This window comes from Salmo salar, chromosome ssa13 (assembly GCF_905237065.1).
Source record: "Salmo salar chromosome ssa13, Ssal_v3.1, whole genome shotgun sequence".
In the NCBI taxonomy this organism is placed as follows: domain Eukaryota; kingdom Metazoa; phylum Chordata; class Actinopteri; order Salmoniformes; family Salmonidae; genus Salmo; species Salmo salar.
In genome coordinates, this window is record NC_059454.1 from 18827745 (window position 1) to 18899833 (window position 72089).

At 43.9% G+C, this 72089-nt stretch overlaps 2 protein-coding genes across 2 annotated transcripts in view; one reads left to right on the forward strand and one right to left on the reverse strand.

Annotated features, from left to right (window-relative positions):
* Nucleotides 1-3000: 3000 nt before the first annotated feature.
* On the forward strand, nucleotides 3001-56137 carry b4galt5 (UDP-Gal:betaGlcNAc beta 1,4- galactosyltransferase, polypeptide 5). The gene is made up of 9 exons (XM_014134699.2): nucleotides 3001-3526; nucleotides 45214-45333; nucleotides 50971-51084; nucleotides 51758-51885; nucleotides 52934-53050; nucleotides 53392-53579; nucleotides 53795-53917; nucleotides 54467-54568; nucleotides 55025-56137. Exons 1-9 carry the CDS (start codon nucleotides 3421-3423, stop codon nucleotides 55173-55175), a joined length of 1149 nt encoding a protein of 382 aa, XP_013990174.1. The 5' UTR covers nucleotides 3001-3420; the 3' UTR covers nucleotides 55176-56137.
* A 12367-nt stretch (nucleotides 56138-68504) lies between these two features.
* Nucleotides 68505-72089, reverse strand: part of LOC106566570 (EMILIN-3) — a 17828-nt gene continuing 14243 nt past the window's right edge. Inside the window, exons 5-6 of the mRNA XM_014134698.2 lie at nucleotides 72057-72089; nucleotides 68505-71830 (exon numbers count right to left, since the gene is read on the reverse strand). The exon at nucleotides 72057-72089 is cut by the window's right edge and continues 315 nt beyond it. Of these exons, the coding sequence (XP_013990173.1) occupies nucleotides 70685-71830; nucleotides 72057-72089 (1179 nt within the window). The 3' untranslated portion in view covers nucleotides 68505-70684. The remainder of the gene's footprint in view (nucleotides 71831-72056) is intronic.

A 72089-nucleotide genomic window follows, 5' to 3' on the forward strand; every position in this document is an offset into this window, starting at 1 on the left:
TGGGGTGATGGTTCATATTCCAACAGGACAACGACCCTAAACACACAGCCAAGACAACGCAGGAGTTGCTTTGGTATGAGCCTCTGAATGTCGTTGAATGGCCCAGCCAGAGCCCGGACTTGAACCCGATCGAACATCTCTGGAGAGAAAATAGCTGTGCAGCCACGCTCCCCATCCAACCTGACAGAGCTTGAGAGGATATGAAGAGAAGAATGGGAGAAACTCTCCAAATACAGGTGTGCCAAGGTTGTAGCGTCATATCCTAGAAGACTTGTGGCTGTAATCGCTGCCAAAGGTCCTTCAACAAAGTACTGAGTAAACTGTCTGAATACTTACAGTGGGGAGAACAAGTATTTGATACACTGCCGATTTTGCAGGTTTTCCTACTTACAAAGCATGTAGAGGTCTGTCATTTTTATCATAGGTAGACTTGAACTGTGAGAGACGGAATCTAAAACAAAAATCCAGAAAATCACATTATATGATTTGTAAGTAATTAATTTGCATTTTATTGCATGACATAAGTATTTGATCACCTACCAACCACTAAGAATTCCGGCTCTCACAGACCTGTTAGTTTTTCTTGAAGAAGCCCTCCTGTTCTGCACTCATTACCTGTATTAACTGCACCTGTTTGAACTCGTTACCTGTATAAAAGACACCTGTTCACACACTCAATCAAACAGACTCCAACCTCTCCACAATGGCCAGACCAGAGAGCTGTGTAAGGACATCAGGGATGAAATTGTAGACCTGCACAAGGCTGGGATGGGCTACAGGACAATAGGCAAGCAGCTTGGTGAGAAGGCAACAACTGTTGGCGCAATTATTAGAAAATGGAAGAAGTTCAAGATGACGGTCAATCACCCTTGATCTGGGGCTCCATGCAAGATCTCACCTCGTGGGGCATCAATGATCATGAGGAAGGTAAGGGATCAGCCCAGAACTACACGGCAGGACCTGGTCAAGGACCTGAAGAGAGCTGGGACCACAGTCTCAAAGAAAACCATTAGTTACACACTACGCCGTCATGGATTAAAATCCTGCAGCGCACGCAAGGTCCCCCTGCTCAAGCCAGCGCATGTCCAGGCCCGTCTGAAGTTTGCCAATGACCATCTGGATGATCCAGAGGAGGAATGGGAGAAGGTCATGTGGTCTGATGAGACAAAAATAGAGCTTTTTGCTCTAAACTCCACTCGCGGTGTTTGGAGGAAGAAGAAGGATGAGTACAACCCCAAGAACACCATCCCAACCGTGAAGAATGGAGGTGGAAACATCATTCTTTGGGGATGCTTTTCTGCAAAGTGGACAGGACGACTGCACCATATTGAGGGGAGGATGGATGGGGCCATGTATCGCGAGATCTTGGCCAACAACCTCCTTCCCTCAGTAAGCGCATTGAAGATGGGTCGTGGCTGGGTCTTCCAGCATGACAACGACCCGAAACACACAGCCAGGGCAACCAAGGAGTGGCTCCGTAAGAAGCATCTCAAGGTCCTGGAGTGGCCTAGCCAGTCTCCAGACCTGAATCCAATAGAAAATCTTTGGAGGGAGCTGAAAGTCCGTGTTGCCCATCGACAGCCCCGAAACCTGAAGGATCTGGAGATTGTCTGTATGGAGGAGTGGGCCAAAATCCCTGCTGCAGTGTGTGCAAACCTGGTCAAGAACTACAGGAAACGTATGAACTCTGTAATTGTTTCTGTACCAAATATTAAGTCCTGCTTTTCTGATGTATCAAATACTTATGTCATAAAATAAAATGCAAATTAATTACTTAAAAATCATACAATGTGATTTTCGGGATTTTTGTTTTAGATTCTGTCTCTCACAGTTCAAGTCTACCTATGATAAAAAAATTACAGACCTCTACATGCTTTGTAAGTAGGAAAACCGGCAAAATCGGCAGTGTATCAAATACTTGTTCTCCCCACTGTATGTATGTTATATTTCAGTTTATAAATATTTATTAGCTAAAATTCAAAAAAACGGTTTTTGCTTTGTCATTATGGGGTAGATTGATGAGGGGTAAAGCTATTTAATACATTTTAGAATAAGGCTGTAAACTAACAAAATGTGAAAAAATTCAAGGGGTCTGAATACTTTCCAAAGGCAATGTATGTTTATTCCAGTGTGTTTCTATGATCTGTGGTTAAAATGATAAGGCCTAAACAATGCTTCTCTGATTGATTTTCAAAACTTGTAACGAGTTTCTAGCCATGTCAACGCAAATCTCAGTGTTTAAAAATCACTGTTTTTAAAATGTTTTAACTTTTGATGATGTCATCAGAACTTTTTAACTCTACTTTTTTTTAAATTAAACGTAGAAATGCTCAGTTTTCACATATATAGACAGTAGTTTGGTGTTGCAGATAATGACTATGAAGTTGAAAAGTGGCGGAGTTGCCTAAGGCTGAGACAATAAGAAGACACAGTGGCAGAATAAATACAACCACACCTTTGTTTCATCACAAACCGGAGACATCTGTCCGGTGAAGTCCATAAAACATATTGCATGTGTAACAGACAGTTACATGACCTACAGCATGGTCAAGCAAGTTAATGTTTCCGACATTTTCGGACTACTAAACAACTATTGACTTTGAACCATGGAGAGTTACCGCAAGTTGCAAAGAAAACAGGCGACGCCTCCACTATTCTAGCACCATTTCAACACCATTTAATCACCTATGCTTTCGTCTAATACAGTGACAACTAAAATATACCAAAAACGATTTAGTCCAATCAATGTAAGCTAAATATGTCACAACTGAGCTTACTCAGTTTAGCTCAATGCTGATGAGCTATTATTTTATTTAAAATAAATAAATAAACAGAAGCCATTAAACAGTCATTTTCTATGAAGGTATCTTTACTTTCACTGAAGAATGACAATTGAGTACATTTTCCACCACTGCATAAAGTCAATCAGTATCAGTGACGTAGTAAAAGAGTTTGCACACACTCCCTATGGGGAAACGAGACGCCTCCTCATAAAGGCATGGCACATTTTGTTGTGGAAGATAGACGCTAGTAGCTTTCCGTTCATAGTAGGCTACCACCGCCGGAGCGGCCGAGTTCCTCAGCGTCTGACTGTAGGCTAATGATGTCCTTCCACTGACTACAACACCGACAGTTTTGACTGCATTGTCGCGATTAGCTGTTCCACATTGGGACTTCTTCTAAACTGAATCAAAGCTGGCTTTAGCTGTCTACCTTTCGATTCTGTCTTTCTATTCGCTAGACTTCCTACTCGCTTGGCCACTCATCTTTACCGCAGATCCCCTGCTGCAGTCGACAAATAAAACCGATTATTCGCGGATTGCGTTTACATCTGGACACGCTCGGGAGATTTGAGGCCTACTGTTAGCCTATCTCTATTGTAAAGAAGAAAACGTGTCTACGTGTTTTTGCGACTATATAATGCCGACACATTTGCGATTTCGGAGAAGGTCATTCCTTGGGCTTATATTCCTCTTCTCACTGTCCACCACCGCATTGTACTTCATCTATTCAGCGCCTGGTATCGGTAAGTCAGACCCCATTGATCTGTAATACACTGAAATCACCCTTAATGTGATTATAATGAGATCCTCACGTCTGTGTGTTGAAGATCATGTACAGCTCGGGCTGGCAACTAACGGGAGTGTTTCACAGGCTTGGGAAGCCGCGCGTCTCTCTGCTTAGGCTGCTTGGAAGTCTCCAGACAATTTTATGGCTCATGATTCCGGGACGCGACTGGATGCTAGCAATGCACCTGCGTGATGATGGCGAAGTCATTGTTGATTTTCTGCCTCTGAGGATAATTAGAACGGCTTTAGGGTTCCTGCTCTTTTGCAGATGAGCAACGTAGCATATTGGATCAATCTACTTGTATTATTGGTGATTTTATTATCCTCGCTAACGTTGGAAACAAGGTTCAGAGTGCAACATGCATGGTTGAATAGAATAGAATTCATGGAATGGAATACTTTGTTATAGAGGATTGATTTTTAGTCTGGGTACCAGTCGGTTTAGCTTTCATTCCTTCCACTCCTGTCATTTGCCAAGTCTTTGGCAATGATTTGGCAAAAAACAGGAGTGTCAAGGAGTGGAATGATAGCTGAACAGTCTGGTACCCAGGCTAGATTACAGTAACTGGGCTGCTCCCACTCCTACAGGACTTTACAGTAACTGGGCTGCTCCCACTCTCACAGGACTTTACAGTGGCTGGGCTGCTCCCACTCTCTCAGGACTTTACAGTAACTGGGCTGCTCCCACTCCCACAGGACTTTACAGTGGCGTAACTGGGCGGCTCCCACTCCTAGAGGACTGTACAGTAACGTAGCTGCTCCCACTCCTAGAGGACTGTACAGTAACGTAGCTGAGCTGCTCCCACTCCTAGAGAACTGTACAGTAACGTAGCTGAGCTGCTCCCACTCCTAGAGGACTGTGCAGTAACGTAGATGCTCCCACTCCTAGAGGACTGTACAGTAATGTAGCTGCTCCCACTCCTAGAGAACTGTACAGTAATGTAGCTGCTCCCACTCCTAGAGAACTGTACATGAGTGAAGCTGCTCCCACTCCTAGAGGACTGTACAGTAACGTAGCTGGGCTGCTCCCACTCCTAGAGGACTGTACAGTAATGTAGTTGCTCCCACTCCTAGAGGACTGTACAGTAATGTAGCTGGCTGCTCCCACTCCTAGAGGACTGTACAGTAATGTAGCTGGCTGCTCCCACTCCTAGAGGACTGTACAGTAATGTAGCTGGCTGCTCCCACTCCTAGTGGACTGTACAGTAATGTAGCTGGCTGCTCCCACTCCTAGTGGACTGTACAGTAATGTAGCTGCTCCAACTCCTAGAGGAATGTACAGTAATGTAGCTGCTCCAACTCCTAGAGGATTGTGCAGTAATGTAGCTGAGCTGCTCCCACTCCTACAGGGCCAGTTTATCAGCTGAGGTGTCCAGCTGTTGTCATGAGTTTCTATGTGTGGCCCAAAGGTCAGCTGTTTTTATTACAGCACACTGTACTGTATTATATCTCTTATCTTGTTGTGTGGGATGATTCTTGACCATTTATTGCCTGTCTTATGCTGCCTGTTAGAGTCACTGTGAGAGTCTAGCACAGCAAACTGCCACAGAATGCTATTACAATAATGTTAATGCCACAACATGCTAGGCAACTGTTTAGAAAATATAGTTATTTCCTGATTAGACTCAATTAGTGGTGTGATTTTATTTATTGAATGATCAGAACAGTTTGACTTCCACAGCACAGTGAGTGAAGAGAGTTACAGTGGTGGAAAAAGTACCCAATTGTCATACTTGAGTAAAAGTAAAGATGCCTTAATAGAAAATGACTCAAGTGAAAGTCGCCTAGTAAAATACTACTTGAGTAAAAGTATTTGATTTTAAATATACTTAAGTATATTTTCACAATTACGTTTACTTTTGATCCATAAGTATCAAAAGTAAAACTATACATTTCAAATTACTTATATTAAGCAAACCAGATGACACAATTCTACTTGTTTTTTACATTTACGGATAGCCAGGAGCACACTCCAACACTCAGACATCATTTTCAAATGAAGCATGTGTTTAGTGAGTCCACCAGCTCAGAGGCAGTAGGGATGACTGGGGATGTTCTCTTGATAAGTGTGTGAATTAGACAATTTATTGTCCTGAAGCATTCAAAATGTAACAAGTACTTTTGGGTGTCAGGGAAATGTGTGGAGTAAAAAGTACAAACTTTTCTTTAGGAATGTAATGAAGTAAAGGTTCTCAAAAATATATACCCTAAAAATGACTTAAGTAAAAATACTTGAAAGTACTACTTAAGTACTTTACACCACTGGATAGATATAGGACTGAGTAAGCTAATCACCGGGGTGGGTGTGTCTCAGCAAACTAGTAGGTAGTACTGTGCTGAGAAGGATGAAGTTGCCCTTAATCTGTGGTCAGTTTTGTATTTGGGGAGGGTTGATCAAGCCTCTACTTCAGCTCTGAGCATATAGCACTCCAGCCTCATGCTGTTGAGAAGCTTGGACATGAATCAATGTGTAGCTTTACATTCTGCATTAAATCTGACACAAATGACAACTGTTTCGAGTAACAATTCCTATGATAAAGAACAAGTTAGTAGTTACTTAGTTGAAGTGCGATAACCGATCACATGGTTCATGCTATTCAAACGGCAGAGGCGGGCCCAATCAGAGGCAGGGAAGAAGGGTTACTATAGGGCATATGTTTTGTACAGTAGGTCATGAATGGTTTCACGATTAGTCAAAGATGGCCTTGCTAAAACTAACAACGTGGTAATATATTCTGCTAAGTGTTTTTCTTCTTCCCCCTAGCACTACACAGCTGATTCAAATAATCATCAAGCTTTGATCATTTAAATCAGCTGTGTGTAGTGTTAGGGCCAAAACGTGCACCCCTCGGGGTTCTGGGGATCTAGTTTAGGAAATTATTGGGTGGGGGTAAAGTAAGGATTTCGGACAGCACCGTATTTCCCTCTGTCTTGGACTCCTTTAAATAATTATTACATATGCTTATAATGCTTTATAAATGTATTCTATACGAAACAATAGTCAGAACATCACTTCTATTTCAACGTACAATGTGGTCTAAACTGTTCTGACTTGTCTCTTGATCAGAAGCTATAGTGCTTATGTCCTATTTATTCAATAAGCTCATGTTCACTTCCCACCTTTATTTAACCAGGTAGGCCTGTTGAGAACAAGTTCTCATTTACAACTGCGACCTGGCCAAGATAAAGCAAAGCAGTGCGACACAAACAACAACAGAGTTACACATGGAATAAACAAGCCTACATTCAATAATACAATAGAAAAAGAAAGCATATATATACAGTGTGTGCAAATGGTGTGCGGTAGGCAATAAATTGAAGCCCCGATATTGGGCTTGAACCACTTCACTGTAGAACATCCAGCTTTTCTAATGATTTTTTAACGCTGCTATACTGCTTCACTGGGACTAAAGGTACACGCCTATATAATGCCGACCTCTCCTTACTCAACCCCCAAACAATTGTCCATGGACAGACATATAATACATGGTTAAAGCATTATAAGCATATGAAATAATGATTTTATAGTCATATTAGCTATTATAAAGACAGAGTCCTAGTTCAGCAGGTGTATTTGTTGGTAAACATTTTGATGTCCTGCTCCAACCCATTGGATGTCCAGTCACACGTTGGGACTTTACAAATCCTCAAAGGGAAGCTGATCTCCCGAAGTCATCAGAATGGCTGTTGACCCACCTGTGCTTTTTACCTATTCAAGCTGACTTCATCAATGTTCATATGGGGGAACACATCAACTGATGGGAATTGGCTTTGCAGGTCATGGGGTTTTAACCCTGACTCTTGTCTACGATTTTTTTTAATTTTTTTTGTAATTATTATTATTTTTTAAATGTCAGCCAGATTACTCTTTGAACAATTGACGGCCGTTCTAAAGCCATAATTGGCTTCAGTTGTTTACCACAATTTTTTTTAACTTATTTTATTGTTGATCTCCATTTGTTAGTGCAAACAGTTTTCCGTTACTCTGATATCCTGTCTTTCTCTCTCTCTCTCTCTCTCTGGTTCTCCTGGGTGTTGATTGTGGTGTTTTAATGGCTGCGTGACCCCTGAAAGTAAGATGGGGCCAGAACCAGAACAAGCAGCAGGCCATTAATAATGGATGGTAACTAGGAGCAGGACTGCTGCTACTAAAAGCTACAGTTTAGACCCCAACACCTGGTGCCTCATAGAGGGGTGATAAAGGTGAAGAGGTCAGAGTACAGTAGTTCTGGGGGTGGGGAATACAATGGGGTTAGGGAAGAAGGGTGGAAATTGACTAGGAAAGGGAGGAATTACATGGGGATAAGAGGAAGAATGATGGAGAGAGAGATGTTGGATACAGGGACATCCTCCATATAGCCTAACTCTCTCACTCACATGCGCACACACACATTTAAACAAAACACATATATTTAATTCATTTACTCATTTATAATTGGTAGATTTTGTTATGTGTTTTAACAGACCTTTATTTTAGTACTTTTTTTGTGGTGTGGTTTTCATATAATACCTTGGGCTTCCTAACACAACCTGCACACCATTTTTTGAAATGTGTTTTTATTTGTATTGTTGTCTATCACTTTCTTTGGTGTAAATAAATTCAACTTAAACTAATGGCCATACAGGGAAGAAAGGGGGAGGAGGTAGAGAGTGGAGTGTAAAAAGGAAGGAGGGGGAGGGTGTAAAAAGGAAGGAGGGGGAGGGTGTAAAAAGGAAGGAGGGGGAGGGTGTAAAAAGGAAGGAGGGGGAGGGTGTAAAAAGGAAGGAGGGGGAGGGTGTAAAAAGGAAGGAAGGGAGACAGGGGAGGTATGTAAGTAGGTGGAGACAGGGGAGACGGGGGGTATAAGTGATAGATATAGGGGAGGGTGTAAGTGGTAGATTTTGGGGAGAGAAGATACAGGGGAGGGGTTAAGTGGTAGAGATGGGAGGGGGTAGATATAGGGGAGAGACAGGTGAAGGTATAAGGGGTAGGTGGAGGGGAGAGACGGGAGAGTATGGGGAGGGGAGAGACAGGGGAGGGGAGAGACAGGGGAGGGTATAGGGGATGGGTACAGGGGAGGGTATAGGGGATAGGTACAGGGGAGGGTATGGGGAGGGGAGAGACAGGGGAGGGGAGAGACAGGGGAGGGTATAGGGGATAGGTACAGGGGAGGGTATAGGGGATAGGTACAGGGGAGGGGGAGACAGGGGAGGGTATAAGGGGTAGGTATAGGGGAGGGGAGAGACAGGGGAGGGTATAGGGGGTAGGTACAGGGGAGGGTATAAGGGGTAGGTATAGGGGAGGGGAGAGACAGGGGAGGATATAAGGGGTAGGTGGAGGGGAGAGACAGGGTAGGGAGGTGGTACAGGGGAGGGTATAAGGGGTAGGTATAGGGGAGGGGAGAGACAGGGGAGGGTATAAGGGGTAGGTATAGGGGAGGGTATGGGGAGGGGAGAGACAGGGGAGGGTATGGGGAGGGGAGAGACAGGGGAGGGTATAAGGGGTAGGTATAGGGGAGGGGAGAGACAGGGGAGGGTATAAGGGGTAGGTATAGGGGAGGGAGAGACAGGGGAGGATATAAGGGGTAGGTGGAGGGGAGAGACAGGGTAGGGAGGTGGTACAGGGGAGGGTATAAGGGGTAGGTATAGGGGAGGGGAGAGACAGGGGAGGGTATAAGAGGTAGGTATAGGGGAGGGGAGAGACAGGGGAGGGTATAGGGGGTAGGTACAGGGGAGGGTATAAGGGGTAGGTATAGGGGGAGGGAGAGAGGGGAGGATATAAGGGGTAGGGGGAGGGGAGAGACAGGGGAGGGTATAGGGGGTAGGTACAGGGGAGGGTATAAGGGGTAGGTATAGGGGAGGGGAGAGACAGGGGAGGATATAAGGGGTAGGTGGAGGGGAGAGACAGGGTAGGGAGGTGGTACAGGGGAGGGTATAAGGGGTAGGTATAGGGGAGGGGAGAGACAGGGGAGGGAATAAGGGGTAGGTATAGGGGAGGGGAGAGACAGGGGAGGGTATAAGGGGTAGGTATAGGGGAGGGTATAAGGGGTAGGTATAGGGGAGGGGAGAGACAGGGGAGGGTATAGGGGGTAGGTACAGGGGAGGGTATAAGGGGTAGGTATAGGGGAGGGGAGAGACAGGGGAGGATATAAGGGGTAGGTGGAGGGGAGAGACAGGGTAGGGAGGTGGTACAGGGGAGGGTATAAGGGGTAGGTATAGGGGAGGGGAGAGACAGGGGAGGGTATAAGGGGTAGGTATAGGGGAGGGGAGAGACAGGGGAGGGTATAGGGGGTAGGTACAGGGGAGGGTATAAGGGGTAGGTATAGGGGAGGGGAGAGAGGGGAGGATATAAGGGGTAGGTGGAGGGGAGAGACAGGGGAGGGTATAAGGGGTAGGTGGAGGGGAGAGACAGGGTAGGGTAAGGGGGTTGGTTCAGGGGAGGGGAGAGACAGGGGAGGGTATAGAGGGTAGGTACAGGGGAGGGTATGGGGAGGGGAGAGACAGGGGAGGGTATAAGGGGTAGGTATAGGGGAGGGGAGAGACAGGGGAGGGTATAGGGGGTAGGTACAGGGGAGGGTATAAGGGGTAGGTATAGGGGAGGGGAGAGACGGGAGGATATAAGGGGTAGGTGGAGGGGAGAGACGGGAGGGTATAAGGGGTAGGTATAGGGGAGGGGAGAGACAGGGGAGGATATAAGGGGTAGGTGGAGGGGAGAGACAGGGTAGGGGGTTGGTACAGGGGAGGGTATAAGGGGTAGGTATAGGGGAGGGGAGAGACAGGGGAGGGTATAGGGGTAGGTACAGGGGAGGGTATAGGGGAGGGGAGAGACAGGGGAGGATATAAGGGGTAGGTGGAGGGGAGAGACAGGGGAGGATATAAGGGGTAGGTGGAGGGGAGAGACAGGGTAGGGTAGGGTAGGGGGTTGGTTCAGGGGAGGGGAGAGACGGGAGGGTATAAGGGGTAGGTACAGGGGAGGGTATAGGGGATAGGTACAGGGGAGGGTATGGGGAGGGGAGAGACAGGGGAGGGTATAGGGGGTAGGTATAGGGGAGGGGAGAGACAGGGGAGGGTATAGGGGGTAGGTACAGGGGAGGGTATAAGGGGTAGGTATAGGGGAGGGGAGAGACAGGGGAGGGTATAAGGGGTAGGTGGAGGGGAGAGACGGGAGGGTATAGGGGGTTGGTACAGGGGAGGGTATAGGGGGTTGGTACAGGGGAGGGTATAGGGGGTTGGTACAGGGGAGGGTGGGAGAATTCTGGGATGAGTAGGTGAAGAGATACCAGAGGAGAATGAAACAAATAGATGGCTGGAGAGACGAGGGGGCAGGGATAAACAGATCGGGAGTACCCTCGTTCTCTGTTACACTCCAGGGGAGTTTTCCGAAACACCAGTATGTTTTACCCAGAATGCCTCTCTGCCTTAGGCTCAGTCCCTAATTTCTGCGTCACAGGAGCGTAGTCATAAAAACACGTATAGACCCCCTCCAACAAGCACAACAAACTGCGTCTCACACACACACACACACACACACACACACACACACACACACACACACACACACACACACACACACACACACACACACACACACACACATACCCATATGAGCTCAGCTTCTCTGTGGCCCTGGAGCATGGATGCTGTGATGCAGTTGGGAGGCCGGGGATGCAGGCCACAGCTGGGCTTGATGGCTGCAGTTTACTTAATTAAAACATGAGAGGATCCCGTCGGAGCTGGGGAAGGCACAAGCCCTATTTATAGATACACCCACGCACCGGCACACTCAGAGCAAGCGAGACGAGAAATCCAGGTGCTTCTTGTGTGTCAGTGCTGTTTGTGTGGGATTTGTTGTTTTGTAGGTGAAGCCCCCAGGTGTACTGAATAAAGGGGATGTTATACTACTACATGGTCTGTGCCACTGTTAGTTCCATCATGCATTCACTCACAGGGACAGCCAAGTTCCTGCCCTAAAGCCATCTCTAGTCTACAACCCATTGAACATTTTGGTTACGCTTGATTTTACAGTCTGCTAACTAGCTAGCTTGCGAGCTTGCGTTTTATAGATTTCACAGTAAATTGGAAATACAATTTTTATGTAATATTTGTTTATTTGTGCATCAAATGGACATGGACATGTCATTAAAATCAATATTTATAAAACACTGACCACAATGCAAGGTAATGTTCTCAAAGCTAAAATTGCAGCTAACCCTGCAGCATAGATGGACTGTGATGATAGGTGTGATTACTACCTAAATTGGAGGTATTACTTAAGTATTGATGCAGCTAAACTGTCAACTTCCTTATTCTGCTCCCTTTTTATATGGGTGTTGAGGAAGTAAGTTCACTCTCTGTACCAGGAACAAGTAGATCACAGTATGTTTGTGTAAGACATTCTGTGTCTGGTTATTCATTTATAACGGCCCTATGGGTTTAACGTTATACTTGTGGGAATTGGCCTCTATGGATGGGGCTAAATGGAAATGTTTCTTACAGAAGACATACAAGCATATGCATAACCATGGGAGCACATGAAAAGAAAACAGTTTGCAGCTTATGGGAATATTATTAGACCAAAGTTGAGAACACGAGGTCACAAGACTGAATCCCAACATGACACTGTTGATTGTATGGGTTATTTTACAGTCACTGTACCTTTCGCTGCGTTTCTTGATAAGGAAATTACTCTGGATATATTATGTTGGGTAGGTGCAACATAACATAAAAATGACAGGGGTTTAAGTGTGAGGATTAACTGGTGTCTGTCTGTGGCCACACACCTCTGCAAAGTGTGCAAAGTGTGCACAGTTTCTAAGTCATTTCAATGCACTTTTATGACTCAACGAACAGTCTTCAACTATAAGGTGCTTTTAATAAAAATAAAAAAAATGCTCTCCTAGCTGTGCCATTGAGGAACTAGAGCCAGCACACTTTTAGTTTTTTTGTTTGGTACACATGTAGGCTCGGCCCTAATTTATGTGTTCTCTGTCACATGGAGCTGCATGGCAAATGGTCCAGGAACAAAGGTCAATGCCCAAGGACTAGTCAGCCCTTCTCCCTCTGAGGGGCCAAAATGTATCTGTTACAGTATCCAGAGGACTGACTATTGAATGACTGATAGATACCAAACATGGATACTATAGCATTATTCTATCTGAAACGGGTTCACTGAGGAGAACTCTGATGCTATCTGTATGGATGGATGATCTCTGTGGTAACTGTTCACTGAGGAGAACTCTGATGCTATCTGTATGGATGGATGATCTCTGTGGTAACTGTTCACTGAGGAGAACTCTGATGCTATCTGTATGGATGGATGATCTCTGTGGTAACTGTTCACTGAGGAGAACTCTGATGCTATCTGTATGGATGGATGATCTCTGTGGTAACTGTTCACTAAGGAGAACTCTGATGCTATCTGTATGGATGGATGATCTCTGTGGTAACTGTTCACTGAGGAGAACTCTGATGCTATCTGTATGGATGGGTGATCTCTGTTGTAACTTGTATCTGGACAGGGTGAACTCTAAATGACTCTAAAACAGGTTTTCTTGTCCTTTCAGGAATGCTGTCTTATTTACATACGTCTCATCCCCTACACAAGCCTTTAACTGCTGTGACAACCTGTTTAGGTTGGGCCTTGGTGGTCAGGTTACTCTGTAAACTTAGTATCGTTTGATTGACCAATGGTTGGTTTTGGGTTGAAAGGTTACATCTTCAGATGTTATAAATGGAATTAAATGCCTTTGTTCTCTCTCTTATCCTGTATCCAGTCCATGGAGGAAGGTTATATGATCAATTCTCATTGTCTAGGCCTCCGGTCTAGTAAGTTCATGCTTTGTCTTGTAAGTTAACCTTAGGATCTATATGCATAGAGTAATGCCTTGTAATGCATTGTAACTTATGTGTATGCCTTGTATGTGAATCCGTTCATTTTACGAAGTAATTCAATACATTTGTATTTAGACATTTCTTCATTGCCTGTTACTGTAACTCCACTATGGTGTTCTTGCATATTGCTAAATAATCTTTATGGAGTCAGATAATCATTTGAATAGGCTAATTGCTTAGTCTTATTACGAGTCGCATGTGATGTATTGATACATATTATGCCCAAAAACCCTGCATCCTCGCCATCACACAATTACTGTTTACACAATCCAAAAATGGCCCATTTATAAATTGCAATCTGGGTCAGGTGGGTATAATTTGAAAGCTTGTTCTATTGCCAACATGACTAGCTAAGTTATAAAATAAGATCTTACTGTGTTAGGTTTTCACAAGGCAATTCAGAGAAATGTAATTTTGGTGCGCATAGAAAGGACTCATGAGTGCATTCAGGCATTTTCTTCACAATAAACAAACAGGCTCATTCTGTTCAGAACAACCCAGGGTATGACACCATGTCATCTTGTAACTGTACATCAAACATAGTGATCAGAAACGTTGACACTGGATATGACATGAGCTTTATGACTTGGAAATGTGAAGTGCACATTTGGACTCGTGGGTATTTATTATAATTCTCAACATCTCATCTTTCATAATACATCGTCCTCTTCATTTACAGCATTCCCCTCACTCGGCCAACCTAAATGTTTCCCAGTTACCAGGAGGGATGGGGCAACTTCTTGTCACACGAGGTGCTCAAGTTCAGAATGTTTGTCAGTATAAAACCCCCACAGCACTGTGAAGCACAGAGCCTGAGCTCTGACGTCATGTATAGCATTACTGTACAGACACTACGTTCAAATTTAGGTGCTTATTAGTGACCAAATCTCTCATTTTCAACCCATGTACGAGTGTAAAGGCTACATGCTTTGAACCAGCAAAACAGTGCTTTAGCTTAGTTAAGTGTACCCTGACACACACACACACACATATATACAGACGCACACACACACACTAAAAATGACATTGCATACATCGCCAAGGTGTTGACTGCTAAAGCTTATCCTGCGACGCCGGGCTGATGCCCGTGTTTTTATGGCAAATAGAAACACACACGCCCTTTCATTCATCTCCATGGTATAATTCTCCCATCCTGATAGCATGTGAGTCTGCTAATTACAGGGAGAGAGTGGGTGTGAATTGCCAGTAAAGTTCATGTTGCCTGCTGTGGTAACTATGGCTGTGTGTTATTATGGTCGGTCAGTCACCCACACACAGCGACCAAAGGTAGCACTTCTCTTTTTCTTAGACTCCGGTGACCCGGGATACCCAAAGAGAGAGACTGAGGCTAAAATGTATTACTAGAGAGTGGACAGACAGACAATGTCTATGCATAGTGTTGCAGCAGAGGGTTGGCTCTAATGCTTATTTAATAATACTAATAATGTTTTATTGTCACACACTGGACAGATGCAGTGATATGTGTTGTTTTACAGGGGCAGCCATCGTAGTACGACGCCCCTGGAGCAAATGAGGGTTTCCTTGTTTAAGAGCACATTGACAGATGTTTCACCTCGTCGCCTTGGGTATTTGAACCAACGACCGTTTGGTTACTGGCCCAATGCTATAACCACAAACGCCCTGCTGATGTTACTATGCTCCACACACTAGCTGCATCTGTAATGTGTAGATAACAGGTTATAGCCTTGCTCACCTGATAACATCTAGTGAAAAATTTGAGTGAGCTCAGCTTTCACTCAACCTGTTCTGGTTGAGTATGTCCCCCCCCCTCACAGTTTGACTGGCTTCTCCCGGTTTGACTGGACTCCCTGTTTGACTGTGTCTTTGTCTCCATACCAACCTCTCTTACGTCACCGTTTTCTTGCTGCATGCCACCTTTGAACCTTTGTAATCTGTTGTCTGGTTTTGGCAGGCTCTGCTTGTTTTATCTCGATGAACGACTCTACAGCTATGGACAATTTGTCTGTGAGTTGGCAGAGTTTCAGCTGAAATCTGTTCATGCAGGGCCTACATCGACTGCTTCTTTAAAGGTTTTAGAATCCGGTTTCCTGACTCTAAAACCCTGAGGCTTGCAAAACCCATCCAAGTGAAGGAAATTACTCGCAGGAATATTGTGCCTGTGATGCAAAGTTTTTACATTTTTCATTTTCTGTTGCATTTGAGTTGTGTAGTTTCCTTGATGACTCAGGGTCAGTTTGTACCCCTCTTCCTGCATAGCTTGCTTCTCCAGGATTTTTTGTTTCCCCTCCTGAGTTTCCTGCAAGGCAGCTCAATGAATGGCTGTGTTTCTTAGAAATGCTTTTCATTTTTGTGTGTGTGTGCATGCAGACTGGTCTCATAGACTACATGTAACATAGTAAGTGTAAATCCAGGACATTGAAATTAGTATGCTATGTTGTATAACATGGAAGATTACTTAATGCGTGTTCGGATCTCATCACGGACAGCTTTAGCATTTTAGATAATTATCAACTTTGCAACTACTTAGCCTGTTAGCAAACCCTAACCTTAACCCTTTCCCTAACCTTAACCCCTAGAGCTAGCTAATTTAGAGCTAGCCACCTAGCTAACGTTAGACCCACAAATTGGAAATCATAACATATCAAACGTTTTGCAAATTTGTAACATATCATACGAAATGGAGTTTCTCAAATTTCCGTACAAAATAATACAAAATGCTCTGAGACTACGTTGTGTCTGTGTGTAGGCGTGTACGTGTGTGTAGGCGTGTACGTGTGTGTAGGCGTGTACGTGTGTGTAGGCACACGTGCGCGTGTGTGTGCATAGCGAGCCACTTCCTTCCAAGCTGTCATTTTGGCTTAGCAATGGAAGGCAGCAAAGCAGCATCCTACTCATAGCATCATTTGAATCCTGATTTGTGTAAACTCAAAAGGGGTGGGTGTGGGTGTGTGTGTGTGTGTGTGTGTGTGTGTGTGTCAGCGCTCATGTCATGAGCATGGTGGTGTGTAGCAGGGTGCTTTGCATTTTGGCAAATGCGAATGGAGGCAAAAACCATGTCTGGCTGTCAGTCTGTCTTGTTGGCCTCCAGTCCGTGTGTAGCTGGTTGGTAGGGACTAGGAGTCTGCCTAGAGAATGACCATTGAGGGTAATGTCTAACTCATTACCTTTGTTGGTCAGAGAGGTAGCACTTTAGAGCCAACAAACTACAATCTACTATTTGGGATCTATAATGCCTAATTGAATTCATCTGCTTAACGATACCATTCAGTCCATCCAAATCCAGTTTGTTTCATCCATGGTCTGAACGGTCTCCTTTCGTGTCACATCTGAGGTGAAAGAATTGGACAGGTGAATGTACACAGTGTACAAAACATTCTGAACGCCTGCTCTTTCCATCGACTGGCCAGCTAAATCCAGGTGAAAGATCCCTTATTGATGTCACTTGTTAAATCCACTTCAATCAATATAGGTAAAGGGGAGGAGACGGGTTCAGGAAGGATTTTCAAGAAGGGGGTGGAACTCAATATTAGGAATGTGTTCTTAATGTTTTGTACACTCGGTGTATATTTCATCCACCATATTTCTTTCATGTGTTTTTACATCAGTCAAGGTGAAGAGGATGAGGAGAGGAAGCCTCAAACCACTAAGATGCCTCATCCTATATAGTGTATAAAGTCCTCTATTCTCCATGATGTTAACACACTACCCCAGATGAATAATGATACTGATCTTTTCTCTTGACACTGTTATAGACCTGGTTGCCTTAATGGTGAGGACTGGGTTTGGATCTGGGTAACAGTGTGTACCTTGACGTGTGTGTTTTTTGTTGTATATTTACGCCTTTCTGGGTCTGTAGGATGTGCTCCTTACAGTGGCTCCAACTTAGAGCAGGACTGTGCATCTCCAGTCCTTGAGGCCAATAGTGAGGCAAATTTATTTCCTCTCGGATGCTTCATTGATCAATTCTTTGATCAATTCACACAGTTGGCTTCTTAGGGCTAATTTCCAGTCACTAGTTAATTTTAACCCTAATTGTAACCCTAAACCAAACCCCTACGCTTAAAATAACCTTTGTCCTTCTGGGGACCTGGAAAAATGAGAATTTTCATTGTTTTACTATCCTTGTGGGGACTTTTGAGGAAGTCACACACCCACACTGCAGACTTTCCATAGATTGAATGTCTCCTCTTTAGACAATGATACCTACTGTCTGTCTATCTGACGCATGTCATTGTCTTGTGGTCCCCAAGACCTTGATCAGGCCTGAACACTGACTTTGTGTATCTTTATCGTCACAGTAACAACACAAACATTTTGCTTCCAGCCGCAGGGCTTTGTGTGGGTGTGTGTGTGTGGCTGCAGTTCCTCCCCCCAAGAGAACCAAATGGAAAAGGCAGAGTTATTCTGTGCCTGGTGCATACGTCCAAACACACTTAATCAGTCCCCATGCGTTTGGAATAAGTTATTGCTCTGCTGTGAAGGGAGTTGAATATATGTTTGGAATTAAATTGATTACGCCAAGTGTGGTTAGATTGGATTTCTCATTTTGCCATATTAGTAGGCCTATTCATTCATATCTGCCAAATGGGCATTTCAAACGAACAAGCAATTTGTCCAAGTGACATGGCCACACATGGGTAATCAAACAGTGAAAGCTCTATGAATTGGGTACTTTTCATTTGTTCCATGGAAACCAGTTGACTGCCCTCTAGAGTGTTAGGAAGGTGGGCCTATGTCTTTCTGCCCTAGCTGCTATTGGACCCATTGTTTTAACCATGTGTAAGGTGAGGCCCAAGGACATGTGATGCTGTATTAACAATGGAATTTGGTTAAACATTATAATGTGAGTTCATTGCACCTAGCGAGTCACTCTCAACCACCAGAAATCCTCTTCTAGCCTTTCATCAACCGTGTGATCCCTCCTTTACGAAAGCACGCACGCATACACGCATTCGCACTATCTCTGTTGCAATTTCTCTTTCTCCCTCTCTCAACTTAATGAGCATAATCTTGTGTGGTTACCATGGGACACAGTGCTCTCTTGAGAGGCTATTAAGCAGGGCTAAAATAGTTGGGAAACCCACTTACTCACTGATATGGCAAGGACAACTTATCTAGTTTGCTATAGCAATCTATTTGGTACATTATCAATGATGCCCCCCCCCCATACATTGTAGGATAATAAAGATGATGTATGTGGAAACTTCTGATGTCTAATTTACTGTGGGCCAATAAAGTGGCTGATAGACCAATGTTGTCACGGACTCCTCCTAGATACACACTTAGTCAGACCTCTCATAAATAAATGGACGCTTCCATCATGTTGTGAGAATACTTCAGAAATACAAACTAGTGTCTGCAGGTTTTTGGTTTTTCCTCTCAACTAATCCCTAGACAACCAGGTGAGTGAAGTTCCTTACTAATTAATGACCTTCATTTTTCAATCAAGTACAAGGGAGGAGCGAAACCCACGGACACTTGGCCCTCCGTGGAATGACTTTGACACCTGTGTACTATTGCGTGGCAGCTTCCTCACTGAAAGTATAGGCAGCACCTCTAGTTCACCATTGTGTCTTCTTGTTTCATCACAACATCCTGTCTCTCTCCACCTCTGATGCAGATTAGTTCCACCTAGTGACTACACTAGCAAAACCACCCTGATCCTACTCCGAAACATGTCAACTTCTTCTGTCACTCAGATTCAGATCTATTTCATTTAGATGTGGTGTTCTCTAATCTAGGGCGGGTTGTCTTATTAGGTGTGTGAGGATGGGGGTAGTTTGGAGTAAGGGAGATGGACACTAATCACCAGTGTAACCTGAGGGACAGGAGAAGAATCTCTTTGTTTCCGCGGCCCGTCCCTCCCCTTGTTATTGATACTGCTGCTGTGGTTACGCTGGTCTTGTGCTGCTGGCACACAGCAGCTGGTGGTAATGGAATCACTTGCTAATGTCAACAACATGAACAGCCCAGTTATCTCATCGCATAGGGACCAGGGGGGCGGGGTGATGGGGGGGATGAGGATGATGATGATGATGATGACATTGTCCTCACCAGCATAACAAACAATGTTGTTAAGACAAATGCTGTAATGATGGTCATGACAATTTTAACACTGTACCCTTTCCACTTTGTCATTGCAACAGATCCTGTTGTTGACCATGCCATCTCAGCGATCTGCTTTTCAGGAACTCCTGTTTTCCTGTTGTCTGTTCCCCATGGTACCATGTATAAAAAGAGTCTTGTTAGATCTGCCCTGTAAATCCTCTAGAGGGGAGTTAAGTTGGTTAATAATTTGGGAGTAGCTAGCTGGTCGTGCTCAGACCTAACGCCAAGTGAATTAGGGCTAATTAGGAAAGGTTGTTGTGGCCGTGCTGGTTTGGCTTGCTCAGATCTTCCCTGTGGCTCAATTGATAGAGCATGGTGTTTGCAACGCCAGCATGGTGTGTGCAACTCCAGGGTTGTGGGTTCGATTCCCACGGGGGGCCAGTACAACAAAAAAAAAATGCATGAAATGAAATGTATGCATTCACTACTGTAAGTTGCTCTGGATAAGAGCGTCTGCTAAATGACTAAAATGTAAATAAGAACCTGTCGTAGTAGACTAGATGTAGTTTGGAAAACAGGTATCTTTCTGCAATTCTACACATTTAGCCTATTCAGGGTTATGCTAACATCACTTTCTAGCTAATAAGCTAACTCCAAATGCATTTTAGCTAATAGCAGCTGTTTAGCTGATTAAACAAAGGTTAGCCATGTGTTGGCAAAAAGTCAAGCAAGCTAACCAGCAGCCAGTGGGACTTGTGGCATTTGCTGCGACTGGTACTTGCTGCGACTGGTACTTGCTGCGACTGGTACTTGCTGCGACTGGTACTTGCTGCGACTGGTACTTGCGGGTGGTTTTTCAAAGCCAGTGTCAGATACTGAGTGTAATATACTCAATATTAGGAGTTGAGAAATACATTTGACGTCATTAGAAAGATATTCCATTATTTTCTACTGTAAGTATGTAATTCACAATTTGTTTATTCTGTTGCTAGTGATATTCATTCATCTTAGAGGACCCCCTGCAGTACCCCCACAGACCCATAGATGGCTGTGGACCCCAGGTTGAATACCGCTGACTTAGAATATAAATTAAGGGAAATGAATAAGGATTAAGATCGCTTTGGGTCTGATGCCTTTTTGAGCTATATACATCAGCTGTTACATCAAATGTAGTATACCCAGCTCAATCATGAATTATTTAAAGTGCAGTTGCAGTACTTTCAGTTCTACTCTGGAGCTGTGGTTGTATTTTTACATTAAGCAGTGGTCATTTAGCAGATGCTCTTATGCAGAGCAACTTACAATTGGTGGATTCATTATTTATGTAGCTAGTTAGCTGAAGGTTTTATAGGCTTGTAGTAGCTTCTGCAGCAATTCTCTGTATCTAACAATGTATGCTCTGGTCCTGCTTTCAGTCTAGCAGTATAGGGTTTTTCTGTATCTTGCAGTTGTATGTCTGTAGTTGCTAGCTTCCTCCGCTCTGTATGTAGTGTTAGAGGAGTGTGCTGTGGCCCATTTGTTCAGTGAGCAGTAGCAACCCTCAGCTGTGAGGAGACCTCGCCCTTCTTCTGCTGAGGAAGAGCGGGAGATGGAGAGAACAAGGAGGGTGTGTGTGGGTTTATTTTATTTGTGTTTGCGTGCGTGCACGTGCGTGCGTGTGTGTGTGTGTTGTGTGTGGCTTTTCTGAGCCATAGTGAGCTGCTGCAATAACACAAGACTGCTCTGGACAGCTGCCAAATAAAAGTGCAGTGTAGACTCTGCCTGCAGAGGGGGGGTTGGAGAGTGGGATAAGGGGTGAGGCTGGGGATGCTGTATGAATGAATCACTGCTCTGTAGCGTGGTCTGTCAGGGAAGCTCACCTCCCTGAGACAATGAGACCGAATGCTGCCTGGGATGGGCACAAATAGAATTTGTGTGTGTGTCAGTTGCAGGGTATTGGGTTAACCAGCTTTATGGGATTACAGTGTGCAGACAGTGTCATTTAGGGATGAGCAGGGTGTGCCTGTGAAACAGATGAGGAAGGAAAATAAAGGATTGGGAGGTGGAGGGATGGATGAGACGGGCAGGAAAGAACACTTGTGAAAGAGTGGTTCTGTGAGGTGGGAGAGAGAGACGTGGCCTTATCTCTTTAGTATCCACCCATTTTTCTGTCTTTGCTCTCTCTCTCTCTCTCTCATCCTTTTTACCTGAGTAAAATCAACTGGGCTCTGTCCTCTTCTCGTAGGGTATCGCTTCACTAACCCACTCTGAAAGAAACAAAGAGCGTCTTGTTCTACCGCCTGCCTGCTCTGTTTACCACAGCAAGGGTACAGCCAACAGTGGAAGAGCGGAGCGAAAGAGTGAAGAGAAAGGCAACAGTTTTCTGTCCCTCAGTTCATTTTCCAGTGTTACTCTACAGTAAAAGTGAGAATGTGTTCCTGGCACTCTAGTTTTGTATTTATGTTATTCTCTTCATCTGGTCCCCATGTTTCTCTGCCATGTTGTGTGGCTCAGCTCTGTGTGCAGGATGACTCAGGAGGCACACACACACACACACACACACACACACACACACACACACACACACACACACACACACACACACACACACACACACACACACACACACACACACACACACAAGGGACAGAAGAGCAGATGGAGGAGCAGAGTGGCCGGTGTGAGACTGAACATGAACTCTAGCCGGCCCCCTGCTCTCCCTGCTGGCTTATGTCCTCAATAGTATGTGTGCCATATCGTGTGTGTGCTCACTTCTCTTCCCGTCCCTCCTGAACCAGCCAGCTTTTTACCCTCAGGATAGCCTCAATTCGTTGGGGCATGGACTCTACAAGGTGTCGAAAGCATTCCACAGGGATGCTGGCCCATGTTGACTACAATGCTTCTCACAGTCGTATCAAGTTGGCTGGATGTCCTTTGGGTGGTGGACCATTCTCGATACACACGGGAAACTGAAAAACCCAGTAGCATTGCAGTTCTTGACACTAACGGGTGCGCCTGGGATCTACTACCATACCCTGTTCAAAGGCACTTTCACCCTCTGAATGGCACACATACACAATCCATGTCTCAATTGTCTCAAGGCCTAAACATTCTTCTTTAACCTGTCTCCTCCCCTTCATCTATGCTGATTTTGAAATGAATTTAACAGGTGACATCAATACGGGATCATAGCTTTCACCTGGATTTACCTGGTCAGTCTGTCAAGGAAAGAGCAGGTGTTCCTAATATTTTGTACACTGTGTAGCTCCCCCCCCATATCTCCTTTAAGCGTTCTTAATTAAATACAAGCCTGCCAGTGAGGTCACTTATGATAAAACCCGACTCCACGCTTGGATACTGTAGCTAGATGTCACTTTCATTTGCCTATCACACTTCTGCATTATGTCAATTCTACATTGCAAAAGTTGTGTTAGAAGTTCTGTTGTCACTCCCACGTACTTCAGAAGTGCATTTAGACGTTAGGAGATAATTTATGGTGATTTAATCTCAACTGTACATATGGGTAAAATGCATGGAGAAATTCATAGAACACTGATGTGCAATGTTCCAAACTGGTTTTGGATATGTATGCAATTTGGCATCTGGGCTGTTCAGTGACCTATAGTGTCAACACTATCATTTCAACACACCCCCTTAGGGCTAGTACACCTACTGACATGGATAAAGAATGTGAGTGACCCTTTTTAGATAATGATTATGTGTGTTTGAATTTCTTTTTAGATAATAATGATTGTGTTTGTATTTCTTCCTATATGATTGATGATAAGGGGGTGTTGTGCGTGTGTTGCTCACTATTGTCAGTGAGTGATTCATATCTACCAGTAAGGAGGATTGATGGGTTTCTGGGGAAGTACTGTCCCTAGTTTCCTAATACAGATGACTCACTGCTGCTCACAGGTTTGTTTAATTATTTATGTGTATCTCGTGTTTAGGGCTATTGGGTTGACTCAGAGGATTGTCCTAATCAGTGCCAGAGCTAATTTGGTGACTAATGGTATGGCATTAATGTTGTTTTTCTTACTCTGTAGCTGTTCGGATTAAGGGGATCCCTAAAACGCATCTCTCGCTTACCGTTTCTGTTTGACCATAGCCTACATTTAATGAGGAGTTGATGAGAATGTTGCATGAATAGCGTGTGGTCTCTGGCTTGTATCAGGCTTGGCCTGGTGCTGAATTGGGAGAGGGGGTGGAGAGGGACAGAAGAGGAAGCGTTGTCTGTTGTCTCTAGCAGGAAGTGGGCATGGTGCATGGTGCCAAAAAGCGCTGTGGTGAGTGACATCATCACGGAACTCAGACTGGAGAGCAGTTTTCCTCTTAAAGGGAGAATGAATAGATTTCACTCTTCCCTCTCAGATGAGAGAGGAAGGGATGGGGAAGAGAGGAATTTGTTAGTGCGGGAAATCATAAGATTGGAATGTGGCTGGAAGGGGAAATTCCACCGTTGTACAGACATCCGGCCCTTTGATAAAACAGTGAGAGTTTATGTGGTCGTCATATTCAGCGTAAAGTGTGTGTGTGTGTGTGTGTGTGTGGTCATGAATCAGATATTTATTTGTGTCTGACAGAGAGAGGAATTAATTCCCGCTTCTAGAAGCCGTGTGTGTCTGTCTGGAGGTGTCTACAGAGTGGCCCCTTGGGAAAGACAAACGCATGCAGCTGATAACTTAAGATTATGTAATCTCCGGCAACCAGACGGATGGGGAGCGCGAAGGATGGAGGGAAGAGGAGAGGGGTAAGAGGGAGAGAGATATGATGGAGAAAGAAATTACAAGGGGAAGAGGGGGAGATTTTTTTTTAAAGGAATGCGGGTCAATACAGCACAAAGAAGAGATGAGAGAAATGGAGCGAGTGATCAAGATGAAAGCGTGAGATATAACACAAAGGGAGAGAGGAGGGGGGAGATGAGGGGGGAAGGGGGGCATGAGAGAGGGGGGGCATGAGAGGGGGGAGAGATGGGGGCATGGGCGGAGAGGAGGGCATGGGAGAGGGATAGTACAAAACTAGGGTAGAGCGATGGAAAAAGAAGGAATGTGACAAAGAACCACTTTTTTTGTAGACCAGTTAAATATTGAAAGTGCATGCAAAGCCAGTCATTCTATGCTTTCTGGAAGTGTTTGTGCATGTGTAAATATTGATGACAATATAATCAGCAAAACAGAAACAGTTACATAGAGATGTAGGGCTTCCATATACAGTGCCTAAGGAAAGTGTTCAGACCCCTTGACTTTTTTTTTTACACATTTTGTTACGTTACAGCCTTATTCTAAAAATGCTGAGTTTTTTTGTTGTTGTTTTAATCAATCTACACATACCCCATAATGACAAAGCAAAAAAAGTTTTTGTAATAAATAGAAATGCCTTATTTCCTATGAGACTTGAAATTCAGCTCAGGTGCATCCTTCAACAACTTGATTGGAGTCCACCTGTGGCAAATTAAATTGATTGGACATGATTTGGAAAGGCATAACAGTCTGTATAAGGTCCCACTAAGACAGGATTGAGTCGAGGTACAGATCTGGGGAAGGGTACCAAAAAATGTCTGTAGCATTGAAGGTCTCCAAGAACACAGTGGCCTTCGTTCTTAAATGGAAGAAGTTTGGAACCACCAAGACTGTTCCTAGAGCTGGCCGCCCGGCCAAACTGAGCAATTGGGGGTGGTAGAGTGGCAAGTCGGAAGCTAGACAGCCTGCTTGGAGTTTGCCAAAAGACTCTCAGACCATAAGAAATGAATGATGAAACAAAGATTGAACTTTTTGGCCTGAATGCCAAGCGTCACGTCTGGAGGAAACCTGGCACCATCCCTACGGTGAAGCATGGTGGTGGCAGCATCATGCTGTGGGGATGTTTTTCAGCGGCAGGGACTGGGAGACTAGTCAGGATAGAGGGAAAGGTGAATGGAGCGAAGTACAGAGATCCTTGATGAAAACCTGCTCCAGAGCACTCAGGACCTCAGACTGGGGCGACGGTTCACCTTACAACAGGATAACGACCCTAAGCACACAGCCAAGACAACGCAGGAGTGGCTTTGGGACAAGTCTCTGAATGTCCTTGAGGGGCCCATGTAGAGCCCGGACTTGAACCCGATCGAACATCTCTGGAGAGACCTGAAAATAGCTCTGCAGCAACCCTCCCCCTCCAACCTGACAGAGCTTGAGAGGATCTGCAGAGAAGAATGGGAGAAACTCTCCAAATACAGGTGCGCCAAGCTTGCAACGTCATACCCAAGAAGACTTGAGGCTGTAATCACTGCCAAAGGTGCTTCAACAAAGTATTGAGTAAAGGGTCTGAATACTTATGTTTCCATTTTTTTAATTGCAAACATTTTGCTTTGTCATTGTGTGATATTGTGTGTAAAAAAACAACAACAATTTAATCAATTTTAGGATAAGGCTGTAACGTAACAATATCTGGAAAAAGTCAAGGGGTCTGAATACTTTCCGAATATACCGTACAGTCGCGGCCAAAAGCTTTGAGAATGACGCACATTAATTTCCACAAAGTTTGCTGCTTCAGTGTCTTTAGATATTTTTGTCAGATGTTACTATGGAATACTGAAGTATAATTACAAGCATTTCATAAGTGTCAAAGGCTTTTATTGACAATTACATGAAGTTGATGCAAAGAGTCAATATTTCCAGTGTTGACCCTTCTTTTTCAAGACCTCTGCAATTCGCCCTGGCATGCTGTCAATTAACTTCTGGGTCACATCCTGACTGATGGCAGCCCATTCTTGCATAATCAATGCTTGGAGTTTGTCAGAATTTGTGGGGTTTTGTTTGTCCACCCGCCTCTTGAGGATTGACCACAAGTTCTAAATGGGATTAAGCTCTGGGGAGTTTCCTGGCCATGGTCCCAAAATATCTATGTTTTGTTCCCTGAGCCACTTAGTTATCACTTTTGCCTTACGGCAAGGTGCTCCATCATGCTGGAAAAAGTATTGTTCGTCACCAAACTGTTCCTGGATGGTTGGGAGAAGTTGCTCTCGGAGGATGTGTTGGTACCATTCTTTATTCATGGCTGTGTTCTTAGGCAAAATTGTGAGTGAGCCCACTCCCTTGGCTGAGAAGCAACCCCAAACATGAATGGTCGAAGGGTGCTTTACTGTTGGCATGACACAGGACTGATGGTAGCGCTCACCTTGTCTTCTCCGGACAAGCTTTTTTTCCGGATGCCCCAAACAATCGTAAAGGGGATTCATCAGAGAAAATGACTTTAGCCCAGTCCTCGGCAGTCCAATCCCTGTACCTTTTGCAGAATATCAGTCTGTCCCTGATGTTTTTCCTGGAGAGAAGTGGCTTTTTTGCTGCCCTTGACACCAGGCCATCCTCCAAAAGTCTTCGCCTCACTGTGCGTGCAGATGTACTGGCTTAAGCAGGGGGACACGTCTGGCACTGCAGGATTTGAGCCTCTGGCGGCGTAGTGTGTTACTGATGGTAGGCTTTGTTACTTTGGTCCCAGCTCTCTGCAGGTCATTCACTAGGTCCCCCCGTGTGGTTCTGGGATTTTTGCTCACCGTTCTTGTGATAATTTTGACCCCACGGGGTGAGATCTTGCATGGAGCCCCAGATCGAGGGAGATTATCAGCGGTCTTGTATGTCTTCCATTTCCTAATAATTGCTCCCACAGTTGATTTCTTCAAACCAAGCTGCTTACCTATTGCAGATTCAGTCTTCCCAGCCTGGTGCAGGTCTACAATTTTGTTTCTGGTGTCCTTTGACAGCTCTTTGGTCTTGGCCATAGTGGAGTTTGGAGTGTGACTGTTTGAGGTTGTGGACAGGTGTCTTTTATACTGATAACAAGTTCAAACAGGTGCCATTAATACAGGTAACGAGTGGAGGACAGAGGAGCCTCTTAAAGAAGAAGTTACAGGTCTGTGAGAGCCAGAAATCTTGCTTGTTTGTAGGTGACCAAATACTTATTTTCCACCATAATTTGCAAATAAATTCATAAAAAAATCCTACAATGTGATTTTTCTGGATTTTTTTTCCCTCATTTTGTCTGTCATAGCTGACGTGTACCTATGATGAAAATTACAGGCCTCTCTCATCTTTTTAAGTGGGAGAACTTGCACAATTGGTGGCTGACTAAATACTTTTTTCCCCCACTGTAGGTGCAATCTTACTGGCAGCAATATCCTTGCCTGTGAAGCCCTTTTTGTGCAAAGCAATGATGACGGCACATGTTTCCTTGCAGGTAACCATGTTTAACAGAGGAAGAACAATGATTCCAACCACCACCCTCCTTTTGAAGCTTCCAGTCTGTTATTCGAACTCAATCAGCATGACGGAGTGATCTCCAGCCTTGTCCTCGTCAACACTCACACCTGTGTTAACGAGAGAATCACTGACATGATGTCAGCTGGTCCTTTTGTGGCAGGGCTGAAATGTAGTGGAAATGTATTTTGGGGATTCAGTTCATTTGCATGGCAAAGAGGGACTTTGCAATTAATTGCAATTCATCTGATCACTCTTCAAAACATTCTGGATTATATGCAAATTGCCATCATACAAACTGAGGCAGCAGACTTTGTGAAAATTCATATTTGTGTCATTCTCAAAACTTTTGGCCACGACTGTATATTGTACTTGTTTGCTTTCGGCTAACTGTATCTAAGGAATGAGTTTCTCTCAAACAATGGCTCTGATTTCCTTAGAAATGCCAGTCTGCAGACTGCATATAGAAACCCACAAGTGCACAAATATGTAAAGTGTGTGTGCTTGTGTGCTGGTCAGGAAAGAGTGTATTTTAAGTCTGTATGAATGGCAGCTCTTCTAGGCCTACATAACAAAACACAGCCATCTTGATGGTAAGTTTGACCTACAGGTAAGCGATACATCTTCCATGTACACAAGTCGTGCTTCTGCAGATAGTGTGTGTGTGTCTTGATCTATTATGCTCTTACAGTATTGTGCAGTTTTGTGCTTTTGATTGAGGTTTTGAAAGTGTGTGTGTGTGTGTGTGTGTGTGTGTGTGTGTGTGTTTTCGAGTTAGTTAAATACATATTTTCTACGTGTCACTCCAGTCACAATACAAAATTCAGTTTTTTAAGTACCACTGAGTTTTGAGGCACTAAGAACAATCATAGTCAAACATGGTTCAGGGCTTCCTTTGGCGTCATCTATAATACATCATCTTTACATTGGTATCATTATTATACATCAGGTAATCTCTCTCTTATTTATTTATATATAGATTTATAATATATGAGAGAAACATAATGTACAGTTGTGTGTGTGTGTGTGTATATGTGTATATATATATATATATATATATATATATATATGTATATATGTATATGTATATGTATATATATATATATGTATATGTATATATATATATGTATATATATATATATATATATATAAATAAAATCTCCTTTCATCAACTCTACATATGTGTTTATCTCTCATATATATATGAGAGAAACGCATATGTACAGTAGATGAAAGGAGAAACATATGTACAGTTGTGTGTGTCTCTCTCTCTCTCTCTCTCTCTCTCATTTATATTTATATATATTTGTATTTCTTTCATCACATTCCTAGTGGGTCAGAAGTTTACATACACTCAATTAGTATTTGGTAGCATTGCCTATAAATTGTTTAACTTGGGTCAAACGTTTCGGGTAGCCTTCCACAAGTTGGGTGAATTTTGGCCCATTCCTCCTGACATAGCTGATGTAACTGAGTCAGGTTTGTAGGCCTCCTTGCTCGCAGACACTTTTTCAGTCCTGCCCACACATTTTCTATAGGATTGAGGTCAGGGCTTGGTGATGGCCACTCCAATATCTTGACTTTGTTGTCCTTAAGCCATTTTGCCACAACTTTGGAAGTATGCTTGGGGTCATTGTCCATTTGGAAGACCCATTTGCGACCAAGCTTTAACTTCCTGACTGATGTCTTGAGATATTGCTTCAATATATCCACATCATTTTCCTTTCCTCATGATACTGTCTAGTTTGAAGTGCACCAGTCCCTCCTGCAGCAAAGCACCCCCACAACATGATGCTGCCACCCCCGTGCTTCACGGTTGGGATGGTGTTCTTTGGCTTGCAAGCCTCCCCCTTTTTCCTCCAAACATATTGATGGTCATTATGGCCAAACTCTTCTATTTTTGTTTCATCAGACCGGAGGATATTTCTCCAAAAAGTACAATCTTTGTCCCCATGTGCAGTTGCAAACCGTTGTCCACCTTTTTTCTGCCGGTTTTGGAGCTGTGGCTTCTTCCTTGCTGAGCTGCCTTTCAGCTTATGTCGATATGGGACTCGTTTTTACTGTGGATACAGATACTTTTGTACCGGTTTCCTCCAGCATCTTCACAAGGTCCTTTGCTGTTGCTCTGGTATTGATTTGCACTTTTCGCACCAAATTACATTCATCTCTAGGAGACAGAACGCATCTCCTTCCTGAGCGGTATGACGGCTGCTTGGTCAAATGGTGTTTATACGTGCGTACTATTGTTTGTACAGATGAACGTGGTACCTTCAGGCGTTTGGAAATTTCTCCCAAGGATGAACCAGTCTTGTGGAGATCAAATTCTGAGGTCTTGGCTGATTTCCTTAGATTTTCCCATGATGTCAAGCAGAGGCACTGAGTTTGAACGTTGGCCTTGAAATACATCCACAGGTACACCTCCAATTGACTCAAATGATGTCAATAAGCCTATCAGAAGCTTCTAAATCCATGATATCATTTTCTGTGATTTTCCAAGCTGTTTAAAGTCACAGTCAACTTCTGACCCACTGGAATTGTGATACAGTGAAATAATCTGTCTAAACAATTGTTGGAAAAATCACTTGTGTCATGCACAAAGTTGATGTCCTAACTGACTAACTGTCCTAACTGACTTGCCAAAACTATAGTTTGTTAACAAGAAATTTGTGGAGTGGTTGAAAAATGAGTTTTAATGAATCCAACCTAAGTGTATGTAAACTTCCCTCTTCAAGTGTGTGTGTGTGTGTGTGTGTGTGTGTGTGTGTGTGTGTGTGTGTGTGTGTGTGTGTGTGTCTATTGAAATACAGTAGATGAAATTACATTAAAGCACTTGTGAAGAAACTTCTCTGTTGAAGGATGTGGCAGGCATTGGCACTGGCATTTATTGTTACCTGATAAAAGTTGACACAATTTATTATTTTCATCTAGACGATTAAAATAATTTTTTTAGCTGCCAAGAAAGATCATCCCGATTGTTGTTGTATGACCCACAGTAAAGCAAGGCTTGAGCTTGTTTCAATGGATCCATTGTTACGGAAAGTACAGACCGGTTTATCTAAGGGAGTGTTTGTGTATCGACCAGTCTTGACAGCGAGCGGGGCCCCTTCACATCTAAATTTAGCAAAATGAAGTGTGGGTGCGTGCGTGTGTAAAGCATGTCGATCTCGGACTGTTTGGAGCTTCTCGGAATCACTTACTGTGGTCAAGCTGGGCTTGTGGTTCCAGAGAGGACATCCAATAATAGTTTAGCATCAACGGGAACCTTTCACCTGCTACAGCACCTCCTAATGATGCTAGAACACTACTCTATGGTCCATCATCTACATACTCTCTGCTCTATAGTATCATCATCATCTCCATACTCTCTGCTCTATAGTATCATCATCATCTACATACTCTCTGCTCTATAGTATCATCATCTACATACTCTGCTCTATAGTATCATCAGTATCATCATCTACATAATTTCTGCTCTATAGTATCATCATCTACATACTCTGCTCTATAGTAGCAATCAGTATCATCATCTACATAATTTCTGCTCTATAGTATCATCATCTACATACTCTGCTCTATAGTAGCAATCATCAGTATCATCATCTACATACTCTCTGCTCTATAGTATCATCATCTACATACTCTCTGCTCTATAGTAGCAATCATCAGTATCATCATCTACATACTCTCTGCTCTATAGTATCATCATCTACATACTCTCTGCTCTATAGTAGCAATCATCAGTATCATCATCTACATACTTTCTGCTCTATAGTATCATCATCGACATACTCTCTGCTCTATAGTATCATCATCTACATACTTTCTGCTCTATAGTAGCAATCAATCTTCATAATTGTGCTTTTGTTGTTGTAATTATTTGCGGTCCAATTGAATCGCTTAATGGTTTAAAGGCCCAGTGTAGTCAAACTTTGATGTTCCTGTGTTTTATTTTTAATATACTTCCACACTAAGGTTGGAATAATAGTGTGAAAATTATGATAATGCCTTTTTGGTGTTAGAGCTGTTTGAAATCACTGCCTGAAATTTCAGCCTGTTTTGGTAATTGGTAGACCAAATAAGAGTTCCAAACCTCTCTGCCAATAACAGCTATCTCTCTTTCTTTGTGTTTTGTGCTTGTAGGTCCTCAGGCTCTGTTGCAGGTATGTGGGGAGTGCTGATATAGGCTGATGGTAAAAATGACAGTTTTCAGAGTGACAGCTTTAAAGCCTTAGAGCCTTGTATGTGTGTGTGTGTTCCTATTGTAAACCTGGCCTTTCAGCTCTTATCAGACAGCCACCAGGATCATCTCCTACTGCTGAGCTTTGTGTGTGTGTGAGAGGGAGTTTACGCTCAATATTGCCTTCATAGCAGTATTTTGTGGCCGTGTTCTTGTAAGCCAGTTAACATTCTTTCAATAATTTAATCTCTGCAGATGACCAAGGAGAATTCACATATACTAGATGGAAATACAGCCGAGCAGATATTAAAAGTCACATCATGCTGCATCTGCAGGGCCCATATTCACAAAGCATCTGAGTAGTGCTGATCTAGGATCAGGTCCTCCCTCTCCCTATAATCATTATGATCTAAAAGACCAAACTGATACTAGCCTTCCATCAAATGATTGAAAATACCAACCCTGCATGGCTTCAAACGCGAGCCAGCAGTAGGATGCCAGTTGGGATGGCTGCTAGCTTACCAGAGGCCTCTTCCTTTACAGCTTCACATTCATCACTGATGGTTGTCATGGTGGAACGTTGAAACATGACAGAAAATGTACAGAGGGGGAGAGATAGGAGGTAGAATACAGAGGGGGAGAGAGAGGAGGATAGGATAAAGGGAAGTGAGGTAGGGGTGAGCTTGGCATGAGAACAGTGTGTTTTTACTGAGCTATGGAGAACAAGGTCGACCAAGGTCTCCCATCAAGCTTAGAAGGGTTCAGTGCTGGCCATGTGAGAAGGGATTTACTGGACGGGTCTCAGATGGACTCACTCAAAAGATTTACTGTCTTTGTTGTTTACCCAGAAGGAGCATTACTCAGATGATTCAATCATTATGGACCCCCCCCCCCCCCAACACACAGACCGTGACTTGTATGTGAGCTCCGAGATACGCTCAGGCATAACATGAGTTGGCATCGGCACAGAGTGAAGAGTGGGTGCCTGCATGTGGAAAGTGTGAGTTGGAGTATTTCAGTGCCTGTAGGCTATATCAAATACTGTCAGCCTCTCTCATTTTTCACCATATGGAGGGAGTGGGTGTATCAGAAGGACTGGGATAAGGCTGTGTGTCTTTGAATGAAATGTTTCCCTAGAGAAATCCCTTCCAATTGGTACATATGTGTACACACACACACACACGCTTCCACACAGACGGCATACACCCAAGCACAATACACAAAATGCATGTTCTCACACCTTCATGTAGTATGTGTGTGTATATTTTATGTGTGTGTGTGTGTGTGTGTGTGTGTGTGTGCACACACACACACACATACATAAAATATAGCGGAGATTCCAATAAAATACTCTGCATCCGTATCACTGTGTGTGTGTGTGTGTGTGTGTGTGTGTGTGTGTGTGTGTACACACACACACACACACACACACACACACACAGTGATACGGATGCAGAGTATTTTATTGGAATCTCCGCTATGTTTATGTGTTCTGCAGACATAAGAGGAGAACATTGATTCAGTTATTGGTGGTCTGTAGTCTCTAGTTCTGCAAGCCAAGGCTATTATTGGTCTCTACCAATGTGAATGTCATGGTAATAGAATTACTGATAAATCACATTTCATGGAGTTACACACACAATCCATGCTCACGATAGCATGCATGTAAGGCAGTGTACACCACACACACACACACACACACACACACACACACACACAAAGAAAGCGAGTGTTTTGCGGAATGCTGCTGGGAATGGGATATTGGTTGATGAGATGAATCAAGAGATATGAAACACACACACTGAGACAAAGCTCCTCTTGGCTCAAAGGCTCATTGTCCTCGACTTTATCAGGTTGGCCTTGTGACTCAGCTAACGAGTGACACACACACACACACACCATACGTACACTAATACACAGCGATGCGGACATAGACACAGCTTTGTAGAAATCAGTCAGTTGTAGTGGTCCTAACCTTCCACTGCTGCAGTCTCTCAGGCAACAGTCTAATGGACAATGGGCAGTGCTCCACTTAGCGCCACTCTGCTAATTACTGGCAATGATATGGATACATGTAGACCATAGGTATGTTTGTTTACTAAAGGAGTATTACATGTATAGACAGCTTTCCAGCTGATATAAATACTGAACATATGGCCTTTGTAGTGCTGTGGTTGATTGTGCTATTAATCTACATTGAGTGTACCAAACATTATGAACACCTGTTCTATCCATGACAGACTGACCAGGTGAACCCAGTGAAAACTATGATCCCTTGTTGATGTCACCTGTTAAATATACTTCAATCAGTGTAGATGAAGGGGAGGAGACGGGTTAAAGAAAGATTTTGAAGCCTTGAAACAATTGAGACATAGATTTGTGTATGTGTGCCATTTAGAGGGTTTACAAATATTTAAGTGCCTTTGAATGGGGTATGGTAGTAGGTGCCAGGCACAACAGTTTGAGTGTGTCAAGAACTGCAACACTGCTGGGTTTTTCACGTGTGTATCAAGAATGGTCCACCACCCAAAGGACATCCAGTCAACTTGACACAACAGTGGGAAGCATTGTAGTCAACATGGGCCAGCATCCCTGTGGAACGCTTTGGACTAGAGGTCGACCGATTATGATTTTTTCAACGCCGATGCAGATTTAATTTGTTTTATTTTAATTATTATATATATATATATATATATAAAATCTCATTTATTTTTTTGTAATAATGACAATTACAACAATACTGAATGAACACTTATTTTAACTTAATATAATACATCAATAAAATCAATTTAGCCTCAAATAAATAATGAAACATGTTCAATTTGGTTTAAATAATGCAAAAACAAAGTGTTGGAGAAGAAAGTAAAAGTGCAATATGTGCCATGTAAAAAAGCTAACGTTTAAGTTCCTTGCTCAGAACATGAGAACATATGAAAGCTGGTGGTTCCTTTTTAACATGAGTCTTCAATATTCCCAGGTAAGATGTTTAAGGTTGTAGTTATTATAGGACTATTTCTCTCTATACAATTTGTATTTCATATACCTTTGACTATTGGATGTTCTTATAGGCACTTTAGTATTGCCAGTGTAACTGACTTGCCTAGTTAAATAAAGGTCTAATAAAAAATAAAAGTCGGCCTAATCGGCGTCCAAAAATAGCGATTTCCGATTGTTATGAAAACTTGAAATCGGCCCTAATTAATCGGCCACTCCGATTAATCGGTCGACCTCTACTTTGGACACCTTGTGGAGTCCATGCCCCGACGAATTGAGGCTATTCTGAGGGCAAAACGGGGTGCAACTCCATATTAGAAAAGGTGTTCCTAATGTATTATACTGTGCGTGTGTGAGAGTGTAGCAGTTGAACCACATCCTTTATGCATGTACTTTCCAGACGACACAACCAAGTCAGCCCACTCATGTGGTTCCCACGCCAAGACAGATGGACAGACATGGCCCTTTTTTAAAACCACTAACCAAACACTAACATTGCAAGAAGAAGCCAGTGCTCTCATTTGGGTAACCAGAGCTGTGTTCAAATACATGAGTTTTAGAGTATCTGGTATCTGTGTATTTGAGTACTTTCAAATACACAGCCCCAAAAAAGTAATTTTATTTGAAAAACCAAATAGTCTACCAAAATCTATTTGACATTATTTTCAAATACCTGGGTTAAATGCATGGGAGTGTATTTTAGTGTTTTCAAATACTTTCCAAGTGTATTTCCAAATACATTCAAATATATTAAAATAAAACAAAATCAGAATACTTCAAATGTATTTGAGATATTTTAAGCAGTATTTGAACCCAGGTCTGGTGCTGACAGAATGAATAATAACAATTTAGACATGCTTGATTCTTTTGGTCTGTTTGGTCTTGTGATTTAGTGCCTATATGTGGTGCGGTGCTGCCTATATGTGGTGCGGTGCTGCCTACAGTTGAAGTCGGAAGTTTACATACACCTTAGCCAAATACATTTAAACTCAGTTTTTCACGATTCCTGACATTTAATCCTAGTAAAAATTCCCTGTCTTAGGTCAGTTAGGATCACCACTTTATTTTAAGAATGTGAATTGTCAGAATAATAGTAGAGTGATTTATTTCAGCTTTTATTTCTTTCATCACATTCCCAGTGGGTCAGAAGTTTGCATGCACTCAATTAGTATTTGTTAGCATTGGGTCAAACATTTCAGGTAGCCTTCCACAAGCTTCCCACAATAAGTTGGGTGAATTCTGACCCATTTCTCCCGACTCCCGACAGAGCTGGTATAACTGATTCAGGTTTGTAGGCCTCCTTGCTCGCACACGCTTTTTCAGTTTTGCCCACAAATGTTCTATAGGTTGAGGTCAGGGCTTTGTGGTGGCCACTCCAATACCTTGACCCTGTTGTCCTTAAGCCATTTTGCTACAACATTGGAAGTATGCTTGGGGTCATTCTCCATTTGGAAGACGCATTTGCGATTAAGCTTTAACTTCCTGACTGATGTCTTGAGATGTTGCTTCAATATCCACATAATTTTCCACCCTCATGATGCCATCTATTTTGTGAAGTGCACCAGTCCCTCCTGCAGCAAAGCAACCCTACAACATGATGCTGCCACCCCCGTGCTTAACGGTTGGGATGGTGTTCTTCGGCTTGCAAGCCTCCCCCTTTGTCCTTCAAACATAACGATGGTCATTATGGCCAAACAGTTGCAAACCGTAGTCTGGCTTTTTTAATGGCGGTTTTGGAGCAGTGGCGTCTTCCTTGCTGAGCGGACATTCAGGTTATGTTGATATAGGACTCGTTTTACTGTGGCTATAGATACCTTTGTACCGGTTTCCTCCAGCATCTTCACATGGTCCTTTGCTGTTGTTCTGGGATTGATTTGCACTTTTTGCACTAAAGTACGTTCATCTCTAGGAGACAACGCGTCTCCTTCCTGAGTGGTATGACAGCTGCGTGGTCCCATGGTGTTTATACTTGCGTACTATTGTTTGTACAGATGAACGTGGTACCTTCAGGCGTTTGGAAATTGCACCCAAGAATGAGCCACACTTGTGGAGGTTTACAGTTTTTTTTTTTGAGGTCTTGACTGATTTCTTTTGATTTTCCCATGATGTCAAGCAAAGAGGCACTGAGTTTGAAGATAGGCCTTGAAATACATCCACAGGTACACCTCCAATTGACTGAAATGATGTCAATAAGCCTATCAGAAGCTTCTAAAGCCATTACATTTTCTGGAATTTTCCAAGCTGTTAATAAAAGGCACAGTCAACTTAGTGTATGTAAACTTCTGACCCACTGTATTTGTGATACAGTGAATTATAAGTTAAATAATCTGTCTGTAAACAATTGTTGGAAAAAGCACTTGTGTCATGCACAAAGTAGATGTCCTAACCGACTTGCCAAAACTATAGTTTGTTAACAAGTAATTTGTGGAGTGGTTGAAAAACGAGTTTTATTGACTTCAACTGTATATGTGGTGCGGTGCTGCCTATATGTGGTGCAGGTTGTCATGTTTGAAGGTTGACAGAAGGTTAAAGGGAGAGAAACAGGCCTGTTTTCCACTCTGACTCCCCAGAGAAACATACAGGAAACAATTAGGAAAAACTTTAGTTATTCTTTATTGCGTGTCTGTCTCTACTGCACACCATCTCTCTCAATTCCTAAAGCAAGTAAAACAGATAAATAAACAATTTTAAAAAATGTACCGTAAACACTACACTCAAAAGTTTCAAAGGAAAAGAGACATTTTAAATGTGATATTATGTCTATATACAGTGTTGTAACGATGTACAAAAGGGAAAATAAATGAACATAAATATGGGTTGTATTTACAATGGTGTTTGTTCTTCACTGGTTGCCTTTTTCTTGTGGCAACAGGTCACATCTTGCTGCTGTGATTACAACCTGTGGTATTTCACCCAATACATATGGGAGTTTATCAAAATTGGATATGCTTTCGAATTATTTGTGGGTCTGTGTAATCTGAGGGAAATACGTGTCTCTATGGTCATACATTTCACAGGAGGTTAGGAACTAGGCAAGAGCCAGTGATGAGGGAAGGGTGGGCAGGGGCCATATCTCAGTATAAAATAATCCTATTGGACAGAATGGGAGGGGCCATAAGTATAAGATGTTCTTATTGGACAGACGGCAGAACTGGAGGTCAGATCTGCATAGAAAGTTTGGTGTTTATTTTTGTTCTTCCTCCTCGATATCAAGTGCAGCCTTGTGAGTCTGTCGTCGTGGTGATCGTGGCTGGAGATTTGTCTGTCCCCTGATCATTGTTTCGGTTTCTTTTTTTCCTCTTTTCTGGATTTTGTGGGCAGTGTGCACATACGCAGACCTGGCTCTCAAAAGAAGGCAGGCTAAGGCGGCCTTTCTCAATGGCAAGGCTATGCTCCCTGAGTCTGTTAAAGCTTTCCTTAGTTTTAGGTCAGTCACAGTGGTCAGGTATTCTGCCACTGTGTACTCTCTGTTTAGGGCCAAATATAGCATTCTAGTTTGCTCTGTTGTTTTGTAAATTCTTTCCAATGTGTCAAGTAATTATCTTTTTGTTTTCTCATGATTTGGTTGGGTCTAATTGTATTGCTGTCCTGGGGCTCTGTTTGGGTTTGTGAACAGAGCCCTAGGACCAGCTTGCTTAGGGGACTCTTCTCCAGGTTCATCTCTCTGTAGGTGATGGCTTTGTTATGGAAGGTTTGGGAATCACTTATTTTTTTTAGGTGGTTGTAGAATTGAACTGCTCTTTTCTGGATTTTGATAATTAGCGGTTATCAGCCTATTTCTGCTCTGCAAAAATATCCTCTGGGTGAAACGTGAATCACCAAATAATGCATGCAGAATTCTGCATGCAGAGTCTTAATTTGGTGTTTGTCCCATTTTGTGAATTCCTGTTTGGTTCGTAGACCTCACAACCATGAAGGGGAATGGGTTCTATTGCCCTTTTATGGTTGTATTTTTAGCCTGTTCCTAGTTTTGGTATGTCAAATTTGATGTTCCTTTTGATGGCATAGAAGGCCCTTCTTGCCTTGTCTATCAGATCGTTCACAACTTTGTGGAAGTTACCTGTGGCGCTGATGTTTAGGCTGAGGTACGTGTCATTTTTTGTGTGCTCTAGGGCAATTGTGTCTAGATGGAATTTGTATTCGTGGTCCTGGCAACTGGACTTTTTTTGGTCTTACTGAGATTTACTGTCAGGGCCCAGGTCTGACAATCTGTGCAGAAGATCTAGGTGCTGCTGTAGGCCCTTTTTGGTTGGGGACAGAAGCACCAGATCATCAGCAAACAGTAGACATTTGACTTCAGATTCTAGTAGGGTGAGGCGGGGTGCTGCAGATTTGTTTTAGTGCCTTCGCCAATTCGTTGATATGTGTTGAAGAGGGTGGGGCTTAAGCTGCATCCCTGTCTCACTCCACGGCCCTGTGGAAAGAAATGTACGTGTTAAGGCCAGAGCCAATTTTAACCAAACACTTGTTGGTTGTATACATGGATTTTATAATATTGTATGTTTTTCCCCCAACACCGCTTTCAAAATTGAGTCAAAAGCATTTTTGAAATCAACAAAGCATGATTAGATTTTGCCTTTGTTTTGGTTTGTTTGTTTGTTTGTCAATTAGGGTGTGCAGGGTGAACACGTGCACTGTCATACCGTAATTTGGTAAAAAGCCAATTTAGAAATTTCCTCAGTACACGGTTTTCACTGAGGAAATGTACACGTTTGCTTTTAATGATAATGCAGATGATTTTCCCAATATTGCTGTTGACCCATATCCCACGGTAGTTATTGGAGTCAAATTTGTCTCCACTTTTGTGGATTGGGGTGATCAGTCCTTGGTTCCAAATACTATTGGTGAAGATGCCAGAGCTGAGGATGTTAAAAAGTTTAAGTGTAGTCAACTGGATTTTGTGGTCTGGATATTTAACCATTTCATTTAGGATACCATCAACACCACAGGCATTTTGTGGTTGGAGGGTTTGTATTTTACATTCTATGAGTTCTTCAGTTACATTGAGCTGATTTCTGATGCGCTGTTACTTTTTCCGTAGTGTGTTTCTGTATTGTTTTAGTGATTTACCATCGTGAAGGCGTAGCCTCAGGTTTTCTTAGGTTTTTGCATCTTCATCAAACCATTTATTGTTGTTAATTTTCTTAAGTTGTCTGCTTGACATTTTTTGATTTGATAAGGAAGCTGAAAAATGAAATATACGATCTAGGATTTCTACTGCCAAGTGTACACCTTCGCTATTAAGTGAAACGTTTTGTCCAGGAAGTTGTCTAGAAGGGATTGAATTTGTTTTTCTTAATATTATGCAGTTCCTTTGGCTTTGATGCCTCATGATTTGAGTATTGCTGAAGTTGAGTGGGATTTTGCTGTGATCTGATAGGGGTGTCAGTGGGCTGACTGAACGCTCTGAGAGTATCTGAGTTGAGGTCAGTGATAAAGTAATCTACAGTACTACTGCCAAGAGATGAGCTGTAGGTGTACCTACTGTAAGAATCCCCTCAAAGCCTACCATTTGACTATTTACAGACCCAGCGTGAGACAAGCTGTAGTTGTTGTGACCCGTTTTTGTTGGTTGTTTTGTCATAGTTGTGTCTAAGGGGGAATATTTGGGAGGACGTGCTAAGAGTGTCAGGTTCTTGTCCAGTTCTGGCATTTAGATCGCCAGACTAGTACATGTCCCTGGGCCTGGAAATGGTTGATCTCCCCCTCTAGGGTGGAGAAGTTGTCATCGTTAAAGTATGGGGATTCTATTGGGGGGATATAAACTCAGCAAAAAAAGAAACGTCCTCTGTCAACTGCATTTATTTTCAGCAAACTAAACAATTGTAAATATTTTTATGAACATAAGATTCAACAACTGAGACATAAACTAAACAAGTTCCACAGACATTTGACTAACATAAATTGAATAATGTGTCCCTGAACAAAGGGGGGGTCAAAATCAACAGTAAGTATCTGGTGGGGCCACCAGCAGCATTAAGTACTGCAGTGCATCTCCTGATGGACTGCACCAGATTTGCCAGTTCTTGCTGTGAGATATTACCCCACTCTTCCACCAAGGCACCTGCAAGTTCCCTGACATTTCTGGGGGGAATGGCCCTCACCCTCCGATCCAACAGGTCCCAGATGTGTTCAATGGGATTGAGATCCGGGCTCTTCGCTGGCCATGGCAGAACACTGACCTTCCTGGCTTGCAGAAAATCACACACAGAACGAGCAGTATGGCTGGTGGCATTGTCATGCTGGAGGGTCATGTCAGGATGAGCCTGCAGGATGTGTACCACATGAGGGAGGAGGATGTCTTCCCTGTAATTCACAGCATTGAGATTGCCTACAATGACAACAAGCTCAGTCCGATGACGTTGTGACACAAAGCCCCAGACCATGACGGACCCTCCACCTCCAAATTGATCCCGCTCCAGAGTACAGGCCTCGGTGTAACACTCATTCCTTCGACGATAAATGCGAATCCGACCATCACCATCAAGACACAACCGTGACTCATCAGTGAAGGGCACTTTTTGCCAGTCCTGTTTAGTCCAGTGATAGTGGGTTTGTGCCCATAGGCGCCGTTGTTGCCGGTGATGTCTGGTGAGGACCTGCCTTACAACAGGCCTACAAGCCCTCAGTCCAGCCTCTCTCAGCCTATTGCGGATGTCATTGCAATGTATTGCCCTGGCCACATCTGCAGTCCTCATTCCTCCTTGCAGCATGCCTAAGGCACGTTCACGCAGATGAGCGGGGACCCTGGGCATCTTTCTTTTGGTGTTTTTCAGAGTCAGTCGAAAGGCCTCTTTAGTGTCATAAGTTTTCAGAACTGTGACCTTAATTGCCTTCCGTCTGTAAGCTGTTAGTGTCTTAACGACCGTTCCACAGGTGCATGTTCATTACTTGTTTATGTTCAATGAACCATTCTGTTCATTCTGTGAAGTTATTTGGATTTTTACGAATTAACTTTGAAAGACAGGGTCCTGAAAAAGGGATGTTTCTTTTTTTGCTGAGTTTAGGTAGCACACATGAAGACATTTTTCTCTGAGACAATTTCCTTATTAATTTCTAGTCAGATGGTAAATGTTCCTGTTTTGACTCATTTAATAGAGTGGGGTAGGTCTGCTTTATACCAAATTAGCATACCTCCCTTCCCTGTTTCACACCTGGTAGTTTGGATGGGACTACCAGCTCTCTGTAACTTAGAGGGCAACCAGTGGTTCTGTCTCTATACCATGTTTCTTGTAGGATTACAATGTCTGTATGAAATTTTTGGGGGACGAAGTCTGGGTTCCTGCTTTTTAGGCCAATAGCAGATGACCTCAGACCCTGTATATTCCAGGTAGTAAAAGCTTTGTGTTCCATAGTGTCTAGTGTTTTCTTGTGGTTTAGGCTCTTACCATTACAGTAGTTGTGAGCAGAGCATGTTGAGCATCTTATACATACCTATTATGTTGCAGGATGGGGATTGGGTGGATGTATTAGTGGGGGTTGGGCCTGTTGCTCTGTTCATGGCCTGGGCATATGTGTGTCTGTCATGTTGAGGTCCTTGCTGCGGGGCGGGGGGGGGGGGGCAGAAGGGGTTTAAGACTGATCTGGGGGGGGTCTATATAGGGTGTTGCAAGGGTTTGTTTGGGGATAGGTTGACTGGTTGGGGTGGGGATGTGTCTGCTGGTGCTGTGGTCTGGGTGTAGGACCACTTGGTGTGGATCCTCTTGGTGCAGGTCCTTGGGGGGTCTCGGAGTTCGGGGAGGATGTCTCGCTGGTCTGGGCGGGGTGTCCGTTGTTCCTATGTGAGGTGTTGGGGCTACGGTTGAGGGTGAAGTCCTTTAGGGTCCTAGTAAAAGTTGGGATTGCTGCCTTGTATAGGTGGACCTGATCCAAAAAGGCTGTTCAAGTCCATGGGGGAGTGGTGAGCCAGGTAACATTTGGTTTTGAGGCGCATGCCCGGGAAATGCGCTCTCTCTCTCGCTCTCTTTCTCTGTTGCTCTTTCTTGCCATTTTAAATGAGATATATGTTCTTTCCCTCTCTCCCCATCCCTCTCTCTGTCTCACTCCATATTAGCATTCTTCTCTGTCAGCTGCTTCAGCAGAGACCCTTTGTGTTTGGGGGAATCCCCTCGTAAAGACACAATGCAGATAATCAATTAGGGTCAGAACAGACCAGAGGGGTACAGTATACTACGAAGCAGGATCAAGGAGTTAAGCATCTAACCTTCCTAAACACAATTTTTTTTATATATATATATAACTTAGATATATACACTGCTCCAAAAAATAAAGGGAACACTTAAACAACACAATGTAACTCCAAGTCAATCACACTTCTGTGAAATCAAACTGTCCACTTAGGAAGCAACACTGATTGACAATAAATTTCACATGCTGTTGTGAAAATGGAATGGACAACAGGTGGAAATTATAGGCAATTAATAAGACACCCCCAATAAAGGAGTGGTTCTACAGGTGGGGACCACAGACCACTTCTCAGTTCCTATGCTTCCTGGCTGATGTTTTGGTCACTTTTGAATGCTGGCGGTGCTTTCACTCTAGTGGTAGCATGAGACGGAGTCTACAACTCACACAAGTGGCTCAGGTAGTGCAGCTCATCCAGGATGGCACATCAATGCGAGCTGTGGCAAGAAGGTTTGCTGTGTCTGTCAGCATAGTGTCCAGAGCATGGAGGCGCTACCAGGAGACAGGCCAGTACATCAGGAGACGTGGAGGAGGCCGTAGGAGGGCAACAACCCAGCAGCAGGACCGCTACCTCCACCTTTGTGCAAGGAGGAGCAGGAGAAGCACTGCCAGAGCCCTGTAAAATGACCTCCAGCAGGCCACAAATGTGCATGTGTCTGCTCAAACGGTCAGAAACGGACTCCATGAGGGTGGTATGAGAGCCCGACGTCCACAGGTGGGGGTTGTGCTTACAGCCCAACACCGTGCAGGACGTTTGGCATTTGCCAGAGAACACCAAGATTGGCAAATTCGCCACTGGCGCCCTGTGCTCTTCACAGATGAAAGCAGGTTCACACTGAGCACATGTGACAGACGTGACAGAGTCTGGAGACGCCGTGGAGAACGTTCTGCTGCCTGCAACATCCTCCAGCATGACCGGTTTGGCGGTGGGTCAGTCATGGTGTGGGGTGGCATTTCTTTGGGGGGCCGCACAGCCCTCCTTGTGCTCGCCAGAGGTAGCCTGACTGCCATTAGGTACCGAGATGAGATCCTTAGACCCCTTGTGAGACCATATGCTGGTGCGGTTGGCCCTGGGTTCCTCCTAATGCAAGACAATGCTAGACCTCATGTGGCTGGAGTGTGTCAGCAGTTCCTGCAAGAGGAAGGCATTGATGCTATGGACTGGCCCGCCCGTTCCCTAGACCTGAATCCAATTGAGCACATCTGGGACATCATGTCTCGCTCCATCCACCAACGCCACGTTGCACCACAGACTGTCCAGGAGTTGGCGGATGCTTTAGTCCAGGTCTGGGAGGAGATCCCTCAGGAGACCATCCGCCACCTCATCAGGAGCATGCCCAGGTGTTGTAGGGAGGTCATACAGGCACGTGGAGGCCACACACACTACTGAGCCTCATTTTGACTTGTATTAAGGACATTACATCAAAGTTGGATCAGCCTGTAGTGTGGTTTTCCACTTTAATTTTGAGTGTGACTCCAAATCCAGACCTCCATGGGTTGATAAATTGGATTTCCATTGATTATCTTTGTGTGATTTTTGTTGTCGGCACATTCAACTATGTAAAGAAAAAAGTATTTAATAAGATTATTTCTTTCATTCAGATCTAGGATGGGTTGTTTAAGTGTTCCCTTTATTTTTTTGAGCAGTATATATAAGCTTGAAATGGGCTTGATCTAATTTGACACAACAAGCAAAATCACATATCTAAGTTTAAATCAGGAGAGGGGGGGAGAGAGAGCTCTGGCCTTATATTTACGTACTATATAGGAGTTCTGCCTTTGGATGATAGTCTTATGGTGCATCCTCACTGGGCTTCCCTATTTTCATTTGGGTTAGTCTCAGGTGTTTATATTAGACACATCCATGCAGGATCGGAAATAAACATTCCAGTCTGAATACAACCCTTATGAAAATGATTGCTCATTCAATGTTGGATTGTATACTGATGTTACAGTTCCCTGACAGAGTTAGCAGTGTCTGTTTTCTGCATTGTAGTTCACACTTACAGTAGTTCATCCTTCCTGCTAGTGGTGTGGTTTCTAAATGTCTCCTCAATCTTTTTTTGGCAGAAAATGTACCAAATTGCAGGTCATTTTGACAGAGCAGGCCAGTATGACTGTATCAATGAACTAATGTTTCTCTCCCCTTCCTCCCTCCCTCTTTCTCTCTCTGTAGTAAATGAGTACCTGTTTATGGTGCAGGCCACAGGGATTCACATCAAGGACAACGTGAAGAATATCGGTGTTCAGGTTCTAGAGCAGGTGGTCAGAGGTGGTTACAATATCAATGGGACAGGTAAGTCACTGCCAACACAGGTTCTCGATATAATATGTTTCTCAACACATCTACATTAATGTGGATGCTACCATGATTACGGATAGTCCTGTATGAATTGTGAAAAATGATGAGTGAGACAGACACACCAATATCATACCCATAACGCATGATAACCTCTCACCATTACAATAACATAGGAGTAGGGATGCATGATATATCGGTGAACATATCGGAATCAGACGATATTAGCTAAAAATACCAACATCAGTATCGGCTGATGTCTAGTTTAACGCCAATGTGCAAAACCAATGTCAAAGCTGACGTGCATACCTATATAACGTAGGTACATGACGTAATGACGCCACATAAAATGTTGTGCTACACGTGCAACACAACATTGCTAACCTAGCCCACAATATCTGCTGTGTGGATCGAGCAGTCAACAAGTCGAGCAGTCATTTGAAAGAGTAAGAACATTTCAGCGAGACAACTCAAAGGCGAAATCCATTAAAGCCAAGATAATGGAATTCATTGCCCTTGACAATCAACTGTACTCTGTCGTGGGTGACGTTGGCTTTCGCAGACTGGTCGAGCACCGGTTCACACTACGAAGTGCGCTATTTTTCAGATGTTGCCCTATCGTAGTTGCACAGTAATGGCGTCACTGCGATTAGTTTCACGACATACATACTATGAAATGCCGTTTGGGTCTTTGCGTGTTAAATCAGAGACAGTAGCACTGTCAAAGCTGTACAAAAAAGTCTGCAAACACCAGCCACGAACGATGTGTTTTCAATACCGCGTTGGTAATATAGCATAATTTGTTAGACCGCAACTTCTGGGGTAGCTAGCTTTAGCTTGGTACCTAACTAGCACCAATACAACCAGCCTGAAAACAATGACCAGTAGAAACTGCAGTCATTTTCATTATTCTTAGCAACGATTTTGTAATCCTTGTGAGTAAGTATTAGCTAGGTTGCCACTTGTTGTTCGCCTATTGAAATTGAACTTAAGTTCATGAAAATAAATAGCTAGGCAGCTACTTAACCCTGTTGCCCAAAGCTAACATTATAAGCAGCTAGCTAGCTTCATCTTGCTAGTGAGGCTCAGCCGGACTATGTGTTGTGAAGCTAGCCACAATAAGGATTAGGAACAACAGTCTAATTTGCGGTTTGCCTTCAAAATTAGTGTCATTGACAGTGATGCAAATGAATACAAATAGTAGAATTATGCCATACTTTTATTTTAAAGGATAACCGCGTAGTCCACTGTTGTTGCTAATCCTTATTGTGGCTAGCTTCACGTAGATGGGTCCGACCACCATTAATCAAATAAAAAGTGTCTTATAAATGTAGGGTTATTTTAGATGACACCTAGCTACAGTATATAGTTAGCTAGCTAACTATAGTTACTGAAACCATTTTTCACTTTGCTATGTTTTTGGGGAAGAACATTGTTTGCATCCATGAGCTAACTAGCTTTTTTTATGACCAGCACTGTAGGTGGGCGAGACAACTTTACCAGCATCATAGAGCATACGTATCGATGAATCTTTGTGACATATATGAAATACGAGTGATAGTTTAATAACTACGTAAAAAGTTAATAAATGCGTTAAATTATTATGTGACGTGCAGTCATATTCAGGTCCTGATTGGTCAAAAAGCTTAATTGACACGTTAAATAGTATATTTTTTGACACGCCAAGGCCCAAACGGCGCTCCGTAGCCAAGGCCCAAACGGCGCTCCATAGATATCCTGGTTGAGAATGAAACGACTGAACAAATTAACAACAAAACAGCACAGCAAGTATGTGAAAGAAATGGGTTTTGATTATGTTTTACTGGTAATGGGGACATACGTAAACGTTCAGAACTTTTGTGAAACAGCACAGTTGAAAAGGATATGGCAAATGTATATGGCATCCAAAACTGGATGGTGTTCAGAGATAAATTGGAGGGGTTGAGGGGAGCTGAAGGGTGGGACTAAAAACAAACAGGCCCAACCCCTACTATTGTAAAATATACTGTGTCCATAAAATGTATGTATAAGCTAGAGGTAGAAGCCTAAGTGTTGTTGTCCATTAGTTTACTCCAAATAGGGGAGGGGTGGTAGGGTTAGGGGAAAATAATAAAGGAAAATATATATTTACAAACAAATATATATGGGGTTTGGAAATCATGCAGACAATTGAATTTATGGAACCCACAATCTATCTGCAATATTAAAGCTGATCTTCCCCCTAAAAACAACAAAAAACAGCAAATGCATCCATTAACTTCTATGGGCTTGGTGGGACGTCACCGTCCCACTCTATTCAACAGCCAGTGGAAAAGCATGGCGCGAAATACAAAACCTCAAATGCAATAATTTCAACTTTTCAAACTATTTTACACCATTTTAAAGACAAGACTCTCGTTAATCTAACGACATTGTCCGATTTTCAAAAAGGCTTTACAGCGAAAGCAAAACATTAGATTATGTTAGGAGAGTACATAGCCACAAATAATCAGTCATTTTCCAAGCAAGCATATATGTCACATAAACCCAAAACACAGCTAAATGAAGCACTAACCTTTGAAGATCTTCATCAGATGACACTCCTAGGACATTATGTTATACAATACATGCATGTTTTGTTCAATCAAGTTCATATTTATATCCAAAAACAGCTTTTTACATTGGCATGTGATGTTCAGAACATGCATTCCCACCCAAAACTTCCGGTGAACTTACTAAATTACTCATCATAAACGTTGACAAAATACATAACAATTATTTTAAGAATTATAGATACAGAACTCCTTTATGCAATCGCCACGTCAGACTTTAAAATAGCTTTTCGGCGAAAGCACATTTTGCAATATTCTGAGTACATAGCTTAGCCATCACGGCTAGCTATTTTGACACCCGCCAAGTTCGGGGCTCACTAAACTCAGAATTACTATTAGAAAAATGATATTACCTTTGCTGATCTTCGTCAGAATGCACTCCCAGGACTGCTACTTCCACAAGAAATGTTGTTTTTCTTCCAAATAATCCATAGTTATGTCCAAATACCTCCGTTTTGTTCATGCGTTCAGGTCACTATCCAAAGGGTAACGCGCGAGTGCATTTCGAGACAAATTCAAAATGTTCCTTTACCGTACTTAGAAGCATGTCAAATGCTGTTTAAAATCAATTTTTATGGTATTTTTCTTGTAAAATAGAGAGAATATTCCAACTGGACAATAGTGTATTCATTCAAAGAGGAAAATAAAAAACAGCATGGTCGCGGGACCCCGCATATCCAATCTCTGTCACCAGGCAGACCACTGACAAACTGAGCTACCATACTCTGCCCAGAGACAGGAGATGCCTCAGTCTGCTTTCTGAAGGCTTTAGAGAGCCAATGGAAGCCTTAGAAAGTGCTACGTAACCCCAGAGACACTGTAGTTTTGAAAGGGACTAGAAAGAAGAACTACAAATTCTCAGACAGACAATTCTCAGAATCTTCTCAGGTTTTTGCCTGCCATATGAATTCTGTTATACTCAGACACCATTCAAACAGTTTTAAAAACTTCAGAGTGTTTTCTATCCAAATCTACTAATAATATGCATATTCTCGTTTCTGGGAAAGAGTAGTAACCAGTTTAATTCGGGTACGTTTTTTTATCCGGCCGTGAAAATACTGCCCCCTAGCCCAGACAGGTTAAGTTTGTAGAGTCAGAAGCTTGTTGTAATCATTGCGAATATGGGACCAAATACTAAACTTTCGACTACTTTAATTCACATATACGGTACCAGTCAAATGTTTCAGCACACCTACTCATTCCAGGGTTTCTTTATTTTTACTATTTTCTACACTGCAGAATAGTAGTGAAGACATATAAACTATCACATAACACATATGGAATCATGTAGTAAAAATATATTTTATATTTTTCAAAGTAGCCACTTTGCATTCACTCAACCAGCTTCACCTGGAATGCTTTTCCAACAGTCTTGAGTAGTAGTAGTTCCCACATATGCTGAGCACTTGTTGGCTGCTTTTCCTTCACTCTGCAGTCCAACACATCCCAAACCATCTCAATTGGGTTAAGGTCGGGTGGTTGTGGAGGCCAGGTCATCTGATGCATCACTCTCCTTCTTGGTCAAATAGCCCTTACACAGCCTGGAGATGAGTTTTGGGTCAGTGTCCTGTTGAAAAACAAATGATAGTCACACTAAGCGCAAACCTGATGGGATGGCGTATTGCTGCCGAGTGCTGTGGTAGCCATGCTAAGTGTGCCTTGAATTCTAAATAAATCACAGACTGTGTCATCAGCAAAGCACCCCCACACCATCACACCTGCAGACATGCAGAGATCACCAACTCTCAAATTTGGACTAATCAGGCCAAAGGACAGATTTCCAGCGGTCTAATGTCCATTGCTTGTGTTTCTTGGCCCAAGCAAGTCTCTTCTTATTGGTGTCCTTTAGTAGGGATTTCTTTGCAGCAATTCAACCATGAAGGCCTGATTCATGCAGTCTCCTCTGAACAGTTGATGTTGAGATGTGTCTGTTACTTGAACTCTGAAACATTTATTTGGGCTGAAATTTCTGAAGCTGGTAACTCTAATGAACTTATCCTCTGCAGCAGAGGTAACTCTGGGTCTTCCTTTCCTGTGGCGATCCTCATGAGAGACAGTTTCATCATAGCACTTGATGATTTTAGCGACTGCACTTGAAGAAACTTTCAAAGTTCCGGATTGACTGACCTTCATGTCTTAAATTACAGTCCATCATTACTTTTTCTTTGCTTATTTGAGCTGTTCTTGCCATAATAAGGACTTGGTCTTTTACCAAATAGGGCTGTCTTCTGTATACCACCCTTACCTTGTCAGAACACAACTGATTGGTTCAAACGCATTAAGAAGGAAAGAAATTCCACAAATGAACTTTTAACAAGGCACACATGTTAATTGAAATGCATTCCAGGTGACTACCTCATGAAGCTGGTTGAGAGAAGGCCAATAATGTGCAAAGCTGTCATCAAGGCAAAGGGTGGCTACTTTGAAGAATCTCAAATATAAAATCTACTTTGATTTGTTTAACACTTTGTTTTGGTTACTACATGATTCCATATGTGTTATTTCATAGTTTTGATGTCTTCACTATTATTCTACAATGTATAAAATATTAAAATAAAGAAAAACCCTAGAATGAGTAGCTGTGTCCAAACGCTTGACTGGTACTGTAAGTGAATTTGTTCCAAGGCTTTTGGTCCCCTAAAATGGGGATACTATGTACAATTTTGGAAATGTGTAACTTCTAAACAGTTCACCCGATATGGATGAGTATACCCTCAAATGAAAGCTGACAGTCTGCACTTTGACTTCATAGTCATTGTATCATTTCAAATCCAAAGTGCTGGAGTACAGAGCAAAAACCCAATACCTTTGGAGCTTACAGTAGTAGTCTAAGGTGTCATAATTAATATGAATTCTCTCTGGCTGCGTCTAGGCACCCTATTCCTTTTTATAGTTCACTTCTTTTGACCAGAGCGCAAGGTGAATAGTGTGCCATTTTGATACACAGTCTGTGTGTCCGGACTATTAACACTGAGCGACATACTGGCAGTAGTGGAAATGTGTTTAGGTTAGGCCATTGATTTCTCCTTCTGTCTGGGACCAGATTATGCCTATGACTTCAACCTGAGTGAGAGTGATGTGCCGCCCACCACATACCTCCCCGACAGCTTCACCTATTTGTCCTCACAGATCTGCCCAGAGAGACTGCCCTCCATGAGTGAGTACACACACACACACACACACACACACACACACACACACACACACACTTTGTTTTACTATCCTTGTGGGGACCAAACGATTGATTCCCATTTAAAAATCAGATTTTTCTAACCTTAAGCCCAAATCCCTAACCTTAAACCTAACCATTAATATCTAACCCTATTGTAAACCTAAGCCTACAATATCCTTTTTCCTTGTGGGGACCGGCAAAATGTCCTCACTTGTTTCCTTGTTTTACTATCCTTGTGAGGACTTCTGTTCCCCACAAGGACGGTAAAACCACACACACACACACTCACTCACTCACTCACTCTAGAATATTGGCCTTAAACCATTAGCTAGTCACCGTGTAAACAGGTTTGATTTATTTCAAGCACTACTTTCAAAGAGTTCACTTCACAATGAGATTGGTATTTTATGCCTATAGAGTTCTATTCTGGGCTCTGTGCTCCCCTAGCTAGTTACGTGAAAGACTGTTACCTCAGTTCCTGAATGTCAGTTTATTTAGTATTACAAGTGTATGTATGGTTGAGTGCTGGCCTGTTCATTCAGTGTTGACCTCTCTCTCTCTCGCTCTCACTCTCGCTCTCACTCACGCTCTCACTCACGCTCTCACTCACGCTCTCACTCACGCTCTCTCTCTCACTCACTCACTCACTCACTCACAGAGGGGAGGCTGGAGGTGAATATGAGTGAAATGGCTCTGGAGGATGTGGAGAGGTTTCTGTTGAATGCTGAGCCTACCATGACCCTGGGGGGCTACTGGAAGCCAAGGGACTGTGTCCCACGCTGGAAGGTGAGTTAGTGATTGGCGCAGTCCAGCACACACACACCACAATAGCACTGTCATACTGCACATGCATGTAGCCTGTATAGGACTGTGATGGAGGCACTGTACTGTACAGTCCTCTCTGGATCAATGCATCAGCCCTGGATAATGTAGTTATTAGTCTTGGAAATATATCTTGCACTTCAAGAGTGTGCAGCCAGGTCTACATTCCTCCCATGTCTAACTTCTTCTCAAGGAAATGAAGGCAGACAAACAGAGCAGCTAGATGTGTGTGAACCAGACACTGTTTCTGCAGGAAGACAGCTGATTGACAGAGGAAACAACACTCCAAGCCAGAGGGGGTTTGATGGTTGACATCTCCATTTCCCTACTCAGACTCAAAGGAAACCTAAAGACATGTTCTGGAACTTTGGCAATTACTAAGTCTTTTTTTAAACCTCCTGCTTTGGGCTGGATGTGTCAATGTGTAGTTCATACATGCATCATCTCTGAGAATAATTACGGTCTTACCTCACTTAGCCACGTAACCCTAGTTTGAAAGTGACTGTTTTTCTGGAACCTGTGCTGCGCCATTTTCCCTACAAGTTCCCCCACGTGGGCCAGCCCTCTAGCAATTTGAGTTCTAGCCAATGAGCTTCAGCCCCTTGCCATTTGAGTGACAGCTAACAAGATGCACACACAGCAGAGTGAGAAAGAGAGCAATGATGTGGTGCACATCTCTGCACAAGTACACAATTTACTGGGATCAGTTTTGGCTTTCAGAACTACTGGCTAAGAAGTATACAAAAGTACTGGAGAATCTCTTTAAAGCTGCTGCTGCTACTAAGATGACTCTTCTAAAAACCAAAACCAGGGAAAGCATTTAGTTGGCCCTCTCCAGAGTGACCTTCAATCCACCCATCCCCATGCTATGATCAATGGATGCCATATCTGATTGTGTGAAATGTATATTTTTGAAAGGCCTGTTGAAATACTTAAATACCTTCTTCCTTACTTCTTTAGTGGTTGTGCCTTATCTGATGTGTAATAATGTTGTTCCCCTCCCTATCCCTAGGTGGCGATACTGGTCCCATTCCGAAACCGCCATGAGCACCTGCCCATCTTGCTCAGACACCTGATACCAGCACTACAGAGACAGAGGCTACAGTTCGCCTTCTATGTTGTAGAGCAGGTAAACACGCACGCACACACTGCTTGGCTATGTGTGGCTCACTGGATAACCACAGAACTGCTTGGGTATGTGTGGCTCACTGGATAACCACAGAACTGCTTGGGTATGTGTGGCTCACTGGATAACCGCAGAACTGCTTGGGTATGTGTGGCTCACTGGATAACCACAGAACTGCTTGGGTATGTGTGGCTCACTGGATAACCACAGAACTGCTTGGGTATGTGTGGCTCACTGGATAACCGCAGAACTGCTTGGGTATGTGTGGCTCACTGGATAACCTCTTTCTCTTCTCCCACCCTCCCTCCCTCGGACCACTCCTCCCTCCCCTTCTCTCCTCCTAGGTTGGTAGTGAGCCCTTCAATAGGGCCATGTTGTTTAACGTGGGCTTCCGGGAGGCTATGCGGGACCTGGACTGGGACTGTATGGTGTTCCACGATGTAGACCACATGCTGGAGAACGACAGGAACTACTACGGCTGTGGAGACATGCCTCGCCACTTTGCTGTCAAACTCAACAAGTACTCCTACATGTGAGTCTCACAAACTTTCAGACGCGCGTGTGTGTATTGTCACGTGCGCGCACGCATGCATGTGCTAATACACACATTATTTTTCCATTAGTTGTAGTTTCTCCTAACTATTTCTTAGATATGTGTGTTTAATGCTAAGTGTGTGTGTGTGTGTGTGTGTGTGTGTGTGTGTGTGTGTGTGTGTGTGTGTGTGTGTGTGTGTGTGTGTCCTCTAGGCTTCCGTACAATGAGTTCTTTGGTGGCGTCAGTGGTCTAACAGTGGAACAGTTCACCAAGATCAATGGCTTTCCCAATGCATTCTGGGGCTGGGGAGGAGAGGACGACGACCTTTGGAACAGGTGAGGAGAACGCCCTCCATACCCACACGCTTCACTCCTCCCTTTTATTACTTCCTGTACTCATACAGAACATAGACAACACACCTCCATACACACACCATGTCCCCTGTGACAGGTTTACAGTGCGAGGCTGTTGATAGTGTTGACATTGTTTAATCCTATCCCAAACTTTAACCCACTGCAATTCAAAGTCGGGGTTACGAACCCTAGTGGGGTCGCGGGAGAACTTCAGTGGGGTCACAGTACATATTGTATGAGACAATTTAAATACGTTTTTGAGAAGTGAGATTGTGAGAGCTATTTGGACACACAGCAGGCTTTCTTCCTCCATTTGTCTTTGCCATACAGCATTGTTATCCCCCCCACACGCGCGCGCACACACACACACACACACACACGACTCAGAGTCCACTCCCACTGAAGCAGATGTGTCTACTGCGCCCAAAGCGTTACACAATCACTGACTACAGTATGTACTGTACAGTTTGTGCTGTGTGTTTGAATTGTTTATACCATGCCGTTGTGAGTGTGTTACTGTGTGTCTGACAGGGTGCAGTACGCTAACTACACGGTCAGTCGGCCGCAGGGAGAGTTGGGCCGTTACATGTCAATCCCACACCACCACCGTGGCGAGGTGCAGTTCCTGGGAAGGTTAGTCTCTCACACACACACGCCACTCTCTAGTACACTAACACACATCCCCGGTGATAGTTGGAGGTTTGGATAAAGAGGGTGTTTGTGAGAGGAATGTAGCCCCGGCCCATGTGAGCCAGTCACATGAAGAGTCCGAGTTAGTGGCTTTCAGGGATTTCTCCACTCCTCCAAAGATTTTGCATGTGACTTGCTTGGGAGCTACATTCCAAGCATACCCTCTCTACTCTCATTCCTAAATACTTAACAACTTTTACAAGTCAGCAGTTGGTCAAACACGTCAAATGAGTCGTCATAAACCTGGGGTATTTCCCAATAGTCTACCATGACTTCCTTCTGGTCTCTTCTACTTCATCTTCTCTGGGACCCAAACTGACCTTGGACCAGCGTCTAGGCTCGAGGCCGGCAGACTTCATCCTCCTCTGTCTGATCCCTGTCTTTCTTCTGTCCTCCCAGGTACACTCTTCTAAGGCGCTCTAAGGAGAGACAGAGTCTGGATGGGCTCAACAACCTGCAGTACTCCCCCCTATTGTCCCGGAGGCCTCTCTACACCAACATATCAGTCAGCCTGAGCAGGAAGCTAGCCCCTATAGCAGACTATAACTGACCAGGAAGCAGCGGGCCGCACAGCCCTCTGGGGAAACTAAGTCATTATGGACGTCAGCCATATCTCACCAGTCACAGCACTCCTTAGGACTTTTTAGTTAATTTACTTTGATTCAGTTTTTTTAAGCATAAAAGAAGACATGCAGAACAGTGTTGATTGATCAATCCTCGTGACGTGTAAGAGAAAGTAAGGAGAAAGCCGCACTCGTTTTGTGCTGTGGTCCATCAATTGTTTCTATCATCCGGGCTTCTCCACTCTTCTGTCTCCACCTGCCTTCCACACCATTTTGGGCCTTTAGCATTCATTCTTTCATTAATTTGTTCAGTAAGTCATTAATTCACTCATGGAGACAATGGCAACTGTAACCATAACGGCAACAGGAACACGTTCCCTCTATAGGGCTGTGGTGTGGAGGGGACAGTAGTGTAGTTTGTGTATGTGGCTGAAGGAGTTAGTTTGTACACACACACACAAATCTGCTGACACGGTCCCTAGGCTTTGATTTTATTTTGACCTGAATATTTTTTCATTGATTTATTAAACCTGTGAAAAACATACACACACAGAGTAGGTCCTCACAGCTGGTTCTGTGTAGGACATGGGGAGAGGGAGAGAGAGAGGGAGAGGGAGAGGCTGTGGACAAAGGTATAACATTAGCTTGAGACTGACTTGTGTGCAGAGTGGCTGACTGGTCACAGCAAACTGCACAGTAGACACACCTTTAGCTAAATAAACATACTAGCCTAGCAAATTGAAAATCTTTGACAGTACAGTGTGAGTGAGAGGGGGATAGCTATGTATGTGTGTGAGAGAGGGATAGCTATGTATGTGTGAGAGAGGGATAGCTATGTATGTGTGAGAGAGAGGGATAGCTATGTATGTGTGAGAGAGAGGGATAGCTATGTATGTGTGAGAGAGAGGGATAGCTATGTATGTGCGAGAGAGAGGGATAGCTATGTATGTGCGAGAGAGAGGGATAGCTATGTATGTGCGAGAGAGAGGGATAGCTATGTATGTGCGAGAGAGAGAGGGATAGCTATGAGTGCGAGAGAGAGAGGGATAGCTATGAGTGCGAGAGAGAGAGGGATAGCTATGAGTGCGAGAGAGAGAGGGATAGCTATGAGTGCGAGAGAGAGAGGGATAGCTATGAGTGCGAGAGAGAGAGGGATAGCTATGAGTGCGAGAGAGAGAGGGATAGCTATGAGTGCGAGAGAGAGAGGGATAGCTATGAGTGCGAGAGAGAGAGGGATAGCTATGAGTGCGAGAGAGAGAGGGATAGCTATGAGTGCGAGAGAGAGAGGGATAGCTATGAGTGCGAGAGAGAGAGATAGCTATGAGTGAGTGAGAGAGAGAGGGATAGCTATGAGTGCGAGAGAGAGAGGGATAGCTATGAGTGCGAGAGAGAGAGATAGCTATGAGTGAGTGAGAGAGAGAGAGGGATAGCTATGTATGAATGCGAGAGAGAGAGGGATAGCTATGTATGAGTGCGAGAGAGAGAGAGGGATAGCTATGTATGTATGTATGTGTGTGTGTGTGTGTGTGTGTGTGTGTGTGTGTGTGTGTGTGTGTGTGTGTGTGTGTGTGTGAGAGAGAGGGATAGCTATGCACATGGGCTTGTCAGCATCCTGTTTTGACTGCATTGAGGGATTATCTGATGTCAGACACATGTTTAGTGAGTCTCCTAAACTGAAACGTTCACATCATGTCATGCAGTTTAAGCCTGTCTCCCAATTGACACCCTTTTCCCTATAGGCCTGTGTGTTCCAAAATAATGCGTAACGCTGTATAGGAATAGGATGATGTTTGAGAGGTAGTCTAAAACTGGAGACCCTGTTCTTTCCCCTTTACCCTAAACATACATGTTTATTAATCTATAGGGTCATTTGAGATGGAGGCTGCAGAGGCACTTTCACTAGTGTATATTTAACGAGACACTGCACTGTGTTTGCAGCTGCTTCGTGTAATGTCATTCTGACGTTGGTTAGACACCGTGGCAACGCTTTCCATCCCCCCCATCCTGCTGGACTTTGATGACGGTGCCCTTAGGCACTGCTCAAAGGTCAGAAAGTAACTGCAGACACAGATGAAGTCATTAGCAAGTGGTTAATCTTTAGCCAGTGTGTATGTCTGTGTGTGGGAAAAGTCTGAATACTGGCTTTTGTGTTTGGATGGTGTGCTACATGAGACCTCACAAACTAAGGTACATTCACCGCTCCAAATATCTCCAGCAATTCCAGCCCTTCGTCTTCTCCTGTGTGCAGATATGTGTATTTTTGTATTTGTAGTTTTTAAGGATCCCCATTTAGCTGCTGCTATGGCAACTCTTCCTGTGGTCCAAACAAATGAAGGCAAAAATAAAACGGTACATCATACAACATTACAGCACTACACCTCTACAGTAGAACATGTATAATCCCATCATACATATATATGTGTGTGTGTGTGTGTGTAGAGTGCATGTCCTAGCGTGTGTGTGTGTGGCAGTGTTTGAGTGAATTTATTTTGTCACAGTACTGAAGTAACATCAAATGTGGTCCTACTGTTGTCTGTTCAAAGGCCTATATTCCAACACACTGGCCCCTCCATGTCTGTGTCGCCATAGCTTTAATATACTGTTAGTTCATTTCACACACATCGCCTTGTCAAAACATTGACTTTCTTCAGATTTATCATTTGGGAAAAAAGTTTTTTTGTGTTCCCATGATATGACGGAGGCGGGACCTCCTTTTATTTATTTAATCTTTTTAAAGATGACTTCCTGTGATTGATTGATTGCTTGTTTGATTTTGTTGTGGTTGATATTGTGGTGATGATGATGATTCAGTAGAAAACTTGCTGTGAGACAGGCTGTGTTAGAAGCACTGAAACTTGTGGTTGTGAAATTGGTGTGAGATTGAAAGTTCAACCTGTGTGGAAAAGATGTTCCAAATCCCAAATCAACCCCTGCCCCTAAACTCTATGCACTTAGATCTGAAACAATTAGCAAAATGGTAACGGCTCCACCATGCCTTTTTAAAATGCTAGTTGGAATGTCTGCCATATTGCTTATACCTGTCCAATCCACTTGGATCTACACACATGCATAGAGATTAGGATCTAGGGGTTAATTTTGGATTTTATATGTTCGTTAATCAGCTGAACTGGCACTGTAGACGTAGGCCATTTTGTGTGACAACCACAGGAAGAGGAAGACGCCTAATTATAAAGTCACTTCCTCCTGCTAAGCACCTTCTGTTTCTTCATCGATAATCAATGGTGCTGATCTGCTTGCCCTTCGATTGGGGGAGCCACTCACTACGTGCTGCCTGGGAACCAATCCTGTGTGTAGATAGCTACAGGAAGTACCCCTCTTACTGGTTCATCCTTCCTCTTTTTAATGTCACCCAACTAGAAGCATGTGTTTACTTACCTACTGTAGCCAATCACGTTGGAGGTGCTTAGTGGAGAGTTGTTGACATTAGCTGCTAGTTTTTCGAAAGTCTTCCTCTTCGAGTGTGTTTGATTGAAATGGTGGAGCCTGTCAATGCCAGGGGCCCAGGTGTCATTTACAAGAGGTTGTTGTTTTTTGTTTGTAAATATTTAGGTTTTGTTTGTTTTCAAGCTCTGATCTGCTCAGAGAGCCTGAGTTTGTAGGCTGGAGCCCGAAGGTTTCCACTACTGCTGGAGGAGGAGAGGAATAAAACCCAGCAGTACTGTTAACCTGAGGCCTGGGTGTGTATCCCCCTGCTGTCTGTCACTTCTAGGTTAACCCCAGACCTAGGTTAGCCCCAGTCCAGACCCCGAGGCCTGCAGCCTCTGGTTCTGTTCCTTTGCCTTGAGCCAGTGAGTGACCTAGACCTGGGAAACCAAGTAAACATGTACTGTAGTATCCTCTGTCCTGTCAGTGACATTGGTTGGTCTTTACAGTGCTGCAGCTCTCGAGGATTAGGACTGGGGACACCTTGGTTTAGGCATGGTCTTACGTCAGATAGCCCAACGATCGTCTTAACGGCGTGTCCCGTCATCTGCCGGAAGACAATGGGATTATATTGTTGTTCTAACTGATCCTGTGTCAGTGTGGTGAGCTCAGCCAGGGTGTCCCTGTGCTGCAACGCCCCAGTCTTGTCAGGCTCCTCTCTGACCTAGAAGAGCCATGATCTGATCCATTCTGTGCCAGTCGAAATGAAGGGCCCAGCGCTGCTCCGCCCTGGTATGACTAGCCACTGTTATTATTCTGTCTAGATGTACATGTAGCAGACTGGATAATCATGGAGGCTAGTCGTCTCAGAGATGAGCACCGACGCCCTGACAGACTGGCAAGCCTTAATAAAAACCTCTTTAATTTATTTCAGTGTTTTCACACCCTTACATTTTTTTTATGAGCAAATCTATTTAAATTGAATGAAAAGGTGCATATAAGATAAATGTCCACTCTGTAAATATTATTGTGTCTAGTGTTATTGAAAAGAGAAATTAAAGGTCTTAAATCCCTACAAATGCTTAACGAACAAGGGGTTCCACTGAGTTCCTTCTGGTGCCATGGACCTACTTACCCTCATCAAGTGCTACATAATCACTTTCACATTATTGGTTCCAAACTCATTGTAGATAAGGAATATTGTAAGGGTTAGTCCATCAGCATTCTGGAATAGTTCCCATTGTCGTGAAGTAGGTGATGTGGGTCATCTCAGTAGTCTAAAGTGGTAAGGTGTAGCTTATCGGCAGTGCTTGACTTGGGCAGGAGCTCACCAGAGCTGAGTACTGACACCTCAAATGTTCTACTGCTTGACCTCCTGTTCCTCTTATAGAATACTAGCTCAAAAATATTGTGGAGCTCCTGCACCTAAATAAACAGTACCGGCACCCAAAATGAGTACTGGCACCTATATCAGTCCAAGTCAAGCACTGCTTATAGTGCATAGGGAGAACTGCATCAGCCAAAAACACCATTATGCTTGTAGTAATGGGACAAGGAAGCCAAACCATGTTCCAACTGCTACCAACTCTACATTATACACCCCCAAAATGTGTTTTTGTATAAAGGCAAATTAAAAGAATAAATACATGACTATATTACTAATATATCTTTCTCTGATTGTAAGGACTTTATTTCTCCTTGAATTGAAGCCATCTGAAGCCACTTGTAAAACTTGATGTCAGCCTTACGTCTGTCTGTCTGTCTGCATTATCTTTTGATTATTGAACATTTGTATGATTTTTTTTTTTTACCATCGTTATTGTCAAAAGTACACCAATAAAATGAACTTTAAACGATGTCCATGTGCTCTGAAATCATTGAAATGAAGGGGGACATGTTGGCTCAGAAAAGGGCTAGAAATGGGAGGAGTAAGGAGAAGAGTGGTCAGAGTTAGTCACACGAGTACTGTAGGAGAACTAGACCACATCATGCCTCCTGTTAACAGAACTCTCTCCACTGCACAGCTGTTCTGTATCAGATCAGTGACTGGGACAAAGGTTTTGGTTGTTTAAATTTGTGTGTGTGTCATCCGTCACAGCAGGGAGCAGAAAGAGAATCCGAGAGGAGGGTCACAGAGCTGCATTTAGTGGGCGACATTCAGAACATCAGCAGCAGCACATCTCAGGTTAGCCCACTGCAGTCACCCGCCTTTTCATTTGGCTCCATTCAATCGTCTAAAACCACTAGGAGACGTGCCACAGAATTGAACTGTCATATTTGCTCATTGTTCATTCATATACACTCTGTGCAGTGACACGCAATTCTTTCGACGGTTTTATTAGAAAAACGTGTTTGAATGTGAAAGGGTATAACTAATCTGTTGCACAACTGAATGCATTCAATGTGTCTTCCACATTTAACTAAACCCCTCTGAATCAGAGAGGTGCGGCGGCTGCCTTAATCGAAGTCCATTTCATCGGTGCCCGGGGAATGTGCGTAAGCATATGTACACTCAACCAAAATATAAATGCAACATGTGAAGTGTTGTTCACATGTTTAATGAGCTGAAATAAAAGATCCCAGAAATGTTCAATACGGACAAAAAGCTAACATCCCTGTTAGTGAGCATTTCTCCTTAGCCAAGATAGTCCATCCACCTGACAGGTGTAGCATATCAAGAAGCTGATTAAACAGCATGATCATTACACAGTTGCACCTTGTACTGGGGACAATAAAAGGCCACTCAAAAATGCCGCAGATGTCAAGTTTTGAGGGAGTGTGCAATTGGTATACTGACTGCAGGAATGTCCACCAGAGCTGTTGCCAGAGAATTTTAATTTCTGTCATAAACCATCTCCAACGTCGTTTTAGAGATTTTAGCAGTAAGTACAACCGTCCTTACAACCGCGTACCACATGTATGGAGTCATGTGGGCGAGTGGTTTGCTGATGTCAACGTTGTGAACAGAATTCTCCATGGTGGCGGTGGGGTTATGATATGGACAGGCATTTCCAGCAACTTCGCACAGCCATTGAAGAGGAGTATAACAACATTCCACAGGCCACAATCAACAGCCTGATCAACTCTATGTGAAGGAGATGTGTCGTGCTGCATGAGGCAAATGGTGGTCACACCAGACACTGACTGGTTTTCTGATCCACGCCCCTACTGTTCTGTAATGATCTGTGACCATCAGATGCATATCTGTATTCCCAGTCATGTGAAATTCATAGATTAGGGCCTAATTCATTTATTTCAATTTTCTTGTGTTTTTATATTTTTGTTCAGTATATGTATGTACGTGCGTTTGTGCCTCTCTCCAGCAGTCTTTATGCCACTAATGAAAGAGTTGGCCTTCAGTGCTGAAAAATGGCAATTCCTCATTCTATGGGTAGTACTCTGTTCCTATTCTGTGTGTTTTGGTGTGTTTCAGTCACTTCGCTTCATATCAGCACACAAAGTGACAAGCCTCAGAGCATCTCTATCTCTCCTGTGTGTCTGTTCTCTAGGTCATCCATGGTTGGGTCCCTCTGTGCCTCGCTTCGTCCCCAGGGAGGGAGAGGGTAAAGTTTGCTGGAACGGGCACCCAGCTGTTCCCTGCCCATGCTGTGTAATTGCTTTATCCTGCTGTGTGTATATATGTAAGTGTGTGTGTGTGTGTGTGTATATATATATACACACACACATATATATATATATATATACATTTTTTTGTATTTTTTTGTTGTTGTCATTTTAGCAGACGCTCTTATCCAGAGCGACTTACAGTGCATACATTTCATACATTTTATTTATTTATTTTTTCTTTTCGTCCTGGTCCCCCGTGGGAATTGAACCCACAACCCTGGCGTTGCAAACACCATGCTCTACCAACTGAGCCACACGGGACGTACAGACAGACGTACAGACAGACGTACAGACAGACGTACAGACAGTTGAAGTCAGGAGTTTACATACACCTTACCCAAAAACATTTAAACTCAGTTTTTCACAATTCCTGACATTTAATCCTAGTAAACATTGCCCATCTTAGGTCAGTTAGGATCAACACTTTATTTTAAGAATGTGAAATGTCAGAATAATAGCAGAGAGAATTATTTATTTCAGCTTTTATTTCTTTCATCACATTCCCAGTGCGTCAGAAGTTTACATACACTCAATAAGTATTTGGTAGCAGTGCCTTTAAATTGTTTAACTTGGGTCAAATGTTTTGGGTAGCCTTCCACAAGCTTCCCATAATAATTTGGGTGAATTTTGGCCCATTCCTCCTGTAACTGATTCAGGTTTGTAGGCCTCTTTGCTCGCACACGCTTTTTCAGTTCTGCCCACAAATATTCTTTGAGATTGAGGTCAGGGCTTTGTGATGGCCACTCCAATACCTTGACTTTGTTGTCCTTAAGCCATTTTGCCACAACTTTGGAAGTATGCTTGGGGTCATTGTCCATTTGGAAGACCCATTTGTGACCACGCTTTAACTTCCTGACTGATGTCTTGAGATGTTGCTTCAATATCCACATAATGTTCCTTCATGATGCCATCTATTTTGTGAAGAGCATCAGTCCCTCCTGCAGCAAAGCAACCCCACAACATGATGCTGCCACCCCCGTGCTTTACGGTTGGGATGGTGTTCTTCGTCTTGCAAGCATCCCCCTTTGTTGTCCAAATAAAACGATGGTCATTATGGCCAAACAGTTGCAAACCGTGGTCTGGCTTTTTTTATGGCGGTTTTGGAGCAGTGGCGCCTTCCTTGCTGAGCGGCCTTTTAGGTTTGGCGATATAGGACTCGTTTTACTGTGGCTATAGATACTTTTGTACCTGTTTCCTCCAGCATCTTCCCAAGGTCCTTTGCTCTTGTTCTGGGATTGATTTGCACTTTTCACACCAAAGTACGTTCATCTCTAGGAGACAGAACTTGTCTCCTTCCTGAGCGGTATGATGGCTGTGTGGTCTCATGGTGTTTATACTTGCGTACTATTGTTTGTACAGATGAACGTGGTACCTTCAAGTGTTTGGACATTTCTCCCAAGGATGAACCAGACTTCTGAGGTCTTGACTGATTTCTTTTGATTTTCACATGATGTCAAGCAAAGAGGCACTGAGTTTGAAGGTAGGCCTTGAAATACATCCACAGGTACACCTCCAATTGACTGAAATGATGTCAAATAGACTATTTCACTTATAAGTGAAATAATCTGTCTATAAACAGTTGTTGGAAGAATTACTTGTGTCATGCACAAAGTAGATGTCCTAAACAACTTTCCAAAACTATAGTTTGTTAACAAGAAATGTATGGCGTGGTTGAAAAACGAGTTTTAATGATTCCAACCTAAGTGTATGTAAACTTCTGACTTCAACTGTGTGTGTGTGTGTGTGTGTGTTTATATACACTGCTCAAAAAACACACTTAAACAACACATTGTAACTCCAAGTCAATCACACTTCTGTGAAATCAAACTGTCCACTTAGGAAGCAACACTTATTGACAATAAATCTCAAATGCTGTTGTGCAAATGGAATAGACAACAGGTGGAAATTATAGGCAATTAGCAAGACACCCCCAATAAAGGAGTGGTTCTGCAGGCGGTCTGTCAGCGTAGTGTCCAGAGCATGGAGGCGCTACCAGGAGACAGGCCAGTACATCAGGAGACGTGGAAGAGGCCGTAGAAGGGCAACAACCCAGCAGCAGGACCGCTACCTCCGCCTTTGTGCAAGGAGGAGCAGGAGGACCACTGCCAGAGCCCTGCAAAATGACCTCCAGCAGGCCACAAATGTGCATGTGTCTGCTCAAACGGTCAGAAACGGACTCCATGAGGGTGGTATGAGGGCCCGACGTCCACAGGTGGGGGTTGTGCTTACAGCCCAACACCGTGCAGGACGTTTGGCATTTGCCAGAGAACACCAAGATTGGCAAATTCGCCACTGGCGCCCTGTGCTCTTCACAGATGAAAGCAGGTTCACACTGAGCACATGTGACAGACGTGACAGAGTCTGGAGACGCCGTGGAGAACGTTCTGCTGCCTGCAACATCCTCCAGCATGACCGGTTTGGCGGTGGGTCAGTCATGGTGTGGGTGGCATTTCTTTGGGGGGCCGCACAGCCCTCCATGTGCTCGCCAGAGGTAGCCTGACTGCCATTAGGTACCGAGATGAGATCCTCAGACCCCTTGTGAGACCATATGCTGGTGCGGTTGGCCCTGGGTTCCTCCTAATGCAAGACAATGCTAGACCTCATGTGGCTGGAGTGTGTCAACAGTTCCTGCAAGAGGAAGGCATTGATGCTATGGAGTGGCCCGCCCGTTCCCCAGACCTGAATCCAATTGAGCACATCTGGGACATCATGTCTCGCTCCATCCACCAACGCCACGTTACACCACAGACTGTCCAGGAGTTGGCGGATGCTTTAGTCCAGGTCTGGGAGGAGATCCCTCAGGAGACCATCCGCCACCTCATCAGGAGCATGCCCAGGCGTTGTAGGGAGGTCATACAGGCACGTGGAGGCCAGACGCACTACTGAGCCTCATTTTGACTTGTTTTAAGGACATTACATCAAAGTTGGATCAGCCTGTACTGTGGTTTTCCACTTTAATTTTGAGTGACTCCAAATCCAGACCTCCATGGGTTGATAAATTGGATTTCCATTGATTATTTGTGTGATTTTGTTGTCAGCACATTCAACTATGTAAAGAAAGAAGTATTTAATAAGATTATTTCATTCATTCAGATCTAGCATGTGTTATTTTAGTGTTCCCTTTATTTTGTTGAGCTCTGTCTGTCTGTCTGTCTGTCTGTCTGTCTGTCTGTCTGTCTGTCTGTCTGTCTGTCTGTCTGTCTGTCTGTCTGTCTGTCTGTCTGTCTGTCTGTCTGTCTGTCTGTCTGTCTGTCTGTCTGTCTGTCTGTCTGTCTGTCTGTCTGTCTGTCTGTCTGTCTGTCTGTCTGTCTGTCTGTCTGTCTGTCTGTCTGTCTGTCTGTCTGTCTGTCTGTCTGTCTGTCTGTCTGTCTGTCTGTCTGTCTGTCTGTCTGTCTGTCTGTCTGTCTGTCTGTCTGTCTGTCTGTCTGTCTGTCTCGTCTGTCTGTCTGTCTGTCTGTCTGTCTGTCTGTCTGTCTGTCTGTCTGTCTGTCTGTCTGTCTGTCTGTCTGTCTGTCTGTCTGTCTGTCTGTCTGTCTGTCTGTCTGTCTGTCTGTCTGTCTGTCTGTCTGTCTGTCTGTCTGTCTGTCTGTCTGTCTGTCTGTCTGTCTGTCTGTCTGTCTGTCTGTCTGTCTGTCTGTCTGTCTGTCTGTCTGTCTGTCTGTCTGTCTGTCTGTCTGTCTGTCTGTCTGTCTGTCTGTCTGTCTGTCTGTCTGTCTGTCTGTCTGTCTGTCTGTCTGTCTGTCTGTCTGTCTGTCTGTCTGTCTGTCTGTCTGTCTGTCTGTCTGTCTGTCTGTCTGTCTGTCTGTCTGTCTGTCTGTCTGTCTGTCTGTCTGTCTGTCTGTCTGTCTGTCTGTCTGTCTGTCTGTCTGTCTGTCTGTCTGTCTGTCTGTCTGTCTGTCTGTCTGTCTGTCTGTCTGTCTGTCTGTCTGTCTGTCTGTCTGTCTGTCTGTCTGTCTGTCTGTCTGTCTGTCTGTCTGTCTGTCTGTCTGTCTGTCTGTCTGTCTGTCTGTCTGTCTGTCTGTCTGTCTGTCTGTCTGTCTGTCTGTCTGTCTGTCTGTCTGTCTGTCTGTCTGTCTGTCTGTCTGTCTGTCTGTCTGTCTGTCTGTCTGTCTGTCCTGTCAGGGGAAAAAGTACTTGATCCCCTGCTGATTTTGTACATTTGCCCACTGACAAAGAAATTATCAGTCTATAATTTTAATGGTAGGTTTATTTGAGCAGTGAGAGATAGAATAACAACAAAATAAATCCAGAAAAATGCATGTAAAAAATGTTATAAAATGATTTGCATTTTAATGAGGTAAATAAGTATTTGACCCCTCTGCAAAACATGACATAGTACTTGGTGGCAAAACCCTTGTTGGCAATCACAGAGGTCAGATGTTTCTTGTAGTTGGCCACCAGGTTTGCACACATCTCAGAAGGGATTTTGTCCCACTCCTCTTTGCAGATCTTCTCCAAGTCATTAAGGTTTCGAGGCTGACATTTGGCAACTCGAACCTTCAGCTCCCTCCACAGATTTTCTATGGGACTAAGGTCTGGAGACTGGCTAGGCCACTCCAGGACCTTAATGTGCTTCTTCTTGAGCCACTCCTTTGTTGCCTTGGACGTGTGTTTTGGGTCATTGTCATGCTGGAATACTCATCCACGACCAATTTACAATGCCCTGGCTGAGGGAAGGAGGTTCTCACCCAAGATTTGACGTTACATGGCCCCGTCCATCATCCTTTTGATGCGGAGAAGTTGTCCTGTCCCCTTAGCAGAAAAACACCCCCAAAGCATAATGTTTCCACCTCCATGTTTGACGGTGGGGATGGTGTTCTTGGGGTCATAGGCAGTATTCCTCCTCCTCCAAACACGGCGAGTTGAGTTGATGCCAAAGAGCTCCATTTGGTCTCATCTAACCACAACACTTTCACCCAATTGTCCTCTGAATCATTCCAGATGTTCATTGGCAAACTTCAGAAGGGCATGTATATGTGCTTTCTTGAGCAGGGGGACCTTGCGGGCGCTGCAGGATTTCAGTCCTTCACGGCGTAGTGTGTTACCAATTGTTTTCTTGGTGACTATGGTCCCAGCTGCCTTGAGATCATTGACAAGATCCTCCTGTGTAGTTCTGGGCTGATTCCTCACCGTTCTCATGATCATTGCAACTCCACGAGGTGAGATCTTGCATGGAGCCCCAGGCCGAGGGATATTGACAGTTCTTTTGTGTTTCTTCCATTTGCGAATAATCGCACCAACCGTTGTCACCTTCTCACCAAGCTGCTTGCCGATGGTCTTGTAGCCCATTCCAGCCTTGTGTAGGTCTACAATTTTGTCCCTGACATCCTTGGAGAGCACTTTGGTCTTGGCCATGGTGGAGAGTTTGGAATCTGATTGATTGCTTCTGTGGACAGGTGTATTTTATACAGGTAACAAACTGAGATTAGGAGCACTCCCTTTTAGAGTGTGCTCCTAATCTCAGCTCGTTACCTGTATAAAAGACACCTGGGAGCCAGAAATCTTTCTGATTGAGAAGGGGTCAAATACTTATTTCCCTCATTAAAATGCAAATCAATTTATAACATTTTTGACATGTGTTTTTCTGTATTTTTTTGTGGTTATTCTGTCTCTCACTGTTCAAATAAACCTACCATTAAAATTATAGTCTGATCATTTCTTTGTCAGTGGGCAAACGTACAAAATCAGCAGGGGATCAAATACTTTTTTCCCTCACTGTGTGTGTGTGTGTGTGTGTGTGTGTGTGTGTGTGTGTGTGTGTTCGTGTGTATGCGTGCATTCCATCACAGTAATTCCACAGCCTTGTTGTGACTCCTGCCTGCATATCTGTCAGGGACACGAGTGACGCCTGTTCATCCATCTGCTCTTCAAACGCTCTCCTCTCTTCCTCCCCCTCTTCCAATGTCATTCTTCCTCCCTCTCACCCTTCCATCTCTAACACTGCCAACCACAGCAGTGTTTCCCATCTCTCTACTCTCACCCTCCCTCCCCCTCCTTTCACTGCCACCCTTTTATTCTCCTCTGGAGCCTCCCCATCCTGGTGACAGTGCTGAGTCACATCCTGTCCTTCTGTTTACCCTGTAGTCCGATAGTCTAGTCCACCTGGTATGGGAAACATGTTGTTCTGTTTAGTGAAAGGTATGCAATGTGCAGTCCCTGATAAGGAGGAAGTGTTTAACATACTGTTCTTGTGTAATGAAAATACTACTGAAATTCTAAAGAATAAACCACAAAACTTCTGTCATTATCAGAGGAATTGATGCCTCCTGCTGGTTATTCTTAGATCTGCATCAGAACATGAGAAATCAAATCAAATCAGAGTTTATTGGTTGCGTACGTAGATTTGCAAGTGTTATAGTAGGTGCAGTGAAATGCTTATGTCACTGGCTCCAACAGGGCAGTAGAATGTCTCTCAAACACAATACAAATACACAAATAATCAATAAATCAAAACAATAAATCAACAACTGTCAGAGCTAGTCCAATTTATGATCCAAAGATACTGTATATTAGCGTGAGCAGTTACAGAATATAAATACGTGGTGTTTGTATAGACAGTATATCATTTAGAAAAGAAAATGGTATGTACAATAGTAGGTATATTAGGATGGGCTATGTGGAGAATACAGTATATACATACACAGTGAGTAAGCAACAGTATATAAACAGTATATGAAGTTACCAGTGTTCAATGTCTCACATGGGGCATTAGTCTCAAGGTGCAGAGCTGAGTATCGGGCAGGTAGCCGACTAGTGATGGCTGTTCAACAGTGTGATGGTCTGGTGATAGCTGTCTCTCAGTCCCGGCTGTGATGTACCTACATGTACCTTCTCCGTTCGACAGTATCAGAGTGAACAGACCGTGGCTCGGGTGACATGACAAATTTCTTCAGCCACTTGAAGTTGAAGAGGCGCTGTTGCGCCTTCTTCACCACAGTGTCGGTGTGGTGGCACCATTCAGGTCCTCAATGATGTGCAAGCCAAGGAACTTGAAGCTTTTTAACCTCTAGACTATGGCCCCTCGATGTGGATGGGGACGTGCTACCTCTTCTGTCTCATGTAGTCCACGATCAGCTCCTTTTGCTTTGTTGACGTTGATGGAGGGGTTATTTTCCTGGCAACACTTCGCCAGGGCTCTAACCTCCTCCTTGTTGTTCTGGTCATCAGGCCTACCACTGTCGTGTCGTCAGCAAACTTGATGATTTAGTTAGAGTCTTGATCGGCCAGACAGTCATGGGTGTACAGGGAGTACATGAGGGGGATGAGCAAGCACTGTGTTGAGGCTCAGTATGGCAGAAGTGTTGTTGCCTGTCCTCACCACCTGATGTTGGCCTGTCAAGAAGTCTAGGACCCAGTTGCACAGGGATGAGTTCAGACCCAGGGCCCTGAGCTTAGTGACGAGCTTGGAGGGCACTATGGTGTTGAAAACTGAGCTGTAGTCGATGAGCAGCGTTCTCACACAGGTATTCCTCTTGTCCAGGTGGGATAGGGCGGTGTGCAGTGCTTAAGCGATTTAATCGTACATGGATCTGTTGGGGTGGTATGCAAATTGTAGGGGGTCTAGGGTGTCGTTTAAGGTGAAGGTTGTATGGTCCTTGACTCTCAAAGCACTTCATGATGACAAAGGTGAGTTCTACAGGGTGATAGTCATTTAGTTCAGTTACCTTAGCTTGCATGGGTAATGTGAGGTTTTTTGTATGAGTAGGCCCAGTGACCTAGTATGAGTGCCAGTCGGTTTGTGCCATCATGTCAACTGCCCGTCACTCATTGTTTGGCTTGACAATGAGCAATGGAGATGGATAAGCACAAACAGATCTGGGAACAGGCTACTAGTTCACCTTTAGTATCAAAACTCTTCAGCATAATACTATTACGTCTTAGACATCAGAATGACCAAAGAAGAAAACACAAAACTTTAAGGAGAAATACATTTCTTTTTTACAATAAAAAAAACTAAATGTTTACAAATATTATAGCACCTTTCATGTTGACATAGGCTACAGTATTTTTAAAGGAAGAGTCCACACAGAGAGTGGAGCGTGTTTGCCAGTAGAAGCCCATAGCTGCTCATTAGTCTTACATCATTCACTTTGTTTTTGTTATTGGTTTTACACAAATATTTCTAATATGTAAAGTATAACAATGCAACCATCTTTTCTTCATATAAGTTAAAAAGTCAGTTAAAAATCAAAATAAAATGTAAAAACAACAAAAATATCAGAAAAACAACAAAAATGTCCCTTTAGGGAAAATATTGCCCAACTATACAACCAAGTGTGCATGTCAATAGTTTCAATTCGTCTCTTCTCCTCATCTCATCTCCTTCCCTGATCTGAACAGTTAGGGTAGGTCAAAGCAATATGATGGAATCCTGCTCGGAATTTCTTCTCACCTTTCCCATCAGAGGAGATGAAGGAAAGCAGACGAAAATGTGAATCCTCTTCACACTACTGACACACACAAGTCTCTCTCTGTAGCTCGGCTGCTACTGGTCTCCCCTATGATTGGCTGAGCCCTTCCCGACACAGTCTTTGATCTCTCCCTTCAGCTCGGCTAGCTGTGTAGAGTGACTGGCCAGCGTTCCATTCACCTGTGACAGGTACGAGTCAGAGTGTCTCTCCAGCTCTGCCCTGATCCTCTCCAGGTGGTCCGCCAGCTCCCCCAGGCTGCCACACTGTCCCTCCACCTGGGACACGCGACTATCCACCTCCTTCACCTCCCTCTGAACCCCAAGGGCCGTGCTCCAGCAGCCCTGCAGCTCTCCGGCCAGCCTCCTCCTCAGGCCCACCAGTTCCCCCTTCAGCTGGGCTAGTCGGCGCTCCCCGGCCCCTAGGAGGGAGGCCTGGCGCCCCACCAGCTGGGTGATGCCCTGGACCTCGGTGGCTAGCTGGTTCTCCCTGTGTGTCCACGTGGCATTAGCATGGCCCACTCCCTTAGTGAACAAGCTAACAGAGTCCCTCAGACCCTTCAGGGTGCGGTTGACAGAGTTGACATTGATCTTGAGGAGGGTGATTTCTCCCTGGACAGAGCCTTCCTCGTCCTCCTGGGCGATACGGTTCAGAAGGGTCTGCAGCGTGGTGTTGAGATGGTCTAGCTGGTCGGCGTGGGAGTCCAGACGACCTGACACCTTCTTCTCCACCTCCTCACACTCCTCCTCCGCTAGGCCTGTCCCTGCGCCTCCTTCAGGGGGAGTTGCGGGGGAGCAGGAGGAGGTGCAGAGGAGCTCCAGGTCTGTGAGCTGTTTCTGGATGCCGTCCAGGTCTCCCTCCACTCTCCTCCTGACTGACTCAATCTCTGTCTCCAGGGCGGGCACCACCTGACCCTCCAGCAGAGCTGGGGCAGTGGCGTTTCTCAGCTCTTCCACGGCCACAAACACCCTGTTCTCCAGGATCTTCAGCTTGTCCTCCAGCAGGGTCTTGAAGCTGTCCAGGTCCCAAGGCACCCCGCCAACCCCTACTTCCCCAGACTCGGTGGCATTGAGCCGGGCATCCATGTTCTCCAGACGGGCCTCTATCAGGGTCTCGATGTGGATAGTCTGGTCAGTGAGAGCAGCCTGGAGCTGGCGCTGAGACTCTGTTAACCCCGTCACTGACTCCTCTAGCATCAACACCCGCTGGGACAGGCTGTTCACCTGCAATGACAGTGACATGTCAGGCATATAGTGTAGCAATAAGCCAATACTTTAGTCATGTACATGTTTAAGCCATTTACAGATTGTGTGATAGAAATGTAATGTACATTTTCGATTGAGCAGTCATATGCAGCATTTACTGTGAATGCATTCTCCGGTAAAGCGGGAAGATTGCCTGTAAATTTCAGCTATATGGATTGAATAGAGCCCCAAAGTGAATTGGTACCTGTCCGCAGCAGCTCTCAGTGAGGGTCAGTCC

Bases quoted from the DNA above. Each gene is read 5' to 3' on its own strand.
- b4galt5 (XM_014134699.2), top strand. From the start codon at position 3,421: ATGCCGACACATTTGCGATTTCGGAGAAGGTCATTCCTTGGGCTTATA. The intron at 51,886-52,933 runs GTGAGTTAGTGA...CCCTATCCCTAG, and splicing joins ACTGTGTCCCACGCTGGAAG to GTGGCGATACTGGTCCCATT. The intron at 53,918-54,466 runs GTGAGGAGAACG...TGTGTCTGACAG, and splicing joins GACGACGACCTTTGGAACAG to GGTGCAGTACGCTAACTACA.